Below are 60948 nucleotides of genomic sequence, written 5' to 3'. Positions count from 1 at the left end.
ACTCTTCAGCTTTCAATTATTTCTGCAATAATTTTCTTTTTATTAAAAGTAAATATTATATTAATACATTTCATCTTTTCTCAAATTAAAGACTACACAGTATAATTGTGATTATCTTTAGTAACCAAAGTCTAAAGATTTAAACTTGATATGCAGAAAAATGCCATGTCAAGTCCATCATACCTGATTTGTTGCTGAGGTTCAACTAATGTATTGGTTTGTTCCAGAATCCAGAGGCCACTCCAAGCTTTAACACAGAGTGAAACCCTTAGGTTGGCCTTGGTTGCGTGAGAAACCTCTGGATGGGGATGACTGGTTTTGCTCTGCACGGGACAGTTCCTCCCCAGGCTAAAAACTGTTCTCTGGGAGCAGTGGACTGAGGTATATACTGTGTTCAGGTATTTGTTTGGGGAGGCAGGTAGGAAGGACCCTATTTTTTATGTCATATTTCTATTGGTAATCATCTCTCTATAAAAATAAAGAGCAAATGGGTTGCTCCGGGTCCTTGATACCAACATTTTGCCCACAGTTATCTCTCTCAGTGATACTAAGACCAACAAAAAAGAACACAGGGCTGAATTCACTGTGAACACAAGTATTAGAAGTGACTGGCAACTGTGATATGTAGCAGAAACTGGGACTTGACTTTGGGAAAAGTCTTTCAGGCTTGATTTACTCAAAGCAGCCTGTAGAGAGCTAGAATTTGGATACACTGTTTTGGATCTATCCGTTTACTTTTCTCCATTGTCCACTGACTTTAATTTTTATACTCAAAAATAAGGTGAGGGAAAAAGTCTCCAACTCTATCACAGAATCTCCATAAAACCTGAGGGCATACTCAAACTTCCCATCAGTGTGACCATTATGAACTCAAAATTAAATAACAAATAAATAATGGGTAGCTAATGAGAGGTTTTTTTTTTTAAGGTAGTAAAATAACATGACCTCAGTGATTTCTTAGCATAATGCTGATCTCTCAAATGTGGGTAAAATCCCATTTAGAAGGAAGATTTGGAATCTTACATAAAAATCAAAATATAACATGCATTAAAACAGAAAATTCTTAAATACAAAAAATTCAAGTGACCATATCCTTACTAATATTAATACAAATAAAATTACAATGAACATTTTAGCACAAAATGCAGTTCATTTCTAGTTAACACATTGAAATAATTGATACTCAAATTCTAACTACTATAGCACAGATGTCTGAAGAGATTCATATATGTACATGTGCTTCAAAGTAGAATTTGGCTTTGGGCTAGTAAATTTATTCTAACCCACAGTATTTATGACTCTTAATTTTGGTTGTTTTTACTAAAAAACAAGGAGAAAACAAACATTTCTGACACGTGGATCAATCAGAAAATAGCTAAGAGTTATTTGTATATTTAGTAAGAAACTATTCTAAAGCTTTTGTTTTACTTACCTAGTTCTCTAAATAAAAAGCTCTTGGGTGATACCATGTTTCCCCAAAAATAAGACCTATCTGGACAATCAGCTCTAATGCGTCTTTTGGAGCAAAAATTAATATAACACCCAGTATCATATATCATATCATATCATATCATATCATATCATATCATATCATATCATAAAGACCGGGTCTTATCGTAAAATAAGACCAGGTCTTATTTAATTTTTGCTCCAAAAGACGCATTAGAGCTGATCATCTGGCTAGGTCTTATTTTCGGGGAAACACAGTAATCTACTGTTCTAATTAAAGGAAAATATTATAACCCTTTCTCCAATTCCTATTTCAACTGGAAGAGCCACATCATTATTTTTTTTTTTAAGGTTTCTTCTGTATTTCGTATTTTTAGAAATGTCAGCAATATTACTTTACATAAAATACAAAGCAACATTAAAAGTATTCATTTAGTACTGGCATTCAGATTTTGAAGATATACCTTTATGATGAAATAACAGTCAAAAAACAAAATGTTCAGAGGAACTGTCAGAGTAACTAGCTATTTAAAAATCAGATTTATGACCCTTTATAAAAAATTTTAAAGCTATGCAGGTTTACATCAATGTGCTCCTAGTTTGGAGAATAAGGTACTGTACCGAAAAACTGAGACCTCATCATGGGTCTTCTTAACTTGACTCCTGACAACTTTAAAAGCCAAAATATCTACACCATATGCTGTTCTCAGGGTCAGTACTATGGGATGTCTTGTAAAAAGGTATTTTGGTATTATTGCTAACAAAAACACCTTGGACTGGATCCAAGATGCACATGTGTTATAAATAAATTCTGCTTTATGGTAAGATATGTTCAAAGTACAATTTAACAAATTTACCATAAAGTGTACCTAAGTAAATAATAATAAAGTACTCCTTTAAAGTAAAAAATATGATGCTGCTGCAGAAGTATCCAGTTCTTAATACCACAGTTTAACATGGCTGATTTGATATCATTCCCTTAGTCCTGTGGAATTTTCTTGATCTTTCAACGTCTTATAATAGTGACCTGGCACTAGTTTAGGTCTATAAAAACATAATTGTCACAAGTCACACAAAAACACGATAACTAGCACAAATTTCTGCACCGCTTTAAATAACAACTATAATGTATAACGCTGCAGAGAATCCAAAGCAGCACTCTAAATGCTGGATATTATTGAATGATGGTAAATCAGAATTATTTTCTAAAAAGTGGTACTAATGTTAATTTCAAGTAGAACATAACATGAAATTACTTCATGAAATATAGTCTCATTCTATGCTCTCTTGACAATACTCCCAACAGAAAGCTTCCAGTCTATTTGCTGTTTCTTGGCTGATGAGGCATTCATCCTTTAATTCCCTGATTGTCTTCCTCAATGATTTTTGGAAACGTTTTTCTCGGTCTAAAACATTCTGCAGACTTTTCTTGGTATCCTCTAGCTCGCTGATCACATGATCTAATTTATGCTTAAGTTTCTTTGGGCTGTCCATTACACTGTAGCTATGTTCCTAAAAACATAAATACCAAGTTAGTAAACCAGACAGACAGGTAGTTAACTAAAAGCTTAGACAAGAAGTTAACCAAAAGCTTATAAATAGACCTCGGCTGTTTCTGCATGTACTTTGCTTAGAGAAGATCTTTAAGTTGGTGATCTAAGAGGTTTAAAGAACATAGGGAGTGGAAGCAGTATTTCAGGTATTCGGGCCTCTTTCGTCTCAGGCTAGGCATATGTGAGCAGTGCAGAATCCTGTAGAGGGAAGCACTTCTCATTTGGAGGTAGGTATCTGCTTATGAACACTGTGACACTCACAATGTCTATATACACAACTTTTAGTCCCTAAGTGTGGGGATGCTAAGTTTTGGTTTCACCTATCAAACAAACGTAAATTGTTAAACTAGTGACTGAGTTACTTTATTTTGATGCATAGTTGATTTCATCAGAGAAGACAGGAAAGGAGCATTGGATCAGGTCCTCAGGCTGGGTGCTATGGGTTTAGAGAGGACTCTGGCTTTGGATTTTTAAAGAGATCATTTAAGTTCTTTCAATATTTATTATGGTTATGCTTATGCTTGCTGGGTATACATTTTTTCATTTGAAAATAGGGAAACTAACACTGACATATCCTATAACGGTACTATAAAGTACTTTTGAAAAGCTGTTATTTAATATTGAAATTGGTGAAGAGGACTTTTGCTTCCAGCCAAAATGAAGTAACAGAGACTGGACTGATTCCTATCTAAAAAAATCCAATACACGGCCAAAGACATACAGAAAGTTTTGAAGATATTGGATATCAGGGGAGGAAGACAGCGATTGTGAAGAGATGGGAAACAAAGAAATGACCCTATGATCGCCCTGGCTTACTGCCTTGAGAGAGTTTCTAGGCCTCAGTGCAAGGAGGGGAACCCAGATCTTCAGAGGCGTCCCCTACAGCATTCCTCTGAGTAAGATCAGAGCATGTGTGTGGGGAACTGCTCAAGGCTGAGGAAAGAACGACCAGAAAAGATTAGGAGTGCCCTGTACTCACAGGGCATAGCCACTACTTCCACCAGCCAGGCTAGAAAGCTTCAAGATTCATGGGTCATTGAGTAGAGGACACAAAAGTGTCTTGCCTCGGGAGTGGAGAACAACAAGCCCTAAACTGAGCACTGCCCTAGGCCTGCCCAACAAAGCAAAACCTGAAAGGATCAAATAACTTAATGGCATGCAGAACAAAGCTCAAGAATATAGGATACAAAAATATCCAGCATCCAGAAAAGTAAAATCCACAAATTGTGGCACACAAAACTTACTAGGCATGTAAAGAAACAGGGAAATATGAGATAAACCAATCAATAGAAACCAACCTAGAACTGATGCAAATGTTAGAATTAGTAGACAAGGGAATTAAGAAAGTTATGAAAACTGTATTCTCTACGCTCAAAAAGTTAAGTAGAGACATGAAAGATATAAAAAAGAATCAAACAGAAGAGCTAGAGATAAAAATTACAATGTGTGAGGTGAAAAATACATTGGAGGGAGTTAATGGCAGATCAGACATTTCAAAAGAAAAGATTACTGAAGGTGAAGATACAACAATAGGAACTGTCCATAATGGATGAAGAAACGGGAATATTAAAAAAATAAATAAGCATAGCATCAATGAGTGGTGGCACAATTTCAGACAGCCTAAGATACATGTAATTAGAATCCCCAAAGGAGAAGGAAGAAAAGTTGAGATAGAAATAAATATTTTAAGAAATCACAGCCAATATTTTTCCAAGTTTGATGAAAACAATACACCCATAGATTAAGAAGTTCAACAAATCCCAAGCACAAGAAACATGAAGAAAACTAAACTAAGGCACATCATAATCAAATTATTCAAAATCACTGGAAAAGAAAAGTTCTTAAAAGCAAAGAAAAAACAAATGATAGGTACAGAGGATAAAGATGACAGATTTGTCATTAAAAACAATGCTTGTGAAAATACAGTGAAGTAACATCTTTAAAGAATTAAAATCAACAAACAAATCCCCAAACTATCAACCTAAAATTTGATATCTAGTGAAAATATCTTTCAAAAAAAAGGGATAAATAAAAATATCACTAAATGCTGATATTAAAAAGGAAGAAGCCTCAAGTCAATACCTCAGTTTCCATCTTAAGACACTAGAAAGATGAGCAAATTTTACTGAAATAAGTAAAAGGAAATAATAACGATGAATAGAAATGGGTGAAGTAGAAAACAAAAACAACAAAAAAAGAAAAATGAGAAAATCAATGAAAACTAGTTCTTTGACAAGATCAATAAAATTTATAAATCTGTAGGCAGACTGATCAGCAATAAAAGAGAACAGAAACAAATTATTAATATCAGAAATAAGAGAGATATCCCTACAGACTCTATAGGTATTAAAAGGATAATAAGGAAATATTATGAACAATTTTAAGCTAATAAACACGAAAACTGAGATGAAATGGACAAATCCTTTGGAAAACACAAACTACCAAGAAAAACTTTCCCACAAAAACTCTGGACCTACATAGCTTTGCTGGGGAATTCTACCAAATATTTATAGAAGAAATAATTTCAATTCTATATTAGCTTTTCCAGAAAATCAAAAAAGGAGACAATATTTTTTACTTGTTCTCTGAAGTCAGCATTATTCTGATACTGAAACCAGACAAAAATATTAAAAGGAGAGAAAAGTACTGACCAATATCACCCTTGAACAAGAAAAGATTCTAAACAAAATTTTAACAAATCTACTCCAACAATATACAAAAAGGATAATACATAATTAAGTAGGGTTTATTCCAGGAATGCAAAGCTTGTTTAACATTCAAAAATCAATTGATGTAATCATATTAACAAGCTAAAAAAGAAAAATGATACGATCTCTCAATAGATACAAAACAGCATTTGACAAAAACTAACATTCTGTTGTGATAAAAACTCTCAGCAAACCAGGAATGGAAGGGCACTTCCTTAACCTAACAAAGGGCATTCACAGAAACCTACAGTTAACATCATATTTAATATCATATTAATGTCCTTAATGGTGAAAGACTGATAGTTTTCTCCTAAAATCAGAATCAGGGCACGGACATTAGCTCTCAGTGCTACTATTCAGCATAGCCCTAGAGGTTCAAGACAGTGCAATAAAGCAAGAAAAAGAAATGAAAGGCCGCTTGGTGGCTCAGGCAGTTAGAGCTCCGTGGTCCTAACTCCGAAGGCTGCCGGTTCGATTCCCACATGGGCCAGTGGGCTCACAACCACAAGGCTGCCAGTTCAATTCCTTGAGTCGTGCAAGGGATGGTGGGCTCTGCCCCCTGCAACTAAGACTGAACACGGCACCTTGAGCTGAGCTGCCTCCCGGATGGCTCAGTTGGTTGGAGCGCGGGCTCTCAACCACAAGGTTGCCAGTTCAATTCCTCAACTCCTGCAAGGGATGGTGGGCTGCGCCCCCTCCAACTAGCAATGGCAACTGCACCTGGAGCTGAGCTGCGCACTCCACACTAAGATTGAAAGGACAACAACTTGACTTGGAAAAAAAGTCCTGGAAGTACACATTGTTCCCCAATAAAGTCCTGTTCCCCTTCCCCCAATAAAATCTTAAAAAAAAAAAAAAAGAAATGAAAGGTATTCATACTGGAAAGGAAGAAGTAAAACTTTTTAATGACAGACAACATGATTATCTATGTAGAAAATCTAACAGCCTCTACAAAAAAAGCTTTGATCACTATTAATATGTGAGGTTAGCAAGTTTGCCAGATACAAGATCAAAATATAAAAATCAACTGTATTTCCAAATACTAGCAGTAAGTAAAACAATACCATTTATAATAGCACCCAAACATATAAAATACTTAGGGATAAATCAGTGAAAGAACAATACACTGAAAGCTACAAAACATCTCTAAGAGAAGGTAAAGACCTAAATAAATGAAGAGATATAATGAGTTCATGGGTTGAAAGACTTAAAATAGTTTTATTGAAATGGCAATTTTTCCCATATGAATCTGTAGATTCAATACAATCCCATCAAAATTACAGCAGTGATTTTTGTAGAAATTTAGAAAGTGATTCTAAAATTCATATAAAAAGGCAAAGGACCTAGAATATCCAAAACAACTTTGAAAAAGAACAAAGTTGAAAGACTAACACTACCTGATTTTAAGAATTATTATAAAGCCATAATAATCAAGATAGTAAAACAGATATGTATATTAGGCCTGGTTCTAACACGAACAGGCAATGAGATGAATAAATAAATGCAAGCTTGAATATTCCGTATGTGTATGACTGTTTTTTTTTTTAAAAAAACCTAAAGACATAACTATTTTTTAAATTAGATATTTCCATACTGAAAATATATGGGTTGGTAGATGAGGGTGAACGGGATCAAATATATGATGATGGAAGAACTGACTCTGGGTGGGGAACACACAATATGATATATAGGTGATGTATTACAGAAAGGTACACCTGAAACCTGTGCAACTTTACTAACCATTGTCACTCCAATAAACTTTAATTAAAAAAGCAAATATAGTACCTAAAGGGAGGAATTAATTATTGCTTTTTCTTCGTTGAAATATCCTTGTGAAAGCATTCTTTGAACTAAATATGTAACCAAAGGATTAACTACCTCTATATTATTGCATTATAATGGCCCTGGTAAGCAATGTTATTTTGGATATTATGTATTTAAAAAATCTCACACATCTCAACACCTAGCTTTTCAATAAAATTTTGAAAGGTTTACTACTAATGGAGAGGACAAATTCATCTTAATAATATCAACATTAGCACAGTAAGTAATTTTACTTACAAAAATGAACTGGGATTGAAATTCTTCAGTATGCGAGGAAGCACCACCAATTTGGTGATTGTGGTTTGTGACTGGAAGGGATTTGAGGGTGAAGTTTTTCCTACAATGAAGCTTTTCACTTTTCCCCTGTTAAGAATAGTTAATAACAATTATTATAGATACTTCTGCCCTGTCTTAAACTTTTATCCTTTCTTAACTTTGTGTAGTAAAATTAATACATTTCTTTTCATGGAAAACTATTTTTAAAAGTCAGTAAATTTTAAATTGCCCTGAGATTACTCTAAAGGAACTTCCCCCAAATTATTCTAAAGTTCACCTGGAAACACAAATTTTCCTAAAAAAGAAGAGTGATAATGAGGGAAGATATGCCCTTCTGTGTATTAAAAACATATTACACAGTAACAATAGTAAAAATAGTTTGTAACTCTCCTAGACAGAAAAATCTAGAAATAGATCAAGTAGATAAAAGCCTTTAGGATAAAAAAAAGGCATTCTAAATAAGTGGAGAAAGTCTATAAATCATGTAAAAATAAACTAAGAAAAACAGTTATACATAATAAAACATGATGAAATTCTATGTACTAAAAATTTATGTAAAGATGAAAACCATGAGGAACTAGAATAAAATATAGGAAATATTTATATAATCTTAAGGTGGGGAAGGCTGAAGTTAGACAACACAAGAAAAAATTAGAATTGACTACTTAAAAAAGTATGAATGAAAAAACAACAACAAACCAACCCCATTAATTAGAACTAAAGACAAACAACAAAAAGTAACTGTAACAGAGGTGGCAGTTAAATGATTCATATCCTCAATATATAGTATTGCTACAAAATAGCTTAGAAAAAGCTGAAAATAAGAGGAACCTGAATAAGTAACACTAAAAAAAGAAATACAGATGGCTAAGAAACACATGAAAAAATGTAGAAACTCACTAATATTCAAAGATGAATTAGAACAGTAAGATGTCATTTTTGCCTATCAATTTTAGCAAAGGTTAAAAACACAACTAACAATGAGGATTAGGGTAAACAGACATTTGTATGCATTGCTAGTAGGGGGTAGATTGGTACAAGCTTTGTGATAGGCCTTTGGGAGATCTGTATCAGAAGCAAAAGACTTAAAAATGTATATAATTTTTGATCCAAAAAGTTTATTTCCAGGAATTTAGTTCGAGGAAATAAGGGTACAAAGATTCAGCTACAATAATGTTCATTATAGTACTGTTTAAAATTGTGAGAGATGATAACGTACATATACAATAGTGAGGGCTGAGTACATAAAACTGTTGTTCACATAGGATCAACTGCTATATAGTCATCTAAAATGTTCTATAGAGCTGACACCGCCAAGCACTACCGTGTTTCCCCAAAAATAAGACCTAGCTGGACAATCAGCTCTAATGCGTCTTTTGGAGCAAAAATTAATATAAGACCCGGTCTTATTTTACTATAAGACCGGGTCTTTAATATAATATAATAATAATATATTATTATTAATATATTTTAATTTTTGCTCCAAAAGACGCATTAGAGCTGATTGTCCGGCTAGGTCTTATTTTCAGGGAAACATGGTATCAAGGATACGGAACCAAGAAACTTATATGCTGATGGTGGGACTATAAATTGGCAAGACACTTTGGAAAATTACGGCAATATCTTCTCCACCTGAACATACACATCCTAGGACCCAGCAATTCCAGTTCTAACAGAAGTGTACATGTACTCTGCAGAAATGTGTACGTAAGTGCATCAAAAGACAGACAAAAATGTTCGTAGTTGCACCATTCACAATAGCCCCAAAGTGAAAGCAACCCAAATATTCACCTACAGCAGAATGGAGAAATTACAGTTTAATTATACAATGGAATATTGTATTCCATAGAAATAATGCAAGGAAAATAAATGTACTACTATCAGATCCTACGACATGGATGAATCACACAAACAACATGTTGAGCTAAAGAAGCCAGAATACATACTGTATGGTTCCACTTATATAACTGACAGTGATAGAAGTCAGGTAAGCAGTTCTCTTTGGGGGTGTAGTGGTTGGGAAAGAGCATGAGGGAGGCTTCTGGGGCCTCCCTCTATATCTCGGTATGAGGGGAGTTACATGAGTGTATTCACTTTGTCAAAATTCACTGGTCTATGTACACACTTACAATGTGTACACTTGTCCATATATATATATTGTACGTCACTGTAAAATTTAGTTTAAAAACTTCATGTTTTATATAGTATTCTCTTAAAAAATGTGATTCATGGATCTGCAACACAATTATGTGGGGTGCTTGTTAAAAAGTGCAGGTTCCTAGACTTTAACCCAAGCTTACTGAATCAAACTCTAAACGAAGGGCACAGGATTCTGCATTTAAATAAGCTCCCTGGATAAGTCTTATGTAGGCTAAAGTTTGAAAGCCATTATTGTGAAAAAATATTTAACATCGTGGTTGAGTGGATTTGTCTGGGTTCAAATCTAGCCTCTGCCATTTAATAGCTGTGTAACCTGGGGAAAGGTATTCCGCTCTCTGGGCCTCAGTTTCCTCAACTGGTGAAATGAGAACACTACTAGCATTTATCTCATATGATTGTTGTGAGGACTAAACGAGTGAATATATACGTAAAGTGCTTAGAATAGTGCCTGGCACATAGTAAGCACTATATGAATGTCAAAAAAAAAAAAAAAAAAAAAACAAGGAAGAGAGAGAAGCAAATTAAAAAAAAGGATATACATACAGTGTAATTCCATTTTTGTAAGACTATATAAATACCTATATATGAATTTATATACAAACATACACATGTATATAACTGGAAAGAGACATACACATCAGAGTATTAACAGTATTATCTCTGGATTATGTGATTATTGTTAATTTTAATTTTCTTTTCCTTTTATCTAATTCCCTATAATGAAACATTTCTTTATTAGGAAATAATTTTTGAAAGTTAGTAACTTATGGTTTATTTGATTTACTAGGCCCACATTTATTAAGGTCCTCTTAACATTACAGATAGGTAACACCTTACTATAGGAAAAAAACCCTTTAGAGCAAATTTCACAAGATATCGTACAGTTATTAATATGGAAGAAAGTGAGGCAGTCTCTACTTGATAACTCAGGTACTGCAATAGGAACAACTTCAGAAAGCGACCAAGACTATCTGGGAGCAGGTACACTTCTGAACTACTTCCCTTGTTTCCAGCTGTCAGGAAGGAGATACATTTCAATGGAGGTTCATTACTATTGTGGGAACCCACAGGTTCTCCCTGAAGATTCCACATTGGAATCAGTCAGTCTATAGTATCTGGAAGCAAATACACTTCGGGTATGTGAAGTCAAGAGAGGTCCTGAGGGTGAGGCAGCCAACCTATGGCACCAATCACTGAGAAAAAACATAGAATTCAACTAGAGTTTACTTATAGAATCCTTTTATTTCCTTTTTTCTGATTTCTTCTATCCTTTCTTTCTCCTGTTCTTATCTCTTGGTTTTCTTCCTTTCAGTCCGTTCTAGGCTTTAAGCGTGAATGTATGTGGCTCTAAAAGTGGACTTTGGTCATGTTAGAGGTGATGCTCTTCACTTTTGTTCCAGGGCGAGGAGGACTGCCCACTTGGAACTTCACTGCAACCCTCTATGTACCTCCATTTTTTAGACACAACTCTTGAGTTATACCAACTCATAAGGTGAGTCCACTTCACCAAACCTTAGTAATGTACAAATATTTCCGAGTGGATACTGGTAAAATACTCTTACGTATTACAAAAGCTGAAGTAGCAGTTTACAAATTTAAAAAGAAAGAAAAGGCTTTAAATGAATAAGGAAACAATAAAAAATGTTAGCAAGTGTGGTAAAGCTTCTTCAATTGTACCATAAAGAATGAGTAATGATGGTAAGCAGTATCTCATAAACAAACCTGTAAATGAGATGGGGAATCAAAGATAGAAGGTATGACTCCAGGTTTCAGTTTAATATTTGGAGCACTTTTGTCAAAATCTGTCTTCTTAAAGTGCCTTGAACACAACACATCTCCTTTCTTAGGCTCCCAAATGCCTGAAGAATTCACATCAAGTCTTTTCATTGCTAATACCCATTTTCTTTTGATGTTTTCATCTGTGGGGAATCTAGTAAAAAATTACAAAGAGTATTTTAAAATTAAACACTATTGATATTATACTTGAATTAAGGCTGTGACTGAATTGATTCCTTAACTAGTTTGCTGTTACTCTTGGGAAATGGAATATTCAGGAAATCATCAAGATTCATGCTTTAATAAGTTTCAGTTTTAATAGTCAGATTTTTCTACCAAGCATGCTGCAGACATAAGGCCCTCATTAAAATTTTTCTCATCAAGAAGAAATGTTTCAAAGGATATTTAACACCTTATAGTAAGATCCACAATTGAAGGTTTTTCTTTGTCCATAGATGATAAAAAATATCACTGGGCCTTTTCCTATCTGAAGTGATATCCAGAATTTATCTCAGATGAACAGAGCCCCTTGTATTTTTCATTCTTCTGTCAGCATTAGAAAATTGCTTAGTACAGCATTGAATACACAACAGGTCTATAAATGCTTAGTTAATGAATGCAGAGAATACCTGCAGATTTGCAGTTCTGGAGATCAGAACTGTTTTGAGATTTTGTAGCCAATAACTGTATCTTTTCCAAATTTTTTAAGCTGGTTCAAATCCTTTCCGGAATAAGGTAGGGTACACACACTAACTTTTTATTTCCTCATACCTAGCAAAGTAGTAAGTATATTTTCGCTAGCACATAGCATAATGCCTGACACAAAAGCAGCAAGAAAATCCTTCTAGCAAATGAATTATTATTAAATCTTATTGCTCCTTCTTTCCTGTGTTGTCAGAAGCATGGCTAAAATACTATATCAGGATCAACCTGATTTATCTGCATTAAAGCAAAAGAAACATTGGTTTGAACTTGTAATTTATATTTTCTCTCTTACAACCTAGGCTTGACCTATTCTAAACAGAAAGGACTACATTTGGGCAAAGATCCTTCTTTCGTCTAGATTGTAAACTACATGTAAACAACACTGAATTTCTTTGAAGGTATGTTAAAATGCAAAGTAATATTAACAAATGTGAGTTTGGTGATATTTTTGTTAACCAGCCTCTGATACCTTGGCAGGTATCTTAAACTTCTAAACTAAATTATAAGAGGTGTAAAGGTATCACTGTAACTTCAAATTTAACTAAAAATGTTATTTAAAATAACCTGGGAACTACTAAAGTTCAAAACTGAAGATTGAAGTAGAACTGTCTTTTGCTTTTTATAATAGTCAAAAGTACTTGGCTTAACTACAGCAAAATCTTACACATGAAATGTCAGTCCTTTTAACTTGGAATTTGGCAAACAGCGAGAAGCACATCCAATGGCCGAGCAACATTTCACCATGATTTTAGCAACTCATAACGGAACTGAAAAAAAATTAAAATGGTCAGAGTTAGTAACTTCAAAGCTAAGGGGTACATATTTACCTTTCCCAGTGCGTTTTAGGTAATGTGAAATCATGTTAGAAAGCCAAATGCAAATATTTTCTTCCAACACCTGCAGCTTTGCCCATAAAATTTTCCAGGGATTTGGATCTTTAATAAGGCAAGTCACATTTGCCTTTAAATTTGTAGGCTTGTATATTTCCCTTCCACTTCTTAAAATTACCATGTTCTGTCACATGGCTTTTGCATAATAAGCATACTAATTCCCCTTTCAGCTCAAATGTTGCTTCCCCAGGGAAACCTTCCTGACACCCAGATTGTCAGATCCCCTCTAAGTAATAGCTCTCGTAGAACACACACTTCTCCTTCCTAGCATTTCTCAAAGTTGTAATCTTACATTTATTTCAGAGATTCTCTAATTAATGTCTTTCTCTTCCACCAGTCTGTGAGTTCATGATGGCATGGTGGAGCGTGTGTTTTTCCTCATTTTTTGCCCCTACGGCTTAGCTGGTGACTGGCACATAGTAAATGTAATACATATTTTGAAGGAATGCGGGGCAAGCAAAGGGGAAGGGGACGAGGAAGAAGCAGTTCCAAGCTCGGGTGAGGGCCTGGGCGACCAGCAGTAGCAGCGCGCGGGAGCAAAGATCTGCTCTTAGCCCAGGCCGAGCTCCGCCCCTTTCTCCAGGCTCCCGGCCTCCGCAGGGAGAGAGGGAGGGGCCGCCCTGTCACAGGTGCGGATGCGGCCGGAGAGGGTCCCTTCCTCGGGGCCGCCGGGCGTCTCCGCGCCGCTGCCGTCCTCGCCCCGAACCACGCCCAGGGTTTGGGCGGGTAGCTATTGCGGGGAAAAAGAAGAGGCAACCTAAGAGTTATTACCGTTAGCAGCGAAGGAAGAGACTAACGTCGACGACAGAGATTGCATCTCCCTTCGCTTCCGCCCCGTCGCCCCGGGAACCGGAAATCCGCCTGCCCCGGGTCACGTGCTTAGCCGCCATATTGGCCCTGGTGGCTGCTGCAGCCGGGAGGGGCTGTGCTAGAGAGGCACTGTTTCTCTGGGTGTAGTTTTCATCCTGGGAGAAGGGTCGTTGGAGTGTGAGGGAAGGTGGAAGAGATGGCGGCTTTGACGCGGGAAGATGGCGCCCGAGGCCAAAAGAAAGGGCGGCGGGGCTGCGAGCATTATGACAGAGGATGTCTCCTGAAGGTGACGACTTCACTTGGGCTCTTCCTCTTCGAGCTTCCGCTGGGCCGGGCTGGGGGGTGAGGTGGGAAGAGCGGTTAGGTTTGGGCTTAAATTTGAGGCTAAGCTGTTTGTTAGGATACCTTTTCCACCTTGAACCTGGTTCCTACTGTAGAGAACGCTTTTGGCAAGGCGTCCACAGGACTTACCTTTCCTCCTGGTTTGTACTTTGGAAGCACAACCCTTGTTTGGGAAAAGCCTGGGCTTGCACATCGGCCACTTTATCAATGGGTTTGTTAGTCTTTTGCACTGAGGCAGCCGCGGGCTTGTGCTGACTTTTCCCCAAGATCCCTTCCAGATGTGTGATGAAATATTTAAAGAGGGATAAGGAAGTGGAGACTTAGAATACGATTTCAGCTCCTGTAATAAATAAGTTTGACAGCTTGCCAGCTTCTTTTTAGAGTCAATCAGTTTGCCTAAACCTGTCAAGGAGGAAATGTATGTGTGAAATAGACAATCATGTAATTGTCACTAAATAGGAAATTATGGGTAGAACAGTGCCTAGTATGCGTATATTGTCACTTTTGCTGTTTACTTTGAGAAAAATTCCAGGTCAATCTACACCCAAATCTTAATTAGCTCTGTACCTTAATAACTCACTGCTTTGGAGCAAACTACCCTTTAAGTGCCCCACAGGTAAAATGCGGGTAATAGAAGTTCCTGTTTCATAAGAAAATATGCGGCCTTTAAGGACAACCTAAAGCCTTTTCTGTAGGCCTTGGTTTGGGGAACATGCCTCCACTGCACTCAATGAAGCTTTTTTAGTATATGTGCTGCCCAAGCGAGCACCTGATGAAGCTTTTTTAAAGTTGGACATTCACGAAGTGTCTCATAAGGAATTGAATGCTACCCTTATGATTCCATTTCCACTGAGATGTTCTGTTACTCTTTCAAACTTGAGATCTAAAACAGAATTCAACATGTTGGCCCTCTCATCAACTCCCAAGAAAACACACAGATATTGTATCTGTTTCACAGCACAGAGATACTGGGCTTTGAGTATCAAATGCTTTGTTGTCCTTCCTCTCTGACTTCTTTAAATACCAGAGGGCAGGTGGAGTTTTGAAGAGGAAGTAATCAACAAAATCAAATGCTGCTGTTTGAGTAAGATAAGAACTAAAAATTGACCTTTAAATTTGACAAGGAAGAGGTAACAGGTGATCTTCAGAAGTTTCTGTGGAGGAATTAGGACAAAACCTGATTGGATGGATTCAAGAGAGAATGGGAGTAGTGGTACGGGAAATAATCTTTATCGACAATTTTTGGAGTTATGCTGTAAAAGCAAAAATATGAGGTTACTGGGAGATGTGGGGTCATGGGATTTTTTTCCCTTTAAGATGGGAGGTATTGCAGCATGCTTGTATATACTTGGAAATGACCCAATAAAGTGAGAACATTTTGTAATTCAGGAGGGAGAGGGAAAACAGTCGGAACCAAAGAGAAGCCAAAGAGAAGATGGGATCCAGTGCACAAGTAGAGTTAACTAAAAGCATGGACTGTAGATTCTGTAACAAGGGAAGACAGAGTATGAAATACATTGGCTCTGAATGGACCACTGGTGATTCCTGAGGCCCTTTCGGGATTCTCAAGGTCAAAACTACTTTCTAATACTTGTTGTTTTTTAGTGTGTTCAAAACTAATGATTAAAACTGCTGGCACCTTGGCATGAATCAAGGCAGTGGCACTGAACTGAACTGTCCTACACCTACAGTTTTTATTTTTTCTTATTAAAGCCAGGTTCACTTTAGAATGTCATTGATAAAATTAAAGCAGAAAAAATATTAACTTTATAAAATTTCATCTATTGAATATCTCTTCTCACATGTTTGATGAAATGGGATGTTTTCATCAAAGATTTCTGTAAACTGAAATTAGATGATTTTGTGAGGAAAAGCCCTTGTGCAATTGTATTGTGGACTGAACTAGTCACATTTTTCATGGAACAACTTTTTTTTGTTTACTTGAACTATGATTATTCAGGCTTAGGTATTTGGTGGACATTTTCTCAAAAATAGGTGAGACTATCACTACAAGGAAAATAACAGTGATACAATTCAAGCTTTCATGTAAAGATTAGAATTTTGGAAAATTTATGTTAGCTTCTGTGAGCTTGAAAGCTTCCCAATACCTAAAGACTTTGCTGAAGAGATGGGTAGTGATATTAATGAATATGATTTTTTTGATATTGCATGTCAAACATGGCAACATTTGGAAGATCTTCATAACTCCGTGAACTGATACTTTCCAAAAGACCAATGCATGCATAAAAGATCCATTCGAAGTGCAAGACAGATCAATGGATTTTAATGTCTAACAGAAGGAGAAAAGTTTACTGATACGATTTCAGAGTCCATGTTGCAACTAACCGTTTATAACATTGTTGAGTTTTTGTGTATCAGAGAACATCCATAAATCTCTGGAAAGGCTATTAAAGTACTTCTCCCTTTTCCAATTAAATATATGTGTGAGGCCAAAATTTCTTCATATACTTCAACAAAAACTGATTGAATGCAGAAGTAGAACTGAGAATCCTCTATTTTGAGGGGAAATATAAGTTATTTTTCATTACAGTATGTTTCTGTGAAGATGTTATGGGTTTGTTATTTAAAAAAGTAATTAATATTTTAAAACCTACCAGTTTTAATTTATAATATTATAAGTATCAATAGATATAATTCACATAAGCAAGAGCTCTTTGGGATCCTCAGTAATTTTTAGGAGTGTAAATGGGTCCTGAGACCAAAATGTTTGAGAACCACTCTTCTGGGGTGTGACTGAGAATATGTGGCTGAGGAGGTTTGGAGGACAGGGCCATTGGAAGTGCGAAAGTCAAGGAACTGCGAGTTCAGGGTATTGGAAGGATTGTCATTGTGGATTTGCAGATTGCTAAGATTTAGGACAAGAGTAGTGTTGGAGAGAAAGGCAGTCAGTTGAATTAAAATCTTTAAGGAATGAACTATATTATGGTAAGTCACAGCATAAGAAGTCTTCAGAAATGAGTGGATCTGAAAGATCATAGTGTAATGGAAAGTATTGGCTTGGCTTCCTGGCCTGGTAACTTCCTGATGCACTAGTTAGGGTAAAGCTAAACTGCTGTAACAAAAGGACTCAACAGTAAGGTGGGTTAAAGAATAATGAATGAGTTTATTTCTTCCCACGTAACAATTTCAAGGTGAGTGATCTGGTTTGGTGATGAGGCTGTTCCACATGGTCACTAGGACAAATTTTTTCCATTGTATTATTTTGCCGTGTTTTAGGGCATATAGTTACTGGCTTGGTTGCTGCCATGTCCAGATTTCATCTTGTGGAAAGGGAAAAGAGCATGAAGGAGTCATGTCCAAGTTCTTAATATTCAGGCCCAGGAGTGGCACTGATATCCTCTGCTCATATTCTGTTGGTAAGAACTTAATCATTTGGCCACAACTAACAGCAAGGAAGGCTGGGAACTGTAAAATAGCTGGGCAGTCATGAACCCAGAAGGAAGGAGAGAATAAATTTTGATGGACAACTGTCACTCTTTGCCATTTTTCAAAACATTTGTTACATTTACTTATTTTTTATTTATATTTATTTATTTATTTATTATTGGGGAAGGGGAACAGGACTTTTATAGGGGAACAGTGTGTACTTCCAGGACTTTTTTTTTTCTTCCCCAAGTTGTTGTCCTTTAAATCTTAGTTGTGGAGGGTGCCATTCAGCTTCAAGTTGTTGTCCTTTCAGTCTTAGTTGTGGAGGGCGCAGCTCAGCTCCAAGTCCAGTTGCTGTTGCTAGTTGCAGGGGACGCAGCCCACCATCCCTTGCGGGAGTCGAACTGACAACCTTGTGATTGAGAGCCTGCGCTCTGACCAACTGAGCCATCCGGGAGCTCAGTTGGCAGCTCAGCTCAAGGTGCCGTGTTCAATTTTAGTTGCAGGGGGCGCTGCCCACCATCCCTTGCAGAACTCGAGGAAATGAACCGGCAACCTTGTGGTTGAGAGCCCACTGGCCCATGTGGGAATCAAACCAGCAGCCTTTGGAGTTAGGAGCATGGCGCTCTAACCGCCTGAGCCACCGGGCTGCCCCCCCCCCGTTACATTTATTGCATGCTCTAAAATATCAGGCATATAATTGACGATCAATAAACACATATGAACTAAAATGTATAATATTTAATGTTTAGGGATTGAAATGGATAAATGAATTTATCTGGAAATGTCTATAAGAAGTTACCTACCTGCCATTTAGGCCGAGAATGAGTTTAGGGTGTTGTGGATTAGGTTTTCAGTCTAGGGGTTTTCATCCTTCATGATTCGTTTGTCTCTAAGGACAAGGTTGTATTCAACTTCATGTAGGCATATAAATGTTGAAGAAAATAGTTAAAATATGCCAAGAAACAGTGAAATGTTACGTTTGGGATCAGTTTACCCAATTGATCCATTGGTTGTAATTTTTTACTTTGTTTCAGGATGAGGAGGAAGAAAATTTCTTTTTGCAATACAAACTTGTCTTTTGCTTCTTATAACTCTTTTTTTCCTCGGGTATAGGCACCTTGCTGTGACAAGCTTTATACTTGTCGGTTGTGTCATGATAACAAGGAAGATCATCAGCTAGATCGCTTTAAAGTAAAGGAAGTGCAGTGCATAAACTGTGAAAAGATTCAACATGTAAGATTTTATCACTTTTCTTTTTAAAATTTTTCACTAAGGTTGTTTAAAAGTTTTAATCAAGAATAGTGCATGTAAGACAACTTTCAAAGTAAGCAATATCTTTGATTTAAATGTCTAAAAACTTGTAAAAACAAAACTGCATATACTTTAACATAAATTCTGGATATTTAAATAATAATTCAAAATGTTTTGGTAAATTTTTATTCCAGTTTTTACTTACGTGTATTTTTTTTTAGGCCCAACAGACTTGTGAGGAATGTAGCACATTATTTGGAGAATATTATTGCAGTATATGCCATCTGTTTGACAAAGACAAGAAGCAGTATCATTGTGAAAATTGTGGAATTTGTAGGTACTGTATGTAAAATGTTCTTTTCTAATTACTTCTATTGTATCTGGGCAACAGTAGTTTTTAAAAATCAACTTTATTGGTATATTATTTACATCTAATAAAATGCATACATTTTAAGTGTCCAGTTCAGTAAATTTTGACAAATACATGTATCTGTGTTACTACCAACACAATCAAGATTTAGGAAAAAAAATGCCATTATTCTAAAAAGTTTCTTCATGATTCTTTTGCAGTAATCATTTAATTAGCCCAACTATTATGAGGCTATTTAGCATTTTAACTTTGGGATATAAAATACCCTCGTTTATGAAGTGTTATAGGCAACTGAGGTTGGAAATTAGGGTGGATTTTTCCCTTTTAAGAATTAGTTTTTAAAAAGATTATAAAAAATTCAGATGAAATCAGGAAACACAGAAAAGTAGAAAGAAGAAAAGTAGACTATAGTCCAATCACCCTCTGACAAGCTCCTACTGACATGGTATATAGGAATTTTCTTTCTAAAAAAATCCTGAAGTATTAGGTATATACAAAAGCATACATGTAACATATATGTATGTTTTAAAGTATAGTAATACAACAAATAAGCCACTCAGTTTGAGAAATAGAATGTTACTAATATTGTTGGCACTCTAAGTGTTTTATGTCAATCCTTTATCCTCCTGCCCATTGGACATAACCACTGTTTGAATATTTTAAAGCACTTTCTTGCTTTTGTTTTATCATTTGTTTTTAAGGAAGGATAATATACCAAGAGATGCAGAAATCATAAGCAAACAGCCTTATGAATTTGCTTATGAACACACCCTTTTAACCACCACCCAGATCAAAAAAACAATATTCATAACACTGTAGTAACCTTTCTTGTGCCCCTTCCAAGTCCACACTCTCTAGCCTAACTTTTTGTGCTTTTTATAAATGGAATCATATAGTACATGCTCTTTTGTGTTTTATATTTTAAGGCAATATCATTAGGTGCATACATAGAATTGTTGTATTTTCTTTTATGATTGATCCATTTATCATTATATAATGTCTTAATGTTATATAATGTTTCCTGCCTTAAGATATACTGCATCTATATTAGCTTCCTTTTGTTTAATTATTGCACGTATATACCTTTTTCATGTTTTTATTTCCAAACATTTTGTATACTTACATTTAAGCATATGTCTTGTAAACAGAATGTAATTGAGTTTTACATTTTTATTGAGTTTGATAAAGACTCGGTTTTTGCTAAAGTACTTAGTCCATTTGTTAATATATATTTATTTCAATTTAGAATTTTACAATTTTCTATTGCTTTAGTATCTGTCTCTTTTTTTCTCTCCTTTCTTGACTTCTTTTGGATTAATAAACAATTCTTCTATTTTTATTCTCTGTAGCTTGTTATACATTCTTCCATTATTCTATGTTTATCTTAGAAATTATAATATACATCCTTGGCTTACTAGCGTAATATGTTTGTCATTTTCTGGACAATTTAAGAACCTTAAACATTAAGAGGATTTACATGCTATTGTTGTCATGTATCTTAATCTATGGGTTTTTTAAAAATACTTCTATTAAAATATAGCTAACATGCAGTATTATATTAGTTTTAGGTGTACACCATAGTTATTCAACATTTACATTCCTAAAAAAGTGATCACCATGATAAGTCCAGCAACCATCTGACACCATGCCATGTTATGACAATATAATTGACTATATTATCTATGCTGTACATTATATCCCCATGACTTATCTGCTTTATACCTGGAAATTTGAATTTCTTATGCCCCTTCACCTTTTTCCCCCCTTTTAAAATTTTTCAATTACGATTAACATTTAGTATTATTTTATATTAATTTCAGGTGTACAGCATAATGGTTAGACGTTTGTATCATTTAAGAAGCAATCCCCCTGACTAATCTAGTACCCAACTGGCACTATACATAGTTATTACCATATTATTGACTATATTCCCTATGCTTTATTTTTATTTTACATTCCCATGACCATTTTGTAACTATCAATATGTACTTCTTAATGCCCTCACTTTTTCACTCTGCCCCCAACCCCCTTCCCATCTATCACCACAATAAATCTAGTACCCATCTTAAACCATACATAGTTATTACACTGTTACTGACTATATTCCTTATGCTGTACCCTACATCCCCATGACTACTTTGTGACAACCAATTTGTACTTAATCCCTTCCCATTTTTACTCACCCCAAACCTCCTCTCTGGCAACCATCAAAATGGTCACTGTATATGTGAGTTTGTTTCTGTTTTGTTTGTTTATTTTGTTCTTTAGATTCCACATATAAATGAAATAACATTGTATGCGTCTTTCTCTGTCTGACATCCTCCAATACCCTTCAGGTCCATTCATGCCGCTGCAGATGGCAAGAATCCATTCCCTTCCCTAGCCTAGCAATATCCCATTGTATGTATGTACCACCTCCTCTTTATCCATTATTCTATCAACGAACACCCAGGCTGCCTCCACATCTTGGCCATTGTAAATAATGCTCCAGTGAACATATGGATGCATATGTCCCCACAATATAGCTTTTTGTGTTTCTTTGGATAAATACCCAGAAGTGGGATTACTTGGTCCTTCTTTGTCTCTTTATTTATAGCCTTTGTTTTTAAGTCTATTTTGTCTGGTATAAGTATTGCACCCCAGCTTTTTATTTGTTGGTATCCATTTAGTGAAATATCTTTTTCCAACCCTTTACTTTCATTCTGTGTGTGTCTTTCGGTCTGGAGTGAGTCTCTTGTAGGCAGCATATGTAAAGGTCTTGTTTGCTTATCCATTCAGCCACCCTATCTTTTATTGGAGCATTTAATCCATTTATATTTAAAGTAATTGTTGATAGATATGTAGTTATTGCCATTTTATTCATATTTTTTATTTTTTTATTCTTTTAGTCTACAAGTCCCTCTAAGATTCTTTGTAATACTAGTTTGGTGGTGATGAACTCCTTTAGCTTTTTATTGTCTGGGAAACTATCTGTTCTTCAATTGTAAATGATAGCTTTGCTGGGTAGAATAGTTTTGGTTGTAGAGCCTTGCTTTTCATCACCGAGTATTTTGTGCCAATCCCTCTGGCCTGCCATGTTTCTGTTGAGAAATCAGCTGACAGTCTTATGGGTGCTCCCTTGTAGGTAACTAACTGCTTTTCTCTTGTTGCTTTTAAGATTCTCTCTTTGTCTTTAATTTTTGGCTTTTTGATTACTGTGTTTCTCCGAAAATAAGATCTAGCTGGACAATCAGCTCTAATGCGTCTTTTGGAGCAAAAATTAATATAAGATCTGGTCTTATTTTACTATTAATGTAAGACTGCATATAATATAATACAATTAATATAATTAATATAATATAATACCGGGTCTTATACTAATTTTTGCTCCAAAAGGCGCATTAGAGCTGATATTCTGGCTAGGTCTTATTTTCGGGAAAACACGGTATGATGTATCTTGGTGCTGGCCTCTTTGAGTTCATCTTGTTTGGGACTCTCTGCACTTCCTGGGCTTGTATGTCTATTTTCTTCACCAAGTTAGGGAAGTTTTCTGTCTTTATTTCTTCAAATAGGTTTTCAATTCCTTGTTCTCTCTCTTCTCTTTCTGTTATCCCTATGATGAGAACATTGGTATGCTTGATGTTGTCCCAGAGGCCCCTTAAACTGTCCTCATTTTTTTGGATTCTTTTTTTTTGTTTGCTGTTCTGAGTGAGTGTTTTCTGCTGCCATCTAAATTGCTGATTCGATCCTCTGCTTCATCTAATCTACTGTTGATTCCTTCTACTGTATTTTTCATTTCCGTTATTGTATTCTATATTTCTGACTTTTTAAAAATGTTTTCTATCTCCAATTTTATGTTTCCTGTCTCTTTGTTAAAGTTCTCCCTGAGATCATTGAGCATATTTATAACTAATGTTTTGAAGTCTGCATTTGGTAGATTGCTTGTCTCCTTTTGGTTTAATTCTTTTTCTGGAGCTTTGCTTTGTTCTTTTGTTTGGAACATGTTTCTTTGTCTTCCCATTTTGGCTGCCTTCCTGTGTTTGTTTCTATGTATTAGGTAGGGTTGCTATGTCTCTCGGTCTTAGGAGAGTGGCCTATTTAGTAGTAGGTATGCTGTGGGGCTCAGTGGCGTAGTCATCCTGAGATCAATCTTCACCTGAGCTGGATGCTCCAGGTGTGTGTGTCCCTTGTGTGGGTTGTGTGTGCCTTCCGGTGTAGTTGAGCATTGGTTGCTCTTTGCATGTTAATGGAAAGGATTGATTCTTGGGCTCATTGGTTGTGAGGACTGGCTGTGACTGTAGTGGAGAAGCTGTTGTGCAGGGGCTGATCCTACAAAGCAGGGCTCTGGTTCCTGCCCAGTTTATCCTTTGTGTGTTGTCCTTGGCGGTGGCCGGGTGATGCTCCAGCTGGGTCCGATGCTGGCCACACAGCATGCCAGCCCTGGAGCCTCCTGGCAGGGGCCCCGCCACAGGCTAAATTCAGCTGCAGGCTATGCCTTGCCTGGGGCCACTTGGCATGACCCACCAAACAATCCACAGATGCCTGCCACCCACGTTGGGCTTTGAGGTGTCTTCAGAGGCTAAGCTGTGAACCAAGGCCGTTTGTTGCTATTGCCAGGCTTAAGGCAGCTCACCCAGTGCTAATGGGACAAACCAAAGCCAGATGCTGCTTGTTTGGGTTTTGTGAACCTTTGAGAGATTTTAGGACTGTCTGCAGCATCAGCCAAGACAAGCCATTTTTCTGGAAAAGGCTGGGGTGTTCCTGTAGTTTGGGTGGGGTGGAGTTTCAGGGAATTACCAGGTCAGGGCAAATAAATGGTGTTAGCTAGTTTGATGGAGACTCAGACATGCCAGCTGCCTGCATGTGTGCACGAAGGAGGAGGGCTCAACAAGGAAACAATGGCCCCCGCCAACTCCTCTGTCTGTGAGTTAGCTACCCCCTCCAGCCCTCGTCTAGAAGCCAGACAACTCAGTTCCCATCTGTCTGTCCTTGGTGCCTTTTCAGCTTCCACCTCAGCACTGGAGTTCAGAGCGAGTGAGTCCATGAAAGAGTAAGGCACTCAGGGGAGTGCCTGAGACTCCAGCCAACCTACTGTCACTCAGCCACAACCTCCACTGGTTTTCATAGCCAGAATTGTGGGACTTCTCTTCCCAGCACTGGAACCCTGGGCTAGGGAGCCTGGTATTGGGCTGGGACCCATTGCTGCTCTGGGAGGGGGTCCTCTGCAGCTGAGATACCCCTCTAGATTTTTAACGATCACACATGGGTATGGTACCAGCTGATTCTGTATCTCCACCACGAGTCTCGAGGTGGCTTCTGTTGTATGACTTTAGTTTGTAGGGCTGTGGTTCAGCTAGACTTCAGGTGATTCTCAATGATGTTGTTGTGTAGTTTAGTTGTAATTTTGATATGGTCGTGAGAGTAGGCAAGCACGGCATTTAGTACTTTGCCATCTTTATGGGAAAAATGACATATAACCTATGTATATGTTAAACTCTGTAAGACATTGTTTTGAACAGTCAGTATTCTCTTATATTTATCTATGTATTTATGATTTCTATTGCTCTTCTTTTCTTTTTCTATCTCTATCTTTGGGATAGTTTTCCTTTGGGTTGAAGAATTCTCTTTAGTATTACTTTTCTTGACCGTCTGCTGGTGACAAATTGTTTTTTGTCTTTTTGCAAATGCCTTTAATTTTAAATTTTATTTTTGCTGGGTGTAAAATTCTAAGATGACTGTTACTTTCCCTTAGGACTTTAAAGATATTCTTGTGCCATGGTTTCTGTTTAAAAATCACCTATCAGAATTATTATTACCTCTATGAAGGTAATCTTGTCTTTATGCGCCTCTCAATGTTTTTAAATCATTAATTTTTAGCAGTTATTCCACGGTGTGTCCAGGTGTGTGTGAGTTTTATTGAAACAAATGGAGGAAAGTGTGGACAAATTCAGAGAATAAGTGGCCCAGGTGTGTGTGATATTTATCTGGCTTGCAGTTTTTCAAATTTCTTGAATCTGTGGCTTGATGTCTTTTGTCAGTTGTGAAATGTTCTTGGCCAGATGATGTTTTAAAAAATATTCTTAGCCAAATAGTTTTCTTCAGGTAATGTTTCTCCCCTGTTCTCTCTCTTTTGGGAATCTAGGTACAGACCTTTTCTCTCTTAAATTTTTCCCACTTATTATCTTTTTTTTTCTTCATGCTTAAATTGGATAGTTTCTACTGATGTATCTTCTAGGTCTCTGTGCTGAATCTGTTATTAAACCTATTGAGACTTTCATTAAAGGTTTTCTTTAAATTATAGAATTTACATTTAACCCCCCCCCATAGTTTCCATAGTTTGTTAGATGAAATTAATTCACTTTTTTTTTTCCTTGAGCATATTAATTACAGGTAATTTAAAGGTTGTGCCTGATAACTCCAGTATCTTGATTACTTGTGGGTCAGTTCTGTTTTTTCCCCTCCTTGTGTTTGATTCTTTGGTTCTGCTTTTTGGTATGTTTGATATTTTCTTTTAGTTGGTTGTTGGATATAATACGTAAAAGTTTGTATAAGCCCTGAATGTTATTTTTCTCCAAAGAGAATGTACTTTTCTCTTGGTGGACAGTTAATGTACAGATAGACCAAGTTAATCCAATTAAGGATTGAGGTATTAGAGGCTAAATTTCCGTTGTAAGTCCTGTTCTATTTTGTTTCCCGGTATCCTCAGGCTCCTAGGACATGGCCTGTCAGGGGTCTTGACTTAAAGGCTGGAGTATTTACCAGGGTTTCTCTTTTGTGGTGGGACCTGGGCTCCAATTTTTGCCTCCCTAACACAGGGCAACTGCCAGAGGCTTGGCCATAGTTCTTGGCCTCTTAGCCTCTTACCTGCTGCTTGCTGCTTAGCTTGTTAGCTGCTGCCAGCACAGTTTAGTGTCTGCAAATCCCCCAAGGAGGAAGAAGTAGAATTGGCTTTGCCTCAGTGTATTTTCCTTTTCTATGGGACATTGACTCTTTAAGCCTTTAGTTGCTCTTCACTGCTTTCAAACAGCTTGTTCGTTTTCTTTAAATCCAGCCTTTGCCGTTTTCAATAGGAGCTTTGGTCCTTTACAAGTTACTTGATCATCGTGGAGTGGAAGTTACAATATATGTTTAGTTGTACTTATTTTTTAAATTGTTCTTTATATATTCTTTGGCTTTTTGAAAAATTGAGCCTTGTTTCTAAGCTTCATCCTGTTGATTCATGAGCTTCAGTTCATTTTCATTGTTCTATGGTGTTATTTGGCATATCAGATCTGTGCACAGCATTTAATTACCACTATCAACCATGGAATCATCACATTTTATAATTCATTTATTAACTTTCAAATGTTGAGACTGCAAAATACACATCTCATCCTACCTAGTACATATTCAGCTTCATGAAATCAAGATATTTTCAAAGTTTAAATTTCTATACTGGTAAATATTAAGCTTCTTGTGATAAGGTATTGTCAAAGTTTAAATTCCTATACCTGGGAGTGCCTTGTATACAGTAGGTGCTCAGTAATATGTACGCAGTGTATCTTTGACAAAATGTTTTCGGTATTAATGATTTCTCTACATGAGGAAAATTTGTCATCAATTTACCATTTAAGTCCAATAGAGTCTTTTTACTTTTTAATATTCGTAAGTTATTTTACAAATAACATAGAGAAATAATAATAAAGGTAGTGAAAAACTTCATTGGAAATTTTAATAAGAATTACCTAAATTTTTATTCTATATTTTTCCAGTTTTGAAGATACATGTACTAAATTTGGCAATGTCCTTTGAATGTGACTATTTACTGGTCAGTTGCCATGTATGAGTCTGCCACATGTCCATTAACTGATTCCAGATTTTAGACAATTCTAACAGGTTCTAGCTTATAATTACTTCTGGTTCTTCTTGCACTTACATCATCAAAATACAATGCTGACTCCAGGTCTCAAATACATCACAAATCGATTCTGGCTTATTACTACTTCTGTTTTATGTATTGCCAAATTCAATGCTTTTCCTAATTTTGTTTAAAGGTGGCTATCTTCTTAGCTTCAGCAAAGCAAAACATTTTTTATTTTTTATTTTTCAGATTTATACATACCTAAGGTGATCAGTCCTATGAATTTGTTCAGTTTTTATATCATCTCTCTTTCTAAGTGCTTTAAAGTAAATTTTGGTGTACAAGTACCATAAAAGATGGAAAAATGCTGTCATACACCCTTTTAGCAAAATGGGATGGTCCAGATTTTTGTCAAAAATACTGTGAAATAAAGTCCTTCCTATTGAATGACTGACTAAATGAGGATACCATATTTTTGTCCTTAGAAACACATTGTTCATTTTCTTGAGTAAGACCATTCATCTAGGATAGCATCATCTGAAAACTGTGATTGGATTTATTGCTTATATTATCAATTTCATCATCATCATTAGATTTTAGAACAATGGTTTTTCTACCAGGGATGATTTTGCCTAGGGATATTTAGCAATGTGTGGGACATTTTTGGTTGTGACAAATGGGTTGGTCGGGGCTAGGTAGTCTGCTACTGGCATCTGCTGGGTATAGGTCAGGGATGCTGCTAAACATCCTACAATGCCCCAGACAGTTCCCACCAAAAAGAATTACCTGGCCCAAAATGTCAGTAGTGTCGAGGTGAAGTCCAAATCTAGAGTGCTGCTGTCTGTCTCTGTGCAGTTATCGTCTGCTTTATCTAAAGTTTCTCTTTCAATTTTTTTCTATTTGCCCTTAATAGCAAAAAATGAAAAATTCTGATTTCTTAACTTCATTCAAGGAAAACTAAAAAGGCTACAAGGAAGATATATCCAGACTTTTAAAAAAACTCTTAAAAGATGATGTAATACTTTGAGCAATGAAAAAGAAAACTGAAGGATGGTGTAGTAGTAATCATTTCTCTCACTGTGTCACCCTTTCAGGTGTTTCTGCCTTACTTCCATTTTGTAGCATACTTTGCATTTTAGTTTTTTTGTTAGGATAATTAGGAGTAATTGATGATTAAAGTAAAAGAATTCCTAGGATGCCAAAATAGCAAAATATTTCAAGATACAGGAAAAATAAGATCACTAAGATCCCATAATGTGTCAGATTTATAAAAAGGTGCAGTAGACCCATGTGGTAATTGCAAAATACAACAAGTTTATGCTATTAGAAAAAGTAGATCGTTCTCTTTGTTCTTTGGAAGATGTCTGAGAGAGACTAAAATTCTTTAAAACAAAATTGATCAAAAAAGAAAATGGATTCCACTACAAAATGGATATTGTATGAAGAAGGCTTTCGTAATTATATAGCTGTTGTAAATGCTGCATTTAATCTACTTCTCAGAAGTTTTAACTTGCTAATTGTACTGTGTAAATCTCTGAGATTGTAGGGTTTCTAATACTTGGTTATCGGATCATTTTGGGAATGTCACATTCAGTGAAACGTAATTGGGAAATGCCTAGTTAAAATATATGATACAGCTAAGAAATTTTCAAATAAAGTTGTTTCATATTTTATATTCTTGGGTATCAAAATAATATGAGTCAGATTTTAGACAAATGATTACGATCACTTCAAGTACGTATTTTAGGCATTATATTTGTTGTAATTGCTCAAAAGTCTTTGAAACATTGTACAGGTCTTTCAGTGAGTGCCTGTGGCACACTGTAAATTCACCCTTCTGAGGATTTTCAGAACTGTTTGTATTTTTTTATTTTTTTAAATTACTGAAAGATATTGTGAGCAAAATCTGTTAAGATTGGCAAATACTATGTTTAGTCAGAAATGACATGACCATCAGATAATGATAACTTTTTTAAACAGTTAAAAATATCAAAAGATAAGTTAAAAATTATGCAATGGCAGCATTCTTGGAAACTCTACCTTTTCACAATAACATCTAAAAAAATTATGTCATTTGTGATATGAATTCTTATATTTTTATTGAAATAGCAATCTTTTTACTTTGTAGCTATACCTTCTTGATAGTTTTTTTGCAAATGAGTCCTCTTTTGAATGTTAAAAACACTCTTGTCTTAAGTATATTATGAAACTTATTGTTCTTAGTTCATTAAACAAATCTGCAAAATCTTGGCATAATTCTACCCAGATTTCTCCTACTCTTGGTGCTTACAGCGCTTCTAGGCTCTGATCTGGAGGTGTGGGCTTGAAAAGTTGTTGTTCATCCTTAGGTAGGCTAAATGTTGTTCATTTCACTGTAATGAAATCAGTGCTTCTTACAGAGTTTGATAACATATTATTCCTGATTTTATGTTTTAAAATAGCTGTTGATAGTTATAGATTGTCTTTTTTACTGTGGCGGTATTTCTCAAAAAAAGTCTTTGCCCTAAAGATAGGGTTTCAGTTTTTATTTAATCAGAAGCAGACATCCGACCTAGAGTTTTTTGGCAGTGGGTGCCTATCCTTACCAAAATGTACTAGAATGAGTTTTTTTTTTAAATGGGGAAATATCATCTCTCATTGTTATTAAACAATCACCAGAATACTTACTCTTTGTTGACAATATGATATAACAGATGTGGTTCCTGTGGTCTTATTTCTGATCTTAAAAAACGTTCCAGACCTTTGTGTAATTCCATTTTTAGGTTGTCCCACGGAAATAGAGATATGTACCAAGAATTATGTACAATATATGTATTGTAGCAATAAATTCTGGGGGTGCCAAAAAATTGTATACAAGTGGTCACTTTGGCCAACGTTGCTCAAGCAGTAGTTCGCCATAATCAGAAGTGTCTGGACACTGATAGTAACCACGTCGAGCACCTCTTGTAATTGCAGAAGTCAAACGTGACTTGTATTCATCTTTTGCTATCGGTATATATTGAGTATTACAGTTTTAATAGTTTTTTCCTTTCTTAAAATGTGTATACATTATTTTGACATCCTCTGTATAATCATGAAAAATTAGAAACCTTTATGTCTAGGAGATTGTTAAATTTGCAAGCCCATATTAAAAGTAATGTTCTTGAATAATATTTGGGATTGTAAAAAATGATTGTTAAAAAAAAGTCTGTTAGGATAACATACATAGCAAAATATTAGCAGTAGTTACTGGTGCATGGGTGGTGGGAATCACGCGTTATTTTAAGTTTTTGTTGGTATATTTGTTGGTGTATGTTCTTTTGGGTTTTACACAATTTAAATAATGAACAGGTATGCTTTTAAAGTTTAAAAAGTTATACAAATTTATAACTGTGTTAGGGAAATAAAATATCTACTGATAAAATGGTATTTTAAATCAAGGGAAGGATACATGCTGTTACATTTCAGTTATGAAATAAACATCAGACAAATCTTTGCTATATGTGGAACACTATTGGATTAGAAGGTATGATTCTTGTCTTTAAATTTATATCCTGTTTGTGGAAGAATGGGCTTAATAGCAATCATTACTGCAAAGTTTGTCAGGTTATACGGATTGGAGCTGTCATTTGTAGGAAAGTTTGAATAAAATTTTAATAGGGTTAGGACATAGCTGGATAGATCAGAGTGGGCTGGGGTATAAATAATATAAATAAATAGCCGTGCCTTGGAGAATGTAGTAAAAGAGTGGAAAGCGGGGCAGTGGAGGTGTAGGTAGAGACTGGAGTTGATGGGAGTAAAAAGGAAAAAGGATATATGGAGTAGTAGTTTTAAACTGAAATGAATCTAGTGAGTCACTACCACCATTTTAAAAAGACAATAAAAGATAGGTAAATGGTAAGGATAAATGTTGTTTTGTGGAACTTTTGTTAGCATTTTGAGTGTGTTGTGTATATATGTGTGAGAAGAGGAAGGGAGAAATGGGTCAGAATATAAAAAAGAAATCAGGTGTCATTCTTATCTTTGTTTCTTCTACAGTTGTCTTTTTTCCACGGGCTGCTTTTTATTTTTCAGGTGCCACAATTTAAATTTTTTATTTAAATAAGATGTATTATTATAATTACATATTAAATTCTGTGGGGAAAAGCCAAAGAATGTTGTAAAGAAATAGCATAAAGACAGTAGAGGCGCGAAAGAGTTGAAAACACCAGGAGTTAAGAGAATGGATTGGAGGAAGATAGTAATTTTTGGTCTCTCCACAGGCTGCTTTTAAGATTTTTCTCTTTATCCCTGGTTTTGAGTAGTTTGGTTGTATGTTTCGTGATACAATTTTTTTCATGTTGTTTGTGCTTAGGGTTTTTTGAGCTTCTTGAACCTGTGGGTTTATGGTTTCACCAATTTCAGAAAATTTTTGGCTACTGTTACTTCAAATATTTTTTCTGTCTTCGCCCTTCTCCTGCTCCCCACCTTTGGGATCTCTAATTACATGTGTATTAGCTTGCCTAAAATTCTTTTTTCTGTTTCATTTGGGAAATTTTGAGTTACTATGCCTTCAAGTTGACTAATCTTTATCAATGGCTAATCTGCCATTGTAATTTTTATCTCTAGAAGTTTGGTTTGGATCTTTATTAATATCATCTATGTCTATACTAAGACTTTGAACATATGGTATATAGTTTATATAGTTACCCTGTTTCCCCGAAAATAAGACCTAGCCGGACCATCAGCTCCAATGTGTCTTCTGGAGCAAAAATTACTATAAGACCCGGTATTTATATTATATTATATCATATCGTATTATATTACACCCGGTCTTGTCTTATGATATATTGTATAAGACCTAGTCTTATTTTAATATATTATATTAATTTTTGCTCCAAAAGACATATTTAGAGCTGATGGTCTGGCTAGGTCTTATTTTTGGAGAAACACGGTATAATAACTGTGTTTTAATATCTCTCTCTGCTAATGCTAACATCTTTCTCAGTTCTGGGTTGATTTTGATTGATTATTTTCTCATTTTGGGTTGGTTCTTTTTTGCCTCATTGCATGCCTCATCATTGTTAGTTGGATACCAGACATTGTGATTTTAACCTTGTATGATGAATATTTTTGTATTCCTGTAAATCTTGAGCTTTATTTTGGGATGCAGTTAAGTTACTTGGGAATAGTTTGGTATTTCTGGAACTTGCTTTTAAAATTTATTAGGTAGATATGGAGAAGTATGCTTATTCCAAGACTAATTATTCCTCACTCCTGAGGCACTGCCTTCCTGAGTACTCTACCCAGTACTCCAGGAATTAGAAGGTTTTCCAGTCTGGCTGATGGGAATAAGCACTGATCCTGGCCATGTGAGTGCGGAGCACTGTTCCTTCTACTTGTCTTGGATGGTTCTTGCCCTAACCTTGGGTAGTTTCCTCACTTGCATGTACTGATGGTGCATCTGCTAAATACTTGAGGGGCTCCTCTATGCAGCTCTGTCCTCTCTGGGACTCTGTCCTGTGAACTCTAAGTGCTTTGCTTTCCCAAGACTCTCAGCTCATCTTCTCAATCAAGTGTTCCTGGCTCTGCCTCACTCAGTTCCTCCAGCTGGTCCTACTGCCTGAAAACTCGAGGCAATACACTGGGGCAATTGTAGGGCTTTCTTAGTTCATTTCTCGTCTCTAGTAGATCACTGTCCTTCATTGTCTGATGTTCAGTGAAACTTGTTTCTTTTATTTTGTTTTTTGTTGTTGTTTTGGAGGTTAGATCCAGTCTCGGTTCTATTTTCGGTAGTAGTGGAAACCTCCCTATAGGGTTTTACATATGGAATTTGGCAGGCTGATTCTCAAGTTAATCTGGAAGAGAAAGTTTACTATCACTAAGCAGATTTTAAAAAGGAAGAACAACAAAGAGGCGATCGCCTTTCCACCTATCAAAACATGATGAAGCTAGAGTAATTTAAATTGTGTACTCTTTGTGCAGGAATAGACAAACAGGTAAGAGGAAAAACATGGTGCGCATGCGCGTGTATACATTCACGTATTTATACATACGAATTTACAACAAGTGGTATTTCAAATTAGGGGAAGGTCATTAAGATAATTGATTATCTGTTTGGGAAACAAAAAATAGATGACTAAAACTGTGCATTCATTAGCATATGGTTTTAGCTTCTTGTGACAGAAACTCAAAATAGCAGTGGCTCAAAAAGGTAGAAGTTTATATTTCTTATGGAAAAAGTCTGATCCATTTAGTTAAACAGGAGTCAGGCTTCTTTTATTTCTTTGCCCTGTCATCCGTAAGATATTTTCTTGTTTACATAGTTTACAAGAGCTTATATTCTGTCAGTGGAAAGAGGGCAAATAGGTAAAAGTCAGGTACACCCTTTTCTCTTAAGGACAGCACAGACTTTTCATTTATCTCTTCTGTTCACAACCTCCATAGAAGTTGGAGAATCGCCTTTATTCAGGACAGTCTTGTGCCTAGCTAAATATTCTGTTGTTGTGGAAGAAGGGGATAATAGAAATTTGTGGTAACCAGCAATCTCAGCTTTACTATACATAATACATTTCAAATAGATGAAATGTATTGTATTAGAAGCTTATAGGACAGTATGTTTATGATCTATAGGTTGCAAAAGTCTTTTCTAAACAAGAAGCAGGAGCATAAACCGTAAAGGAAAATATCAGTGGCTTTTTATTACATAGAAATTAAAATGGCTGTATGACCAAAAGATACAAACATAGATGACATACCAGAAAAGTGATTGTAACATATACAAATGAAAATGATTAATATCCAGTATATATAAAGAGCTCCTTTAAGTAAAAGACAAATACCCTAGTAGAAAAATGAACAGAGCACATGAACAGACAATCCACAGAAGAAACCCAAAAGGTCCATAAACATTAAAAATACTCCCTGTCTCATAACCTGAAAAATGCGTTAAAATGACATCTTTTACTTGTCTATCTTATAGGTAACCAGTGTTGCCTAGGGTGTAGGGAACATGGGAGGTGTCACACACTGTTGGTGGGAGTATAAATGTGTACTGTCTTCTTAGAGGTCAGTTTGGCAGTATCAAAACTGATACCCCTCTGACCCCATAGTTTCACTTTTAGGGAATCTTATAAAAAATTATCAACATGAGGGCTAAGTGATGTCTGTATAAGGATATTTATTATATCATTGAATTAACTAAAGACAAATTGTATCAGTAAGGGAATATTTTAAAAAATTATTATATATCCATAGTGTGTTATGTAACTATGAAGAAGAATGAAGTAGTTCTATATAGACAGATATAGAATAATCTTCATGATATACTCAGTGAAAAGAAGTTACAGAACAGGATATATAGAAAGAATCCATCTACGTAAAAAATTACTGTATGACCCAGCAATCCTTCTCCTATCTACCCCCAAAGTCTGGTAACATTTGTCCATAAAGATATATGTACCCCTGTGTTCATTGCAGTGTTATTTATGGTGGCCATGACATGGAAACAACTAAGCCAAAGTGTCCTTCAATAGATGATTAGATAAAGAAGATGTGGTACATGTATACAAGGAATATTACTCAGCCGTAAGAAAAGATGAAATACTGCAATTTGTGACAACATGGATGGGTCTTGAGATTATCATATTAAGCAAAATAAGTCAGAGTAAGTCAAGAATCATATAATTTCACTCTTATGATATATAAAACTGAAAGCAATAAACAAGACAAACAAAAACTCATAGACACAGACAACAGTTTAGTGGTTACCAGAGGGTAAGAGGGAGTGTGGTAGGGTAAAGGGGGTCAAATGTATGGTGATGGAAGCGATGGAAGGAGAACTGACTCTGGGTGGTGAACACATAATCCAATATATAGATGATGTGCTATAGAATTGTACACTTGAAACCTATATAATTTTACTAACCCTTGTCACCCCAATAAATTTAATATATAAGCAAATAAATAAAACAAGAATTAAAAATTAAAACTCAGAGTGTGCACGTGTGTATGTGTATGCGTGTGTGCTCGCATGTGCGCAATTTTATAGAAAAAAGACTCAAGAGTCGATACCATTCTGTTTACAGTATTTATATTTGGGGAGTGTTGTTGAGGTGGAGGTTTACCTCATATTCTTCGGTGTGGTTTGAACTTTCTTTATTGTGAAACTAAACTTACAATGAACAAATTATCACTATAGTAAAAACAAATCTAATCTTTTGGCTTTCACATTCTTTTTAGGATTGGTCCAAAGGAAGATTTTTTCCACTGTTTAAAATGTAACTTATGCCTAGCTATGAATCTCCAAGGAAAGCACAAGGTATTGGTTTGCATACATTTAAAAACTATTACAATGATTTTGAAAAGGAGCTTAAATCCTAATATGTTTGGAAGCATGCTAATTTTCAGATTTTAACAAGTATAACTATGTCGCTTTTTATTTTTAAGCAGTGGTAAAATAGATGTTCTAAAATTTATGCCTCAGAATATTTCATCTACAATTCCTTTTCTTTATAATGTGTAAGAATACTTACATCTGTTATTCGTATAATGTTGACAAGTTCTAAATTGGTTTATGGATTTTTTATTGTTGGTACTGGTTTTAAGAATAGCTTTTAAAATGCATAGTACAGGAGAGATACAGAGCAGTGTGAACTGTTACTATAGCAGTCCAAGAAAACTCAAAATATTTTTATATTTCCTTTTATAATTAGAAATATTATTAATCTGGGTATAGCAGTTATATCATGATCCTTGGCCCTTTCAAATAATTTTTCATTATTTAGGAAAAAATGTAATAAACTATTTATAGTACTGAATTCTATCTAATATAAGAATTTAGAGAATGGGGAGACTGATGAGGATTTTTTAAAATAGATACTGGATAATAACTCACCTAAAATAGTAAAGTGGTAAGATAAATTGAGATGAATAATAAATATATGGGATATGGTGACAAGGTATGACAGAAAAGGAATAGGGCTGAGTAAAGACGACCCTCAAAGTTTTTAGCCCTGGCTTATGGTATTTGTTTAATATTGTGAATTTGTTCGAGATAAAAGATTGAATTTGGTTTTGTAGACGAGTTTGGGGTGATAATGAGATACGCTATGTTGTCATTCAAAAATTATGTACACATTTTCTCTTATATTTTTGTTTTGTTTCTCAGTTATTTTTTATTGTCTGTATAGTAAGCGGTCCTACCGTCTACTCAAGTGCTTACTTTGAAAACCTGAGTATCATCCATGGTTTGGTGCTTTCCCTTACCTCGCACGTGTCATCAGACACTGTCTTGTCAAGTTAAGAACTCAGGCCCTGAAGGTAGCCTGTTGGAGCTCTTGCACATCTTATAAGCATGTAATTTTGGAAGTTACTTAGCTTTGCTAGGCCTCAAGTACTGCATCTGTAAAATGGGGTAATGATTATACCTGTTTCATTTAGAGTTGTGAGAATCAGTTAAGCTAGTACAGGTACTGAGATTAGCGTATGACATATAATAAAATCTCAGTAATATGAACTGTTATTACCAATGTTATTAAGTAGTTTAGCTTTGAGGTAAAACACATATGAAAAAGAAAGGTTCCAAACATTATCTCTGCATCTTTGGTAAATCTTGACTCCCTGAGTTTCCTTGTCTATAAATATAGATAATTTGAATAATTAAGATGTATTGAGCAATTTCATTGTTTCAGGTAATGTGTGAAGCCTGAAATAGTTGTGAGAGTTAAACTGTTCTTGTCTTACTCATAAGAAACGTATTAATGTTAATTATTATCTTTAGTGAAGTGGTCTTGTTTCCTTTATTAGTTTTTATTATTAATAATATTGTTAAATTTGTCATTTCCATCTAGTTGAGCTTTTGGTAATTTGAGTTTCTCTTTTAAACAGTGTATTGAAAATGTTTCCCGGCAGAATTGTCCAATATGTTTGGAGGTAAGCTTAAAATATTTTTTTGCTTTGGAAATATCCCCTTTTGAGTTTAAAATACTTACATGTTATATTGTGCCCATGCAAGTGCTAACCTTTATTTCATTTTGCAGGACATTCACACATCTCGTGTTGTTGCTCATGTCTTGCCATGTGGGCATCTTTTACATAGGTAAGGTTAACTTTGGCTTCTTTTCTTAAAAATGTTTGATAATAGTGGAGATAATTTTTGCTTTACTAAAATATTGTTATATTTTCTTTCAGAACATGTTACGAAGAAATGTTGAAAGAGTGAGTGTTTGGGATTTAAAAAAATTATAATTATGTCTGGGTTTTTTTTGTTTCTTTTTCCTTCATTGCTGTTACCATATTGTGTGACAGATATTTATCTTGAGATGGGTATGGTAGGTGAGTAGTGTTAAACTGGGCAAACCTTCTTGGGGATGTACATAGGAGTATACCTTTGTCTCCTTATCTCACTCGTCTTACAGACTGAGTCAGATACCTCTGATTTTCTAGACTTACCAGGGAGCACAGTCTCTACCAGAGGCAGTCATAGCTTTGTAAAAATGCTGAGACATAATGCTCAAAATTCTTTTAAATCATTATGTTGGCCTAGTATAATGACCTACAAAGAAAGCTGGTAACTAGACTATCTAAACCTGACACTTTATTGTAAGAGAAGGGTGTTGAATTAAGATAAGAATACTTAGGAAAGAGGAGATTGTGTAAAATGTATTGGTCCTGCAAAATGATGAGCAGAAATTTTAATTTACTATAATAGTCAGATAGAAGGAAACTTTTTCAGAAATTTTAGAAAGGAAATAATACCTGACTAAGTTTTAAGGAATATAGTCTCTTTGCTTGACTATATTTAGAGATTGAGGTTGTTTAGCTAAAAAGCTGTTTAATTGTTTTTTAGCTATATTAAATATATTCTACAAAGACTATGGACTAATTTCTCTCCATTTTAGAGAACTGAGAAAAAGAAATAGGTTTAAAAAATACCATATGATACAGGATTTAATTGAAAACTTTCATAGTGTAAAAGGTTTGTAACAGATTGTCTTGAAATAGAATAATGCCCTGTCTTGTATGGTTTATATACCAGTTAGTATGCATCGTCTTGTGTACCTTAGTTGATATACTCCCTGTTTAATGTTTGGAAAATAACCTCTCTATCTTTTCTAGAGGCTACAGATGTCCATTGTGTATGCACTCTGCTTTAGACATGAGTAGGTACTGGAGGCAGCTGGATGATGAGGTGGCACAGACTCCTATGCCATCAGAATATCAGAACATGACTGTGGATGTGAGTGGAATCAGTGCTTAAAACTTTTCGGGTTCCTTATTGATGTCCCTGTTTATTTTTGCCCTTTTGATCAACTGTTTACAAATACTGCTTTGGCATAGATGCCAATGCGATGATTAATGGGAAGGACAAAATAATCTAAATTCTAGTTGCTTTGAACTCAAAAGACCAGGAATAAAAAGATCTAAGAATACCTTTGTACAGTTCTTCCCAACACTAGATGGCAGGCAAAAACTTTATTCTGAATTATTTACACGTTACTTGCCAGAATCAGTCAGTAATGTAACGAGGTAGAGGCGAATTACTGGTTGGATGTTTCATTTTAATTATATTGTATTTTAAATTATTTTAAATTTATTTTGAGTAAATATGTTTGCTGAGTTTTGGAGATTTTTGGTTTTTAATATTTATTACCCTGTTTATTCTATGTGAGACTTTTAAAATTTGGTTTTAATTAGCCTGCAATCTCAAATATAAGAAGTATTTCTGTGCCTTTTCCCTTATGGAAAATGATCATGTTTTCTCCACTAATTGGGATGTGCTGCTATCTATTCTCAGCATAGTATATTGAATTATAGATAAGAATTGGAAAGCTGGATAGCTTTCTGGTGTTTTAATATTTTTTGGATATCTAAATTTTCTAAACATCTTCAGTTTAGTTCAGCTCCTACACAAAAGGACCAGACAACTTAACCAAAGCCAAATAAAAAATATTTTTTGTTTTATTCACACTGGAGCATTTCATAATTCATAATTGAATTGTTAGTAAGATCAATCATTGATCACTTTTGGAATGCTAACTGATAATTATGTGATATTTTATTAGAGGCTGCATTTGCTATGTTTCATGTAGATCATTTTTTAAAATAATAGCTTTAATGAGGTATAATTCACATACCATACAACTCATTCATACAATTCAGTTCTTTTTAGTATATTCTTGGAGTTGAACAAACATCATCACCATCAATTTTAGAATATTTTCATCATTCCAAAAAGAAACCCTGTACACATTAGAAGCCATATTCTAATTCACTGGCCCTAGGCAACCACTAATCTATTCTCTACATTTAGATCATATTTTTAAGAGAATTGTTTTCCAAATTATACTTTAAAGTACATTTGGAAGTTTACTACTTATTATGTGTAACTATTCTAAAGATAATGCTTTTCTCACATAGTATAGATTGATTTTCAGGTTAACCCCTTTTATGTTTTTCAGGATTTTAGTATTAGAAGAGATTAATTCCTAATTAGTATCTTATTGTCATTTTAGGGATGAGACAAAAGCTTCTCTTTGTTCAATTTTAGGCACTACTTTTGGACTTTAATTCATTCCTGAGGCATAGAAGACTAGGAACTTAGTATATCAAACCTAAGAATAAGCAAAAATGTTTTAAGTATGTAAAAATTTGTTTTATTAAGTAACATAATTTTCTAAGCATCAGTAAAATAATGAAATCATGTATGTTAGTTTGAATTGTAAGTACAGATGGTCCTGGACTTAATGGCTGACTTACGATTTTTTGACTTTATGATGGTGCAAAGGTAATACATACTCAGTAGAAACCACCTAGGCTAAGCTGTGATATCTGGTAGGCTAGGTGTATTAAATGCATTTTCGACTTAACAATATTAACTTATGATGGGTTTATGCTGTAACCCTACTGTAAGTCAAGGAGCATCTGTATAGGTGTTGCTTTCATTATGCCTTTGTTAATTTCTGTGCTAGTACAATTTATACAACTTGGGAAGTATTTTAAAATAGACTTCTTGGCTCAAATCCACATTTTCATTTTCTGAATTGAAAGCTACATTAATAGCCTCTTAGAATTTTCATTGAACAAATAAAAGGTATTTCTGCTTATGGAAATGTTTAGACATGTATATGTGTGTGTTTTCACTTCTTCAATATGATTTTTGAGGAATTGTTTTGAGCAGACAATGCCACTTTATATCTATTATATAATGTTTAATATACTTAATTTACATTCATCTCTTCACTTTTCAGATTCTCTGCAATGATTGCAATGGAAGATCTACAGTCCAGTTCCATATATTAGGCATGAAATGTAATATTTGTGAATCCTACAATACTGCTCAAGCTGGAGGTTGTAGAATTTCACTAGATCAGCAATGACCAGCCTAAACTGCACTGGAAAACTCAGCATTTTCGGATAGAAAAGGCTATCTGTAGTATCCTGTTGTCATCAGGTGTGAGAATCTATGCATTAGAGTTGATGTGTTTTGTACTCGTGCCACAACTTAAAATCATTACAAGTGCTTAAGGATTCAGGGTCTCTTTACAGAATTATCATAGCTCTATATTTAATGAAAGCCATTTTGCTTGTGGTTTGATTGGCAATTCCTTTAATGTCAATTGTTTGGAAGCCAATGACATTTGCCACTGAAATTAACATCCATAGAAATATGTTATACTTTCATGGAACTTTGCTTTAAGAGGCACCATGCGCGCAGAGTTCATTTCTAGTTCTTAATAGAACTGTACTTAATTCTCAGTATTCTTGACTTTTTAAGGGCTGTGCTATAATGAGAATATGTTCTATCTTACTGTTAAAATCTAATTACATATGCTTTAGAATTTTGTAAGATAGTCCTTTGGATCCTGTAAATGTGAATTTTGACATAGTAACTGCTAATAAAATTATATTGAAACAGTGTTTTATAGGAAGTTTTTTCCAAGGTTATCTGTTTGGGGCTCAATTAGGGCAGTATAGTCATAATGTAAAAGAAATCCTCTTTTCTTTCTTTTGAGGTAATTTTCCATAAGGGTAGTTGGGAAACAGGTGAAATAATAGAACTCTTCCAAGCCTTAAGAAAACCATCAACATTGAAAATAATTTTGGTTGCCCAAAATTATTTCTTCGAAGAATAATTCATTTAGTAAGCATTTAGTGAGCAACGACTTTGTATTGGGTATGGTTCTAGATGCTGTAGAGACAACAGAGAACAATATAGACAAAAGTCCCTGCCCTTATGGTGGTACATTCGAGTGTTCCTCATACTTAACTAGCTTTTTACTTGTTTTTCTTTATGCATGCAGTGGTTGTCTTTGTTGTAAGTCGGTGGGTTCTTTCTCTTATAAATGTCTGTAAGTAGGTATGGATGAGTAGAAGGGGCACAGAATATTCCTGGCAAGATCTCTGATTTTATAATACTTTTTTGGACTCATGTAATGGAATTAAATATACGTCTTAATTCAGGAATACTTAGTGATCCTAACTTAGGATCCCAGTATCCAACTTAGCCTCTTTATAAAAAGGTTAGGAAGTAAAATGTGTACTTATCAATCAACAGGTATTTATTAAAAACCCATTACATTTCTAACTTTGAGCTAGTTGAATCTTTTGTGAATAAGGAATATAGTCTTACAACTAGAAATCCTAACATTTTTGATATACTTATTTATTCTTTTGTTGAAATATCTTTATCTGGATAAAGACAGCAGTATTGATTTCCAGTTTTGGGCCCAGATCTTATCTATTGTGTCTTGCCTTCTTTTCTCTGTGTTCTACTCTTCTTGTGATGTCTCCCTTCATCTGTTCCCTTGGCCTGGGCAGAGCAGCAGTACTGGTCTTAATTTAGGGAAGGAATGAGATCTCTTGTTAGGTGTTACCACTCAGTATACTGATAAGGAAAGAGTAGTTTTCCAGATGTAATACTTTTTGTTTCTGTTATCTCATCTTGCTAAACTAGTTTAAATCATATCATGGCTTTTAATCATAGAGTCATTGGATCTTTGAGTAGGTGTGAGTATAGAATAATAACAAAGGTCTGTGTTTTGAGAATCTACTATGTGCTGGGCTTATGCATTAATGTTAATCATTACAATAATTCTGTTTTTTTCATTTTATAGATGAGAAAGCTGAGGTTCAGAGTTTAAACTGAACTCTGAGTTAATGATAGGTACTAAATGTTGGGACTGGGAATCAATTTCAGGTCTATGACCCCAAACCCACTGTACTACACTGCGTTTGTACTCCACTTCTGTTTTGCTAAACTACCCTTGATAGCTAAGTCATTTATTATGGAGGCACTCATGATTTGATAGACCTTCCATTTTTAGACGTCTTATTTTAATTCAAAATCTGATTACTTGTATTTTCAACTCAGGATCCAAGTTTGTCCAGAATAATGCAGAATTAGTACAGAGTTGTTTATTTATGATATCTAGTCATGTGCTTGAAGCAGTTTTCAAATGCCCTTGAAGTCTAGGCTATAGAACCCCGGATTTCTTCAAGGATTTGTCCATGACGTGTCAATTCAGTGCTTAAAATTCTTCAACACATCTCATTCACAATCACAAGTTCCTTAGCATTCAGTATGTAACCACTTAAAATGGAAAGTCTTAAAATTTTTTTGGCTTTTTCTTATTGAAAATATCTTTATTGTAGGAAATAATGTAAGAAAGTAAAAAAACACCATCTCATCTTCCAGAGATAACTACTGTTAACATTTTAACAGATAACTTAATTCTTTTCTTTTCCTGTTCATAGAAACGGTTCAAAGGTTTACAGGAATCTTAAATACTTAGTCTGATCTTAGGAATGGTAGAATTGTCTGTCCCTAAAATAGGTTGCCCTGCCAAAAAAATTGTATTTTAGTGTATTTATTTTAAAAACCAGTGCACAGAACCTCATTGTCCACTTTTATCATTAAAGAAGTGTGTATTAAGTTGTTTATTTTTATCTTCCAGTTTCTAGAGTCTTCTTAAGCAGTCTGTGGATTTCTGTATGTTATTTAACTGTATGTTATTTAACGTTTGAAGTATGTAGTATGTTTACGGTGTCATAGATTTTTTTTTTAAAACTTTTTTTTATTTATTTAAGTGTGTTTTTCCAGGACCCATCAGCTCCAAGTCAAGTAGTTGTTTTAATCTAGTTGTGGAGGGTGCAGCTCACAGGAGCCCATGTGGGGATCAAACTGGCAACCTTGTTGTTAAGAGCACCATCTGAGCTAACCGGCTGCTCATGGTGTCATAGATTTTTAAATCTTGGGTTTTTTCACTAGCACTTATTTTCATATTGTATACATGTTTAATTTTTTAATTTTTAAAAATTTTGGTCATGAATCAAAATGATGTGAATACTGAGGAGCCAACAGCCTTATAAGTGCCTCGTACTTAATAGGTGTTCAGTAGTGAGTAAATTAGTTTGAAATTAATTTGAAATAATAGGTGTTCAAAATTTTATGCCATTTTAAAAAGTAATCATCTCTACTTAAGTTCTCAAAATTTTTGCTGTTTTCTTTATAGTCACTGAATTTATTTCTTCCTAAGTGGACTTGTTTCTTACTGTCATTTTCATGTGGTTTTTCCCCTTGTGTTTAACATTCAGGAATCCTTTGGATTGTATGCTACCTTTGGGCAGGTCGGCTTTTTTCATTTGTTCTTACGCATCCCTTTTCATTCCCATAATAGTCTTATAGCTGGTTACCTGGTTATCTTATGTCTGATTTCCATCCATCCTGCTAGATTACTTTTCCTAAATTTATTAGACTTGTTCTAATTTTGGTCAAAATAATATACAGTTTCGGAGCTGTGTATTTAATTAAGCTGAGATTCCTCACTTTGAATTCTTCACAATATTGTTACAATTTTGTTTTCAATTTTATTTTTCATTATTCATTTACGTGTACTTAAACACATCTCTGATTTTTTGCTCCTTGCCTTTGCACACATGGTTTCCTGATGGAACAGTCATCTTTAGAACAATGTAGTTGGTATAGGCCTGCCTCCTTCACAGTCCGGCTCAAAGCTTACCTTCTCCATGAATGCTAATTAATATCTGAAATTCTTTTGTAACTTCTCCCTCTTCTACACAACATCACTTTGTATCAGTCTTAAAGGACTGAGCATTTCCTTCAGTTTCTGCCTTCCCCCTCCTCATTTCATCAGTGTATAAGAAACAGTTTATCTAAAGCTTCCTGTGGACAAAGCAGAGGCCGTGGTGGGGGTACAACTAAAGCTGCTGAAAGCCCTTTTAGCAGTTGACTTGAGGAAGAAAAACACAGGCGGTAACTGATGGGCGCTAAGGTGGAGCTAAGAAGGTGGGCTGAGGAAGCGCTTACCCAGGGAGGTGGGGGTGAGAGAAAGGGTCTGTTACTTTTTGAGGACAGTGATGGGGATTTTCATCTCATAATAGCTTGCTCATAAGCATTTTTTAAATTTCTAGTGAGAGTAAAAAATAACTTGTTACCAAGTTTTCACTGTATTTAAGAATATGATAGAAATGTGTACACATATATATGCCGAAATTTCTTAAAAAGACCCCCGGAAGACAGGAATCAATTAAGTCATGCTGGAATCTGGTTGGTAGGTTCATGTATTCATTTATCCCATTTAACAAATTTTATTTGGCACCAGTTATGTGCCAGCCATAGTATCTAGAGCTGGGTTATTTAAAAAAAAAAATAAAACAGTAATCTCAAGCTGTTCCTGGCCTAGGAGAGGTGGATGGGTGACGGTGCTACAGGAGTGCTCTTGCTGATTTCCAGCAGTGGTGTCAAGTGTCTCAGTAAGTCAGGAGATCTTAGAAAGCCTTTTTGTAGACAACTATTTGGCTTGGTTCTGCCCAGCTCCCACACTGACCCACAAAGGTACGGTCAGTGTAAGTCTGTGATTTACATGCTCTCTATTTTAGAATAAGCAGTTAAATTCCTGTGGATGTCAATTAACAGGCCCAGTGTGTGATGTGTAACACACAGGGTCCCTGGGGCAGTGCCTGCCATTCCCCGACTTATTAAGGAGTGCCCTTGCTCAGATTTTGTTGCTTAGGCCTGCCAAGCATCTACTCCTGTTAACTAACGTCTGATCAGGATCAAAGCATCAGGCTGGTTGCTCTTCCCTCTCCCCCACCCCCACCCCTAGAGGCAAGCAACGTATGACATTCAAATTGGAGTCAAAACGTCCCTTAATCACCTATCTGCTTCCAACCTTTCTGTCCCATTTTAAGTCTTTGTCCTTTTCCTCATCTTGCATATTCTATTTTTCTTCAAGTCTAAACTTGAAATGAGCTAAGTATGGTAAAACAGCCCTTCAGCCTGTGTAGAGGCTGCTGCGGTTCCAACCATTGCCAGTAGAGGTGGCTTAGGTGGGGCCTGGCCATTGGCTCATCCTCCTGTGGGGACTTGGAGGAGCTGAGCTGCCAGAACCTGGAAAACTTGGAAAAAACAGTTCTGGGTCTTCTCCCAAGGCCTGGTCACAACATCAGAAGATGTCTTTTAAACCCATCCCTGATTGCCCTGGACTGTGTCCACCACCCCATCTCCCCACCTCCCACTTGGCATCACAACAGCGTTTGCTTGAAATCTCTGGCATTTGTTCCAGTCTGCCTTGCTTAGATTATTTAAATGTTAAATTAATCTCCCTTGTTGAGTTCTGATTTCCGTTAGAGCAACTAGTGCCTGATAGGGAACTTCATATGATCGGTGCCTTCTCTTCAAGTTTTAAGGGTTATATTCCTCCGAGTTCTGAATCAGTTGAGATGTAAATCTGCGAGTCAGATATCGCTGCTAATGGGGAAAGGAGATTGTGACTTGGAACCATGACCAAACTGAGTTTGCTTCTTCCTTATTCCAAGTTGAATTTACTGGTATAGTCGCACAGCCCTCCCTCCACAGGGGAGGCTCTGCCCTGCGAAGGGAGCAATGAGTCCTACACACTGCCACAGCTCCAAGCAAAGCTAGAGCTGGAAAGGGCTTAGGCTACCTACACCTGTGCAATGGCTTTCCCCCAAATCTCATCACTGTCAGCAAACACCTCTGGTGGGGTGGGTAATGAAGCCACGGAGAGAAGGGTGGAGGTTTTCACCCTAATGCAGTTGACCCTTGAAGGGGGTGGGGTGGGTAAGGGGCACAAACTTCTGCACAGTGGAAAGTCCACACATAACTTAAGCCGGCCCTCAGCATGCACGGATTCCCAACTTCCATTTGACCCTTGAACAACGCTGTTGAGAAACACCCTTAGAAGTAGTCCCATGCGGTTCTAACCTGTGTTGTTCAAGAGTTACGTGCACTTCCAGAGGGGGTAGAATTGATTAGCTGAGGCACGAATATGGCGAAATCCCTGTTCCAAAGACCCTGAGGCAGCCGTATTGTCCTGGCATCCTTTGAATCTGGTAAGACCATGTGGCCCGAATGCCTTGCAGAGGATGAGATAAAAATAAGCTCTTCCTGGTACAGACTCTGAAGTTGCCCTGACCTGCAGGGATGGTGGGCTGTGGCAGGGCACCTTCCACTCTGTCATCTTGAGAGCGAGGCAGTACTGGTCAGTGTAAACTGCACATTTTTCTTTTTCAATCAAATCATGTTGATGTCCTAGGCAAACAGTAGTATTTGTTAGAATTAATCTCTGTGGCCTTTTTCTTTGTGAACTGATGTATCTCTGGGGCAATTTCGTTGTGAAGATTAACAGATTTCTTTAAATAATGGAATCATAGACTTTAGAGCTGGAAGACCATATAGTCCCACCCACTCTGGTTTTGCTTGAATTCCAGCAGACTTCAATGCGGTACTTGCCCAAGCTTTCTTGCCCAAGGCCTGCAAAAGAAGAGTTTTTCTGTATTTTCTGCACTATTATCTCCTCTGAGACTCTGTATGTGTTGGAGGCTGGAATAAATATGATTGTCCCTTGGATCAATACCTACCAAAGACATACAAGAGGTGATGTGGGTCGGGAGGAGGGAGACATGAGGAATACGGACAAGTATGGAAAGCATGGTGGAAGAAATAGGAGAGGTACCTTCTCCAAGCTGTACTTCCCCGTTGCAGTGTGGGTATATTTGTATAGCTAAACATTTGGGCTAGTCTGAAATTTTAGTGGAGGGGCCAGAAACAACTCTGAGTTGCCTAATGTCATGAATTGTTTGTGGAATGAGCAGCTTGATAACACAGAAATGGCTTGGATAATTGAAGCACAGAAGTTCAAATTCTGTCAATTTAACACATACTAGTGTGTGACCTTGGGTCAGTACATCACTTCCCAGACATTTCACTCTTTGTGAAATATGGTTAGCAGTGACAGCCTCATAGGGTTTGTGTTGTGAGGTTTAAATGTGATAAAGTCTGAAGCACTAAGGATAGTGCCTACTACGCCCTCCGTAGCCAGTAAGGTTCATACCCTTCCTGTTTGCAGCATTGAAACGATCTCCAGTGCGTGCTGCCATTGAACTATGCCAATGTCTCCAAGTCTCCAGCCACCCGGACGGAGTCTAGGCCCTACCGTTTCACCTGGGTTCTGACTGAGGAGGGCTGGGGAGTCTGCCCAGGGACAAACGGCCTCAAGTAGATGGGCCTTGCTCCTTGCTCTGCCTAGAAGACCTCACAGACTGCGAGGCTCTTCTAGCACCATCCCTGGAATTGGGTCCTGTCCATTCTGCCCAGAGCTCTCCAAACCCCTGGACATCCCTCTCCTCCTGGCCCAGACCTGTTTTTCCACCGAGGAGGACTGGAGCTAGTTGCTCTGTCCTCTAAGAGGAAAGGGGTTTTTCTCCCTTCTTGTCATACAGCTTTCACATGGCAAGGGAGCCAGTCTTTGGATGTGAACCATTCTGAGTGTTTGCTCAGCTGACTGCCTGGCTGGTGGATGAATCAGTTTGGTTGTATAGGCCTTGAACTTGTTGTAGGGGGATCCATTCTCTTTGTAAAAGCAGCTGATGGACTTCAGTGAGATTGTGATGAAGGACATTACTCTTAGGATCATTGTAATACGTTTTGATTTCTGAAAAGACCAAATTTTTTCCTAAGTTTAGAAGGGAAAGAATCTTCTAAACATCAGAATGGCTTAGTTGTGGAAGGGAGATGGATTACTCCCCAATTTCTCTGCTCAGTATGAGGCAAGTAATTTTCCTGGCATTCTGTTTTCTTTTAGGTAAGAGCAATAATACATAATAATAATTCTTAATACATTTAGAGAAGATGGCCCACCCCATTAGTAGTCATAGTTGTTTATTAGGCAGCGGAGTGGTTAAGGGCACAGGTGCTGGAGACATTGCTGGCGTTTGTATCCTGGCTGTGCCATTTAACTGCTGTGTGACCTTGGGCAACTATGTAACCTCTCTGTTTCATGTTTTATTTGTGAAGATTAACTTTATTTCTGTAAAGGGTTCAGACAAAGATAGCTATATTATGATGTTGCTCATATCTGCTACCTTTTGAGATTCCCTACCTAGCTCCCCTTTCCCTTTCCTCCTTACTACTATTCAGCTGCAAACACTGATTGGATGTTCTTTCTTTACGTTGACTATGTTACTCAAATTAAGCCCCATAACTTTCCTCCCCTCTCTGATTCGTGCCTTTATCTGGGTAAAATGATTGGCAGCCCATGTTGTAAGGATGCTGGAGAATCCTGCAGGCAAAATGAACCCAGGGTACCTTTAAACTTTGCTTCCTGACAGCAGAGGGTGCCACAATGTTTCTGGTGACAGGAATCTTTTGTGTGTAATGATTTTCTACCTGGTACTTAAAAGCAAGAGCTTTTCCAGGATACTGACATTGAGGAATTTTGTTGTCCATTATATAATAGTGACACAAACCAACAACAAGAATACATTGTCATTGAATAATTTTAAATTTTCATTAAGCATGTCTATTACCATCATGTTTCATATCTTCATATTTATGTTCCTTGGGTCAGATATGTAAAGATGGAATATTTTCGAGACTATATAACCAGTGTTATCTGCTAATGTTATGTCCTTATACGTTTTGGGGCAAGAAGAGGGAGGAGAAGTGAGGGGTTAGGGGGAGCAGGCAGCACTGGTGCTGGAATGATGTGAATTTTGGAGCCATGAGGAATCTGCACGCTAAGCAGCAGCAGATAGATGATAGTTCTAAGCAGAAAAGTGCTGTTTGGCTTGCTGGTAATTGGAAACTGGTCAGAGGCAGAGAACCGATGTGTATACCAAGGGGGGATCCAGAGTGTGGCAGATTGAATTTTTTAAGATGGCTGCAATAAGATCTCTCTTCTATATGCTCATTTTCCAATATGACATTGACACTCCTTCCATTAAGATGTGGGACCTGGGATATATTGGGATGCTAGCTCTTGGAACCCCACCACAGCCCACACATACGTCGGTGTTCTGGCTGACAGCCTCAGCTGACATCCCAGCCAACAGCGAGCACTGATGGTCAGACTCTAGTCTCATCATCTCCTCATTGTAACTACATGACAGACTCTGAGTGGAGAACTGCCCAGCTCAACGCAGTCAATCTCCAGAACCATGAGAGATGATAAGAAAATGATTGTTGTTGTTTTAACCTATCAAGTTCTGTGGTGATTTGTTACGCAGCAACAGTAATTGAAATGCAAAGTTAAGGTCCATCAGCCAGAGGGTCTGGAATAAGAGAGTTAAGTCAAGAGTGCGTTTCCAAGGTTCAAAGGTAAATAGCAGAAAGGATTTAGCACAGAAGGAGGATTCAAGATCAAGGATGGGGTAGCCAATTAGGGAATCTATAATGAAGCATGACTGGTCAAGGTTCTGTGACGTGGCAGACTACTTACTATTTGCCCTTTTTGAAAAAAAGTTCCACAGTTGTAGTCTCCCCCTCTTCCCTCTAACTTTTTTATCATGGAAAATGTCAAACATAAGCAAAAGCAGAGCAGCTAGTACAGTAAACCCCATATTCATCGCCCAGTTTCAACATGAGCAACTCCTGGCCAACCTTACTTACCTATACCCTCACTCATGTTCCCCCTGCACAAATCGGTCCTTCAATCACCAAATATTTATTGAATTTCTCTGACTCTCATCTAGGCACTGGGGATACAGTGGTAAACAAATAGACACCAGCTTGTATTGTAGTGTGTGTATGGGAAGACGAAACAAACAAGATTATTTCAAACAGTGATAATGCTATGAAGAAAATAAAACATGGAGGGGCTACTTTAGAAAGAAGAGCTGTTTGCGGGGGTCTCTGGCTAGATATTAAGTTTGGAATAGTTGAAAAGTATGGGGGACAGGGCCGAAGGAAGCAGACAACAAGGCACCAAAGTAGATGAACATTCTGTTGGTAGATGGAGAGAGAGAAAACATTTTAGAATTAAAAGAGGTGTTCCAAAAAGACCCTTAACATGAGAGAGTCTGCTGGTTTAAATCTGCTAGTCATATAAAAAGAGTCTCAATATCACTAGCCACCAGGGAAATGAGAATCAAAGCCACAGTGAGATACCACTTCACACCCACTAGGATGGGTATAATAAAAAAGACAGACAGTAACAACTGTTGGTGAAGATGTGAAGAAAGTGGAATCCTCATACATTGATGGTAGGGACATAATATGGTGCTACTGTTTTGGAAAAGGCAGTTCCTGGAAAAGTTAAACATAGAATTACCATACTATCCAGCAATTACACTCCTAGGTAAATAAATACCCAAGAGAAATAAAAACATGTGTCCACACAAAATCTTGAACAGAATAGCAGAATTACATTAGCCAAAAAGTGAAAACAGCCTAAATGTCTATCAATTGATGACCAGATAAGCAAATGTGGCATAGCCACATGATGGAATATTGTGCAGCTATAAAAATGAATGAAGTACTAAAACATGCTTCAACCTGTATGAACCTTGAAAACATTGTAGTAGGTGAAAGAAGCCAGTCAGAGAGGACCACATACTGAATGATTCCATTTACATGAAATAGAATAGACAAAACCATGGAGATGAAGTAGATTGGTGATTGCTAGGGCCTGGAGGGCAGGGAGATGGGCAATGACTGTTACCGATTACGGGGTTTCTCTCTTGGGTGATAAAAGTGCTCAAATTGATTGTGGGTCAAGTTTACCCATTTAAAGTGGGTAAATTTTACGGTATGTGAGTTAGATCTCAATAAAGTTGTCATTAAAAAAGACCAGCTGGCAATGCATTCAAGAATTGTTTTGAGATGGAATGATATACCTGGTATTTGCTTCAAAATAATCCATTATTGGGATAAAGTTCTAAGTGAAACAAGATTGGATGTGATTTAATCATTGTTAAAGCTGAGATATAGATACAAGGGGTGTTCATTATACTATTTTCTGTACTTTTCTATATATTTGATATTTTCCATAATAAACATGAGCAATGCATTTTTTTTTAAATTTAAAGACCTTTGGTTCTAGCACAGTATTAGCAGGTCATAACCATGAGAGTCGGAATATCCTGGTAAATAGCCCAGCCTCTAGAGGCAGTCTACATATTTTGAATCCTGGCCATGTAACTTCTTTATGCCTCAGTTTCCTCATCTATAAAATGGCAGCATTAAGCACCTACCTCACAGAGATGTTACAAGGATTAAATGAGCTAATATTCACAAAGTGCTTGGAACATTGTCTGTAACTTAGTAAGCATTATGTATGTTCCCCTTTTAATTTACAAAAGAAGAAGGGAGGGAGGAAAGGAGAGAAAAACCCTGATAAAATGAGAGAGCACCTGTTAGCAAAAGGGAGAATTCAAGTCTCAAGAATTTAAAGTCAAAAGATTTTGAGGTAATTCCCACCCCATTCATTATGGTGAAGCAGGAAGGGGGCAAAAGGCATAATCCTCATAGGTGACAAGGCTATATCTCCTTTCGGCAGTGACATTTTTGTTGTATTAGTAAGCAGAGAAATAAACCTTCAGCCACAAACGCAGAAGTCTTTGCACTTTATTTTTAAACCCATGGTATTTATTACCCCAGTATTACTGCCATGGCAAAGCACGACACTTCTGACCATCATGCTGTTTATGCAACTTGTCACACTTCCTCAAATTCTGCTTCCTGCCTACGTATTAACTGAGATGCGTGTATAGCCGACAGATACCAACAGCCACCTCAAAGAGGGTACTCGGGAGAGTGTAGGCATGCTCTGATGGCCTCCAGGACAGATGTGGGAGCACCAGGGATAGACCGGGAAACTAAAAAGTATTTTTTAAAAAGTTTTCTAAGTGTGTTTTTAAAATGTTTTGGTTTTTTTGGCTTGGACATTTCACTATGGAAAGGACCCATAATGAATGCCTATCCTTTGTGTGAAGAACAGGATTTAAAGTAAGGGTCTAAGTTTTCAGATGAAAACCCAAAGTTGTTTAGAATGGGAGTTCACAGTCACTTTTGGGTGATTTAACCATCTTTGTCCTTCTGACCATAGCAATTAAAGTTTTGTGACTTGCAACCACCCAGTAAGAAATACAATTTATATCACAGTTCAGTACACACATAGGTATATATGACTGAAACAAAATTTTTACGAAACAATACCCTTAATATGCTAGCTAAACTCAGATAGCTCCTATTCTTTTCATTATCTCATTTAAAAATTGCTGATTGCAACCCATTACATTGATTTTATGACAAGAAATTCAGCTTTGGCAACATCACTGCTGTCTTGGAGCTCAGCAGTTTCCATCTCATAACCCCTTTCACTTCATATTTCTCGTCCCTTGTGCTGTACGGGGTGGTGTGAGCACCTGTACCTCCATCCTCTGGCTTCCTGAGGCTGGGTGACCTCAGTCAAATGAAAGATGTTAGAAGTCTGGGGACAAGACCATCTCACTCAAGTGAAACCCTTGGGTTGAACACACATAGCTGATCAGAGAATGATTTCCTCCCTATCTTTAGAGAAAGAACTTTTTCTTCTTTCTCGTCCCCTCACTTTTAAATTGAGAATACAGTAGTCCCCCATTATTCGTGATTTGGCTTTTCGCGGTTTCAGTTACCCATGGTCAACCACAGTCCGAATATATTAAATGGAAAATTCCAGAAATTAACAATTCATAAGTTTTAAATTGTGCACCATTCTGAGCAGAGTGATGAAATCTTGGGCAACTCGCTTCATCCTGCCAGCATCTCCATGCTGGCAATTCAGATGTGCCAAAGAGAAGTTTTAAACTGCTCCCTTTAAGTGAAAAGGTGTGTACAGTATAATAAGATATTTTGAGAAAGAGAGAGAGAGACCACTTTTACATAACTTATTACAGTATATTTTGTAATAAAATGTTCTATTTTATTATTAGTTGTTATCTCTTACTGTACCTAATTAATAAGTTAACCTTTATCATAGGTGTGTATGTACAGGAAAAACATAGTCTGTATAGGGTTCAGTACTATCCGCAGTTTTAGGCATCCATTGGGGGCCTTGCAATGTATCTCTTGTGGATAAGGAAGGACTACTGTATGCTTTTGTTCTGTAAACATCCATACTTGCTTCTCATCTATGGGGGAAAAAGTGCTGTTGACATGCCTGAAGGAAAGTGCTGCTCAGACGCTAAAGCAGATCAGGAACTGATGGGTGACTTGTCCTCTTCAGCCGGCTGTTTCCAGACTCTTGCATCATTTGTCAGATGCTCTGGGAATGCAGTCCCATAGAATATGTCGATGTAGGCAGGTTCCCTCCGGCCGTTGTTCAGTGCCACCTTAGCTTACAGATGACCCTAGCAGCCATTTTCCTGCTCACAGTGAAGTGGGAGGAGAGAGGAGATAATTGTGCTTCTCAGCCCAACATGAGAAATAATTATGCTTCTCAGCCCGTCATTATGTTAAATATTTGCTGCTCAGGTGCTTGAAAATGATCTCTGTACTGAAAGCCTGCAGTAGCTGCAGTTAGAAGACGAGGTACAGGTTTCCTTTTCTCTACATCGGTGGGTATATTCGTGGTGTCCTCTCCGTTCTTGTCAGGAAAGATTTTCCACTGCCTTTTCCTCTGTGGCTGAAGCGTGATTCTTGTTTTGGGACTACTTACATGGAGATATTCTTGACTTCCTCCTTTCCTCCTTCAGAGAATACAGAAATACATCTTAGCGTATAAGAGCATTTAAAATGCAAAAAGCTGGTATTTTACTTGGTTGGGAGAAGTTAGAATCAGTTTCATAAATACTAAATCTAGAAGAAATGTAGAAGAATGTAAGATTCTACCCTTACATCATAGAAAAATATAATTTAAGATTGTTTTAAAATGTACATGAAGAAAAGAAACCACAATGAAAATTCTACAAGAGAATTGTAGGAAAATAATCTACAATATAGGGATGAAAAACATTTCAAGTGGGACTAGAAACTCAGAAATTTGTTGTGTGTGTGTGTGTTTCTCAAATGGCAATGATCATATGAAAGATGATTGAACTCACAAGCAATCAGGAAATGCAAATTAAAGTAACAGTGAGAAATGATATCTATCATACTGGAAAAAATGCAAAGTGCATGAAAACCTGTTCCTGACAGGGAGCCAGAAAAGTGACTAGTCCTATATAGTGTTCATTTCCAATAGAGAAGGAAATTTGCCTACGTACCCATAATACAACCATCTAAGTCATGAAAATAACATTGATATGTTACTATAATTCAATCTACAGAAACCATTCAAGTTTCACAAATTGCCCCAAAAATGTCCTTTATAACAAAAGTGTCCAATATATAATCATGTGCTGCATTTTACAAAGATTTTCATTAAAATATAGCTAACATACAATATTATATTAGTTTCAGGTGTACACACTAGTTATCCAACATTTATATACCTAAAGAACTGATCACCATGGTAAGTCCAGAGCCTATGTAAACTGTACCATGCTATCACAATATTATTGACTATATTCCTTATGCTGTACATTACATCTCCATGACTTATGTGTTTTATACCTGGAAATTTGAACCTCTTATTCCCCTTCACTTTTTAATTCCCTTTTTAATTTTTCAATTATAGTTGACGTTCAATATTATTTTGTATTAGTTTCAGGTGTACAGCATAGCAGTTACACATTTAATAATTTATGCAGTGATCTCCCCAATTAGTCCAGTACCCACCTGGCACTATACTTAGTTGTTGCAACATTACTGACTATATTGTCTATGCTGTATTTTATATCCCCATGATTATTTTGTAACTATCAATTTGTATTTCTTAATCCCTTGACCTTTTCATCCAGCTCCCCAACCCCTCTCCCATCTGGTAACCATCAGTTTGTTCTTTGTGTCTATGAGTCTTTTTCTGTTTTGTTTGTTAGTTTATTTTGTTCTTTAGATTCAACATATAGGTAAGTGAGATGATATAGTGTTTGTATTTCTCAGTCTGGCTTATTTCAATTAGCATGATACCCTCTAGATCCATCCATGTTGTCACAAATAATGAGATTTCATTCATTTTTATGGCTGAAATGGAATATTTGAGTAATAGTCCATTGTATGTATGTACCATATCTGCTTTATCCAATCATCTGTTGATGGGCACTTGGGTTGCTTCCATATCTTGGCTATTGTAAATAGTGCTGCAATGAACATAGGGTTGCACATGTAGTGTTTTGGATTTCTTTGAATAAATACCCAGAAATGGAATTGCTGGGTCATAAGGTAGTTCTATTTTTAATTTTTTGAGGAACTTCCAAACTTTTTTCCATAGTGGCTGCACGAATTGGCAATCCCACCAACAGTGCACGAGGGTTCCCTTTTTTCTTCATCCTCTCCAACCCTTGTTGTTTGTTGATTTATGGATAATAGCCATTCTACCAGGTGTGAGGTGGTATCTCATTGTGGTTTTATTTGCATTTCTCTGATGATTAGTGATGATGAGCATCTTTTCATATGTTTATTGGCCATCTGTATGTCCTCTTTGGAGAAATGTCTATTCAGGTCCTCTGCCCATTTTTAAATTGGATTGTTTGTTCTTCTGGTGTTCAGTTGTATGAGTTCTTTATAAATTTTGGATATTGATCCTTAACAGATGTATCATTGGCGAGTATCTTCTTCCATTCAGTAGGATGTCTTTTTGTTTTGTTGGTAGTTTTCTTTGCTGTGCAAAAACTTTTTAGTTTGATGTAGTCCCATATATTTATTTTTTCTTTTGTTTCCCTTGCCCGAGGAGATAGATCAGAAAATTATTATTAACAACAATGTCAGAGAGTTTACTGCCTATATTTTCTTCTAGGAGTTTTATGGTCGGATCTTACATTTAAATCTTTAATCCATTTTGAGTTTATTCTTGTATATGGAATAAGAAGGTGGTCCAGTTTCATTCTTTGCACATATCTGTCTAGTTTTGCCAACACTATTTATTGAATAGACTGTCTTTATTCCATTGTATATTCTTGCCTTATTTGTCATAGATTCCATGACCATATAGGTGTGAGTTTATTTCTGGACTCTCTATTTTGTCCCATTGATTTATGTATCTGTTTTTATGTCAGTATCATGCTGTTTTGATTACTATAGCCTTGTAGTATAGTTTGATATTAGGTAGGGTGATGCCTCCAACTTTTTTCTTTTTTTCTCAAGATTGCTCTGGCTATTCAGAGTCTTTAATGGTTCCATACAAATTTTAGGATTATTTGTTCTAGCTCTTTCTATGAAAAATCCCATTGGTATTTTGACAGGGATTGCATTGAATCTATAGATTCCTTTGGGTAGTATGGACATTTTAATGATGTTAATTCATCCTATTCATGAGCATGGTATGTGCTTCCATTTGTTTGTATTTTCTTCAGTTTCTTTCTTCAGTGTCTTACAGTTTTCTGAGTACAGGTCTTTAACCTCTTTGGTTAAATTTATTCCTAGGTATTTTATTTTATTTTATTTTATTTTATTTCTGATGCAGTTATAAATGTGATTGTTTTTTAAAATTTTCTTTCTGACAGTTCATTATCAGTGTATAAAAATGCAGCCAATTTCTGAATATTATTAATTTTGTATATTGCTACTTTACTAAATTCATTTATCATTTCTAATAGGTTTTTTTTTCCTAGCAGTTTTTTGGTGGACTCTCTGAGGTTCTCTATATATAGTTTCATGTCATCTGCAAATAATGAGTTTTACTTCTTCCTTTCCAATTTGGGTGTCTTTTATTCTTTTTTCTTTTCTGATTGCTGTGGCTAGGATTCCCAATACTATGTTGGATAACAGTGATGAAAGTGGGCATTCTTGTCCTTTTCTGATATTAAGGAGAATGCTTTTAGCTTTCCTCCATTGAGTGTGATGTTAGCTGTGAGTTTGTCATATATGGCCTTTATAATGTTGAGGTATGTTCCCTTTATTCCCACTTTACTGAAAATTTTTATCTTAATGGAAGCTGAATTTTGTCAAACACTTTTCCTGCATCTATTGATATGATCATATGATTTTTATTCTTCATTTTGTTTACATGGTGTATTACATTAAGTGATTGTGGATATTGAACCAACCTTGCATACCAGGAATAAATCCCACTTGATCGTGGTGTATGATCTTTTTAAGGTATTGCTGAATTCAGTTTGTTGATGATTTTTGCATCTGTGTCCGTCAGGGATATGAACCTATAGTTTTTGTTTTTTTGTAATGTCTGGTTTTGGAATGAGGGTAATGGTGACCTCGTAAAATGACCTTGGGAGCTTTCTCTCCTCTTGAATTTTTTGGAATAGTTTGAAAAGGGTAGGTGTTAATTCTTCTGTGAATGTTTGGCAAAATTCACCTGGGGAGCCATCCGGTTCAGGACTTTTGTTTGTTGGGAGTTTTATTTACTTATTCATTTATTTATTTATTTTTATTACTTATTTCATTTCATTGGTAGTGATTAGTTCAAGTTTTCTGTTTCTTCTTGATTCAGTCTTGGAAGATTGTATTCTTCTAGGATTTTTTCCATTTCATTCAAATTGTCCAATTTGTTGGCATATCATTGTTCATAACATTTTCTTACCAGTCTTTATATTTCTGTGGTGTCTGTTATCACTTCTTCTCTTTCATTTCTGATTTTATTTATTTGGGTCCTCTCTTTTTCTTGATGAGTCTGGTTAAAGGTTTATCGATTTTGTTTATCTTTTCAAAGAACTAGCTCTTGATTGCATTGGTCTTTTGTATTGTTTCTTAGACTCTCATTTATTTCCACTCTGATTTTTATTATTTCCTTTCTTTTACTCACTTTGGGCCTCCTTTGTTGTTCTTTTTCTAGTTCCTTTAAGTTTAAGGTTATATTGTTTATTTGAGATTTTTCTTGTTTCTTGAGGTAGGTCTGTATTGCTATGAATTTCCCTCTTAAGACTGCTTTTGCTGTGTCCCAGAGATTTTTGTGTCATTCTGTTTTCATTTTTATTTGTCTTAAGATAATTTTGATTTCTTCCTTGATCTTGTTGATCCATTCATTATTTAGTAGCATATTATTTAACCTCCATGTGTTTGTGTGTTTTTCAGGGTTTTTTTTTTTGTGGTAATTGATAATTGATATGATTTTGATCTTAAATTTATTCAGACTTGTTTGGTGGCCTAATATGTGGTCTCTCCTGGAAAACATTCCACTTGTACTTGAAAAGAATGTATATTCTGCTGCTTTGGGGTGAAATGCTCTAAAAATATCAGTTAAATTAACCTGGTCTAGTGTGTCATTAAAGGCCACTGTTTCCTTGTTGATTTTCTGTGTGGAAGATCTGTCCATTGGTGTCAATGGGGTATTAAGATCCCCTATTATGATTGTATTACTGTTGATCTCTCCCTTTATGTTAATCAATATTTCCTTTATATATTTAGTTGCTCCTACATTGGGTGCATAAATGTTTACAAGGGTTATATCCTCTTGTTGAATTGACCGTTTTATCATTATGTAATGACCCTGTTTGTCTGGAATTATAACCTTTGTTTTAAAGTCTGCTTTTTTTGATTAGTGTTGCTACCCCAGCTTTTTTTCATTTCCATTTGCATGAAATATCTTTTTCCATCCCTTTACTTTCAGTCTCTGTGTGTCTTTCACTCTGAAGTGGGTTTTTTTGTAGAGAGCATATGTACGGGTCTTGTTTTCTTCAGCTGCCCTGTGTCTTTTGATTGGAGCATTTAATCCATTTACATGTAGAGTGATTATTGATAGGTGCATAGTTATTTCCATTTTATTATTCATATTTTTCATTTTTTGTTTGTTTTTTTCCCTTCTTCTTAAAGCAGTCCCTTTAACATTTCTTATAATACTGGTTTGGTGGTGATGAACTCCTTTAGCTTTTTCTTGTCTTGGAAGATCTTTACCTCTCCTTCTATTTTAAATGGTAGCTTTGCTATAGAGTAGTCTTGGTTATAAATCCTTGCTTTTCACTACTTTTAATTTTTTTGTGCAAATCCCTACTTGCCTGCAGTATCTGTTGAGAAATCAACTGATCATCTTATGAGAGCTCCCTTGTAAGTAACTAGTTGCTTTTCTCTTGCTGCTTTTTGAATTCTCTCTTTGTTTCTAATCTTAGGAATTTTATTTATGATGTTCCTTGGTGTGAGCCTCTTTGGGTTCATCTTATTTAGGACTCTCTATGCTTCTTGGACTTGTATGTATATTGCCTTCACCAGGTTAGAAAAGTTTTCAGTCATTTTTTCTTCAAATAGGTTCTCAATCCCTTGATTTTTCTCTTCTCCTTCTGGTACTCCTATGATGCAAATGTTGTTATGCTTGATATTGTCCCAGAGGTCTCTTAAACCATCCTCAAAGTTTTTTATTCTTTTTGCTGCTCTGATTGTGTGTTTTATGCTGTCTTGTCTTCCAAATCGCTGATTTGATTCTCTGCTTCATCCCCTCTGCTGGTGATTCTTTCTAATACATTCTTCATTTTAGTTATTGTATTTTTTATTTCTGACTGATTCTTTTTTATGTCCTTTTTTTTTATGCTTGCTATCTCTTTGTTGATATTCTCACTAAATTCCTTGAGCATTTTTATCACCATTGTTTTGAACTCTTATCAGGTAGGTTGGTTGCCTGCATTTCATTTAGTTCTTTTTATGGATTTTTTTCCTGTTCTTTTACTTGGGATATTTTTCTTTGCTTTCTCATTTTGGCTGCCTTTCTGTGTTTGTTTCTATGTATTAGGTAGATCTGCTACATCTCCCAGTCTTGGCTGGGTGGGCTTATGTAGTTGGTGCTTTGTGGGGCCAAGGGCACAGTATCCCTGGTCACCTGTGTCGGGTGCTCCAGGAGTGTCCCTTCTGTGGGTTGTGTGTGCCCTCCTGTTATAGTTGAGCTTTGATTGCTATTGGCATATCATTGGGTGGTATTGACCCTCAGGCTGACTGACTGTGGGTTTTGGCCATGTCCCCAACTTATGTGTTGCTGTTCGTGGATAGCCCATGGAGCAGATTTGCCCCAGTGGGCTCTGATGCTCACTGAGATCACTTTTTTGCGTGTGGTGCTTGTGGGGCTAACTGGGTGGTGCTCTTCTGTGGTCTGATGTTGCCCTCCATGTATGTTTGTTCTAGGGCCTCATGGGAGGAGATCTGGTGCAGGCTTAGGTCAGCCACTGCCTGTGATGATCCAGGGACTCCCTCATAGGAGCTACATAGTGACCCACAGTTGGTCGCTCCCTGTGCTGAACCTGGAAGTGTGTGTTAGAGGCCATGCTGCTAATCAAAAATGGCTGCCACCAGTACCAGGCCTTGGGTAGCTCTGCAAAATGCCCAGGGCGCCCTGAGGTCTGTTGACATCCTCTGTTTCCCATAAGGCTCAGCTGCTGATAGAGCCTCATG

At 36.2% G+C, this 60948-nt stretch overlaps 2 protein-coding genes across 3 annotated transcripts; one reads left to right on the top strand and one right to left on the bottom strand.

The window, feature by feature from the left end:
- Positions 1–1654: 1654 nt before the first annotated feature.
- On the bottom strand, positions 1655–14192 carry THAP6 (THAP domain containing 6). The gene is made up of 5 exons (XM_033106333.1): positions 14113–14192; positions 13116–13218; positions 11693–11900; positions 7772–7897; positions 1655–2961 (listed from the first exon to the last, which is right to left on the bottom strand). The coding sequence occupies exons 2-5, from the start codon at positions 13193–13195 to the stop codon at positions 2722–2724; spliced, it is 654 nt and encodes a 217-aa protein (XP_032962224.1). The 5' UTR covers positions 13196–13218; positions 14113–14192; the 3' UTR covers positions 1655–2721.
- A 14-nt stretch (positions 14193–14206) lies between these two features.
- On the top strand, positions 14207–41378 carry RCHY1 (ring finger and CHY zinc finger domain containing 1). 2 transcript variants are annotated; one of them, XM_033106331.1, is made up of 9 exons: positions 14207–14437; positions 18997–19116; positions 19356–19471; positions 35523–35601; positions 37170–37214; positions 37322–37380; positions 37473–37499; positions 38400–38520; positions 40532–41378. In XM_033106331.1, the coding sequence occupies exons 1-9, from the start codon at positions 14348–14350 to the stop codon at positions 40658–40660; spliced, it is 786 nt and encodes a 261-aa protein (XP_032962222.1). In that variant the 5' UTR covers positions 14207–14347; the 3' UTR covers positions 40661–41378. The 2 variants fall into 2 exon arrangements, with proteins under 2 accessions (XP_032962222.1, XP_032962223.1); XM_033106332.1 differs by lacking the exons at positions 18997–19116; positions 19356–19471 and having other exon boundaries at positions 14311–14437; positions 40532–41213.
- The last annotated feature ends 19570 nt before the right edge of the window (positions 41379–60948 follow it).

This window comes from Rhinolophus ferrumequinum, chromosome 5 (genome assembly GCF_004115265.2).
Source record: "Rhinolophus ferrumequinum isolate MPI-CBG mRhiFer1 chromosome 5, mRhiFer1_v1.p, whole genome shotgun sequence".
NCBI classification, from domain to species: Eukaryota; Metazoa; Chordata; class Mammalia; order Chiroptera; family Rhinolophidae; genus Rhinolophus; species Rhinolophus ferrumequinum.
Note: the sequence above shows the minus strand (reverse complement) of the source record. Positions and strands in the feature narration are given on the sequence as shown.

Coding starts and splice junctions, on each gene's coding strand:
- THAP6 (XM_033106333.1), bottom strand. CDS start 13,195: ATGGTGAAATGTTGCTCGGCCATTGGATGTGCTTCTCGCTGTTTGCCA. Junction 7,898..11,692: donor ATTCCCCATCTCATTTACAG/GTTTGTTTATGA, acceptor TATTCTTAACAG/GGGAAAAGTGAAAAGCTTCA. Junction 2,962..7,771: donor TTCAATCCCAGTTCATTTTT/GTAAGTAAAATT, acceptor TTATGTTTTTAG/GAACATAGCTACAGTGTAAT.
- RCHY1 (XM_033106331.1), top strand. CDS start 14,348: ATGGCGGCTTTGACGCGGGAAGATGGCGCCCGAGGCCAAAAGAAAGGG. Junction 19,472..35,522: donor GAAAATTGTGGAATTTGTAG/GTACTGTATGTA, acceptor CATTCTTTTTAG/GATTGGTCCAAAGGAAGATT. Junction 37,215..37,321: donor ATTGTCCAATATGTTTGGAG/GTAAGCTTAAAA, acceptor TTCATTTTGCAG/GACATTCACACATCTCGTGT.